This window comes from Camellia sinensis, chromosome 8 (genome assembly GCF_055761805.1).
Source record: "Camellia sinensis isolate YWXY chromosome 8, ASM5576180v1, whole genome shotgun sequence".
In the NCBI taxonomy this organism is placed as follows: Eukaryota; Viridiplantae; Streptophyta; class Magnoliopsida; order Ericales; family Theaceae; genus Camellia; species Camellia sinensis.
In genome coordinates, this window is record NC_138968.1 from 76,242,501 (window position 1) to 76,312,772 (window position 70,272).

General features: G+C 35.9%; 2 protein-coding genes and 2 long non-coding RNA genes across 4 annotated transcripts; 3 read left to right on the forward strand and 1 right to left on the reverse strand.

Moving 5' to 3' along the window:
• The first annotated feature begins 9,566 nt into the window (after window positions 1-9,566).
• On the forward strand, window positions 9,567-11,869 carry LOC145796991 (uncharacterized). Its single transcript, XR_014337857.1, has 4 exons — window positions 9,567-9,658; window positions 9,933-10,116; window positions 10,548-11,212; window positions 11,746-11,869. It is a non-coding gene; the product is annotated as an uncharacterized LOC145796991 (long non-coding RNA).
• A 1,226-nt stretch (window positions 11,870-13,095) lies between these two features.
• Window positions 13,096-15,200, forward strand: LOC114271045 (uncharacterized). The gene is made up of 2 exons (XR_014337858.1): window positions 13,096-13,376; window positions 14,009-15,200. It is a non-coding gene; the product is annotated as an uncharacterized LOC114271045 (long non-coding RNA).
• Window positions 15,201-31,700: 16,500 nt separating this feature from the next.
• LOC114288392 (uncharacterized) lies at window positions 31,701-37,147 on the reverse strand. Its single transcript, XM_082885275.1, has 5 exons — window positions 36,587-37,147; window positions 36,176-36,451; window positions 34,890-35,512; window positions 34,595-34,790; window positions 31,701-32,135 (listed from the first exon to the last, which is right to left on the reverse strand). Exons 1-5 carry the CDS (start codon window positions 37,145-37,147, stop codon window positions 31,701-31,703), a joined length of 2,091 nt encoding a protein of 696 aa, XP_082741401.1.
• A 17,105-nt stretch (window positions 37,148-54,252) lies between these two features.
• LOC145797846 (uncharacterized) lies at window positions 54,253-55,575 on the forward strand. The gene is made up of 2 exons (XM_082885276.1): window positions 54,253-54,732; window positions 54,814-55,575. The coding sequence occupies exons 1-2, from the start codon at window positions 54,253-54,255 to the stop codon at window positions 55,573-55,575; spliced, it is 1,242 nt and encodes a 413-aa protein (XP_082741402.1).
• The last annotated feature ends 14,697 nt before the right edge of the window (window positions 55,576-70,272 follow it).

A 70,272-nucleotide genomic window follows, 5' to 3' on the forward strand; every position in this document is an offset into this window, starting at 1 on the left:
AATATCTCACTTTTATTGGAAGTGTGATAAAAAAAATTAGATTGATATTTTAATCACACTTAATTTGATTGAGTGTGATAATATTTATTTTTTATGTCACTTTTCAATTAAGTGTGATTATATATATATATTTTTAATCACACCTTCTAATTAAAGTGTGATTATATATACACTACTACTTTTTAATCACACTTTTTAAACAAGTGTGATTATATATATATTTTTTAATCACATATTCTAATTAAAGTGTGATTATTTATATATTTTTTAATCACACCTTCTAATTAAAGTGTGATTATATATACACTACTACTTTTTAATCACACTTTTTAAACAAGTGTGATTATATATATATTTTTTAATCACACATTCTAATTAAAGTGTGATTATTTATATATTTTTTAATCACACCTTCTAATTAAAGTGTGATTATATATACACTACTACTTTTTAATCACACTTTTTAAACAAGTGTGATTATATATATATTTTTTAATCACACATTCTAATTAAAGTGTGATTATTTATATATTTTTTAATCACACCTTCTAATTAAAGTATGATTATATATACACTACTACTTTTTAATCACACTTTTTAAACAAGTGTGATTATATATATATTTTTTTAATCACACATTCTAATTAAAGTGTGATTATTTATATATTTTTTAATCACACCTTCTAATTAAAGTGTGATTATATATACACTACTACTTTTTAATCACACTTTTAAATAGGTGTGATTATATATATATTTTTTAACCACACATTCTAATTAAAGTGTGATTATTTATATATTTTTTAATCACACCTTCTAATTAAAGTGTGATTATATATACATTACTACTTTTTAATCACACTTTTTAAATAAGTGTGATTATATATATATATATATATATTTTTAATCACACATTTTAATTAAAGTGTGATTATATATACATTACTACTTTTTAATCACACTTTTTAAATAAGTATAATTATATATATATATATATATATATATATTTAATCACACTCCCCAAATAGGTGTGATTGTATAAAATATTTCAATTTGATTTTTATATAAAATATACAATTCCCAAATCCGCGCCTCTATTCTACCCATGAATGATAGAGACGACTCACTACTAGAAAATGAGGCGTTAGACACGGAACTTTTTCACCCATTTTTTCATCTTCCTATCTCTCTGTCTCTGTCTCTCTTCTCTTTCTCTCTCACTCATCACTCTTCTCTGTCTGTCTCTCTCTTTCTCTCTGTGTCTCTGTCTCTCTTATTTTTCTCTCTCTCTCACTCATCACTCTTCTCTATCTGTCTGTCTGTCTCTCTCTCTCTTTCTCTCTTTCTCTCTGTGTCTCTCGTTCATCTCTCTTCTGTCTATCTCTCTCATCTCTCTTTCTCTCTGTGTCTCTCGTTCATCTCTCTTCTGTCTATCTCTCTCATATCTCTTCTCTCTCTGTCTTTCTTCTCTTTATCTCTCTCGCTCATCTTTCTCTGTCTCTCTCTCGTTTATCTATTTTCGCTCTTTTTTTTTCTCTCTCTCTCTTTGTCTATATCTTTTTACCCATTTTTTCATCTTCCTCTCTCTCTTCTCTTTCTCTCTCTCACTCATCACTCTTTTCTTTCTGTCTATCTGTCTCTCTCTTTCTCTCTGTGTCTCTCACTCATCTATCTCTTCTCTCATCTCTTTTCTCTCCCTATCTCTTCGCTCATCTCTCTTCTCTCTATCTCTCTCATCTTTCATCTCTCTCTGTCTTTCTCGCTCATCTCTCTTCTTTATCTCTCTCTCTGTCTCTCTCGTTCACCTCTCTTCTCTCCATGTCTCTCTCGCTCACCTCTCTTCTCTCTATCTCTCTCTCTCTGTCTCTTTCGTTCATCTCTTTTCTCTCTCAGTCTCTTTTTCTGTCTCCCACTTTCTATCTCTTTATCTTTTTGTCCCTTTCTCTCTCTCTTTCTCTCTCTCTCTCTCTCTCTCTCTCTCTCTCTCTCTCTCTCCCTCTGTGTTCGCGTTGCTCACTCTCTCTCTTCCGTCTTCTCTATTTACTGAGCTCCCTCTTGATTTATCTATCTACTACAAGAAAATACACTTTTAGCGACCACTTTGTCTCTCTCTCGCTCATCACTCTGTCTTTGTCTCTCTCTCTCTCTCCTCTATCTGTCTCTCACTCATCTCTCTTTCTCTCACCACCCATCTCCTTCACCATCTTCACCACTATTGCAAACGCCATTCCACTACCACCATTATTACCACTGTCACCACTTCACCTCTACGACTACCATTACTACTACCATTGCCACCACTACCATTACTGCCACTACTACTACCATTACCTCTCATTCACCCTTGCCACTTCATCTACTCTACCACTACCACAACTTCACCACTAATCTCCTTCGCTAACACCACCACCACCACCACCACCACCACCACCATCATCTCTTATCCACCACCTTCACCATTACTGCCACTACTACTATCATTACCTCTCCTTCACCCTTGCCACTTCATCTACTCTACCACTACTATCATTAACACCACCTTCACCCCTCCCCACCTTTTTTTTTTTTTCTATTCCCGCTCGGCGGAGGAGCAGCCGAAAGGGCAAACGAGCCCTAGCAGTCACGTGAACCAGTCCAAACCCAAACCATGGATCAAACTCTCATCCTTCTCCGCCCATAATACGCCCTCCCTCCCTCCCACCCTCAAACCCCAAATCTAGGGCTATGTTTTGGAGAAGATTGAGTTGTCACCACCACCGACCACCCGCCACCACCATAATACGCCCATAATACGCCCACCATCCACCACCCGTTACCACTATCACCACCATACACTCACTACCACTCACCACCCGCCACCGTCACCGTTACCCACTCACTCACCCACCATCACCACCCGCCACCTACCTGCCACCACCCGCTACACACCTGTCACCACCACCGACCACCCGCCACCACCACCACCACCAGCCACCGTCATCCACCCACCCACCCATCGCCACCACCGTCACCCACCCACCCGCCACCACCACCCACCACACACCTGCCACCACCATCGACCACCCGCCACCACCACCACCACCACCCACCCGCCACCGTCACCCACCCATCCACCCACCACCACCACCACCACCACCACCATCACCCACCCACCACCACCACCCGCCGCCACCACCTACCACCACCTGCCATTCCGCCACCCACCTGCCACCATTGCCCATCACCCGCCACCACCACCACCCACCCGCTACCGCCCACCACTACCCGCTACCCACCACCCACCGTCACCACTTTCCACTGCCATCTTCCGCCGCCACTTGCCATTTCTCATTCTTTTTTATATTTTTAAATTTTGTTAAACATTTTGTCAATTACCAAACGTGTTTGTAGTTTATGTTTTTCTAAAAATAAACAAAAACCAGTTTATAAAATTTTTGTAAATATAAACTGAAAACGTAAACGTTACCAAACAGACCCTAACCATTTCATTTTCAGTTTTCAATTTATATTTACAAAAATTTAAAAAACTGTCATAAAAACTTGTTTGATAATTTTTTTGATTTATAAATGGTTGTCTCAGTTTGTAAATTTGAGGAAAAAATGTAAATTCAAAAAATAAGTTTACGTTGGTTTTTAAATAGAAATTTAAAAATTTTACTAGCAAAATTTTTTTTCAATTAATTTTTTTTTTCAATTAACTTTTTTTTTGGTAAATTATACTAACACCCCCCTGAGGTTTATGTTTATTACAGTTCTCCCCTCACCTTTTGGAAATTACATTTCCCCCCTAAGGTTTAAAGTTTCATTACAGATTTTCCCCTTTAGCAATTTAATTTTTTTAAATACTAATTTTGCCCTCAGTGGATAAATTACATTGACACCCTTCACATTTTAAAAATTAATTACAATCCTCTCCCTAAGGTTTAAAGTAGCATTACCAATTGCCCCATTGGTTAGTATCAGTTACAAAAAAAATTAATTGAAAAAAAAATTTATTAGTAAAATTTTTAAATTTTTGTAAATATAAAAAAGTATCGAACAAGTTTTTATGACATTTTTTAAAATTTTTGTAAATATAAATTAAAAACTGAAAATAATGGTAAAAATATCATAAAATTAACAAATCTATCTAATAAAGCAGAACGAATTTTGAAAATGTGTTAGACACAATTGTCTTACTAGAACATTTCAAGAGTCAGGATTCATTTGTGTATTCACATGAATGGCTCAGATAACCCCTTTAATTTTATATCAATCCTAAATATATACCTTCCCGCCCAAACATGCCTCCTCCTTACCCACGTCTAGGGATGGCAATCTGAAACCGGCCCGACGGTGACCCGATCCCCCGACCCCGAATTCAGTGGTTATTTACCGAAAAATATCCCCTACGGGCCGGGAATGGTATTCAAAAATTCATCCCTGATGATATCCGGGCCGGGGACGGGGATAGGTGTTTCAGACCCGGCCTCGGCCCCGCCCCCCGGCCCCGGCACCGCCACCGCCCCGCTTAGTCCCCTAGCTGAAATTACGATTTTGTCCCTGGATATATATATGCTTGATTTTTGTTTAGGTTGACACAGACACACACATTCAACCTCCCACATACGGCGCTCCTCCCTCTCTCTCACACTCACCGCTGGTCTCTCCCTCTCTCTTTGATCTGTCACCGCCGCGCCTCCCTCCTCACCGACGGCGATCCTCCGTCACCACCGAGCCTCCCTCACCGCCTCACCTCTGCCGTTTACCGTTTTACCTCCCCGTCTCTCTCTCTCTCTCTCACACACACACACACGACGACGGGGCTGTTGCTCTCTCCCTCACCGCGGATCCTCCATCACCGCCGCTGCTCTCCTCCGTCACTGCTCAGTGCTCTCTGTTTAGGTATCTCTCTCTCTTTCTCTCTAGGGATTTTGATCTAGGGTTTATATATATGTCTATATTATATATATATATATATATACATCTGAGTGTATATAGGGTTTCGATCTGAGTGTATATATATATTTCGATATAGGGCTTCGATCTAGGATTTTCTTCAAACTCTTTTTTTTTTCCTCTAAATTTATTTATTATATATATATATAAATATATCTGTTTATATATTTTTATTTTAGATCTGTTTATTTTTAGATCTGTTTATAAAAAAAATTTATTTATTTTAGATCTGTTTATAAAAAAATGTATTTATTTTAGAATCTTTCATTTTGAATGCCTTGAAGCCTTCAATCTGCAGAAATTGATTCAATTTTACTTTAATCCCATTCGAGAACAAATTGTATCTTTAATCAGTTTCTGAATGAGTATGAACATATTACTGGGATGATAACTTTGGTCTACATGAATGCTGCAACAATGGACAACATTAAGAGCTTGTGAAAGTCTGGGATTTGAGACAGAAAAATCTCAACAATTCCCAACCCAATCATGTATGGGTTATTGGAAAAACTGCATTGAGCTTCACGACTTCTAATGTGATAGCAATTTGACTTTTTTATGGCCCTGAAAAACCATCACATTTCATAGTTATATATTATATGAACATTTCATTTCTTTTTTTTTATATAGATAAATTACACTGCTGGCCTAAACTATGCTTACTTGGAGCATTCATGGTAATTTTGCTCCCTCTCTGTTGTATTTCACATTCGGAGCAAATCGTGATTTCCCTTCAAATCTCAGGTTCTAATGCTCCCTCTCTCTCTTTCTTTATGATTACGGTCAACTGTTTTGTCAATGGCATGCTTGCTGCAGGCATATGAAAATTAGGGAGCTTATGCATATGTTTAATGCAATTGATTGGCATATGCTATATGAAAAGGCTAATTTTCTAGAATTAAAAATTTAGAACAGCATTAAATGTTTGAAAATGCCCTCATATTGCTCAATCACAAGCCATTCAACAGTCCATGACTGTGGAATTAAAGGCAAGGTAAGGACCCCTATCTTATCCCTCTTTTTCATAGATAAAATACTTCATTAGAATGTACCAAAGGTGTGCAACCCATGTACACAATATGCATGCACTGTCTATACCAACATTACACAAAAAAGTTTAAATATATATATATTTTTTTAATACTCAATCTGCCATGCTTTATTCTTTTAAGAATATATAATGCCTTCTTATAATGAATTTGATGAATGTGCCATGAACGAGATTTGGGAATCTGTTGTGTATATATATTTTTGGTTTTCTCTGTTGATGCATTACTGAAGTGTTATTGCTAATTTTTTAAATGACTAAGTTTTTTAATGATGAACCAGTCTATCGATTCAATTGATTATTTTATAGGTGTTTTTACTTAGATGGTCAATGTCATATATATGTAAGTAATACTTCGATTGGAGCTGGATTAAAAATGATGGATCATAAAGGATCATAAAGGACATTTTCATAGATTCGTAACAAAAATTCATAATTTAATCGTCTTATTAAATTTAGTAATTTTCATGTTCTTTTATCTCAGTATGTTATATTTAACCTTTGTTTGATTGTTGGTTTTTGAAAGATAAATTCGGACACATTGTTATTTTAGGCTCAATTTGAATTGGGGATTTTATATATATATATATATATATACATATCTCTATTAGATCTTAAATTCAGTGTTGAAAGAAGTTTTTATTTATTTTCATAGATTCGTAACAAAAATTCATAATTTATAACATGAAATCAGTTTGTAATGTAATCAGGATGGTTCGTAAGTAAGACTTTTCTTATGGTGTGCCCCTTCATAACTACAACACAACCACAGTTGTTCGTAACTGACACCACAAAAATTGCTGCTTTTCTTATGATATGGATTGTGTATAGTAGTTGGAACTTTTTTATTTGCCCGTGGTTTTCAAAAGTGAAGCATATTAGGATTCGCTTGCTTCTTTTTGTTCTAAAGGAGGTACATCTTTGTGTTTTACTAATTAGCTTTTCATACATTGGTTTTTGTCAAAAGGATTTTGTTGGATATGGAAGAACAAAAGAAAGTTTTCACAAAAGTTGAGCAGCTTCGCCCTCAAGCTGAGGGACTTAATCTCACAGTAAAAGTTGTTAATTCAAAGATGATACTGCCTAAGGGTCGTGCCAATGGAAATCAAGGACGCCAAATGCGACTTGCTGAATGCTTGGTAGGTGATGAGACAGGAATGATTATCTTCACTGCCAGAAATGATCAAGGTTTGTGCTTTGATACAACTGCTTACGCTTGAGCTTATATATTTATTCCATATTATCTTCCTGATGCTATTTTTTTTCCCCCAATGATATCTCTGATTCTCTATACATGTCATACATCACGTGTTATGTGTACCCATTTTTTTTAATGTATTTTTTGTTTGTTGGATGATATCTGTAATTGTGAAATGTAATAAATATATGGAATTGCAGTTTATAAAGGTAAAAATGGCCAATTGAGTGTTAACATTTTTCTCAACATTGTGTAATGCAATAAGGCCTCATCTTCAAAGGATTTTAATGAGTTATTCTGGTTACATGCTAGAAGCTTCAAGCTTCTCAAATGCAATTCAACTCTTGATGCTATTTTAATTGAAACTTTAATGATTTTGAGGAAACTTAGTTATTTTACGTTCTCTTGATGAAATACTGATTGTGTTTGTTTAATCGTCTTATTAAATTTAGTAATTTTCATGTTCTTTTATCTCAGTATGTTATATTTAACCTTTGTTTGATTGTTGGTTTTCGAAAGATAAATTCGGACACATTGTTATTTTAGGCTCAATCTGAATTGGGGATTTTTTAAATTCACTGTTGAAAGAAGTTTTTATTTATTTTCATAGATTGACTACACTGCCTGTGGTTTAGTTGGATTCTTGGCACGATCAAATTCATATCCAACATGATCTTATTTTATATAGTTACAAGTTTTCAGAATATATTAAATATTTTAGTTTTTTATAAGGTAGGTAATGCGAAGTGGGTATTGGTTGACCTGTTTACCAAAAAATAGATATTTGGTTGCATAGTTTTGACTGCTCTTTAGTGTGTAAGAAGCTATATGTGAGCTGAATTATCACTACCAAGAAAAGGAAAAAGAAAAAAGAACTGAATTATCACCAAAACTATTTAATCATTGATGGAAACTTTCAGTGAAACAATCGGACATTTTAGTGAAATTTTAGTTCTGTTTGTGAATCATAGGTCACTATTGTTACGTTCAGTGTTGCAGTGATGACAAGAACTTACCCCGAGGACTCTGGGGAACGTAAGGAGCTCAATCTTCTCCAAAACATAGCAAGCTACGTGACTTTTATCATTTGCAACTAACAGTTGCACGCAAATTGATATAACTAGAGGGCACCATGCGTCTTGTAGCCTAATTGGTACATAAATGCTACACCCAAAGTAAAATGGGTGTTTCGAGCCTCACTAATTGGTACGTAGTTTAATGTGATGTATGATGCTCGTAATAACGATGCGAAGAAAGGACATGAAAAGCTTGAGGGAAAATGTGCTTTTTATTGTTGAATTACATTAGATCCAACACAATTTTGCTGTTTAGTGTAATCATTGTTTGGTCAGTGGTGGGGTTTGAGTTTTTGTTCATAAATTTGTTTACTACGAAATGTGAACTGATTGAGGTTAACCATTGTCTTCAAGTCCATGTCTAACTCGACCATCACCACCATAATTATTGTTGTCAGCTATAATCCTCCTCAAAATAATATTTGTAAGTCATAACTCAGTCTCATTCTCTCTTATAGGCTGAGTTGATATAGTTGTGGTAGACTGGTAGTAATTTAAACAAGAATTTTGTCAGCTGGAAATTATATTCTTTTTGTTGCTGTTAAAAAAAGGAAAATACAGGGTGTTTCATTGGGAGTATGTGCAATAAAAAAATTTCAGTATGAATGAATATGGGATAAATGTATGGAAACTTCGAAATGATACACCAAATTTTCTCCTTTTATTTAGTATAGTATAGATGTACATATTAATGTTCTTTTTCTTTTTATGTTTAGTTGTTTAATTGGTTTGGTACTTTGATTTCTCTTTGTACAGCTGTTGAGTATCTTTAGAATTAGATTCAGAACAAGACTGAACTGCTATGTTGATGGAATAAGTTAAAAAAAATTTACCTTGTTCTGTGAAGTTTAAAATTTGTTGAGACCCATTACATATCATTTTGGCTACATCAGTTTGATTTATTTATATTTATTTATTTTTTAAATTTAAGAATATGACTATAAAACAACCACCACATAACTATACTAATAAATAAAAATTCAGACTATAAAACAACCACCACATCCTCTTAGACAGCAGGCAACATCAGATCATTAAGCACCAGCAAAATGGCAAGCAACAACAGACAACAAGCTTCAGCAAGAAGGTAACAACAGCAGCAACAGCAGTAGCCAGTAGCACAGAACCTAATTTTGGAGAAGCTATGAGTATGGAAGGTGTCACTGCCATATTTTGGTGTTTCTATTGAAGAATATGTGTTTCTACCACACCGACTCTGGTTAAATGATAAATTTGATTTTGTTTGGAAGCAGGTTAGTTGAAAAGACCACACAGCTGAACAGTGAGAAAATGCAGAAAGAAATTGAAGTCCAGAAACTTATGGAAGAAAATGTGAGGTTGACCACTCTACTTGACAAAAAAGAGGCCCAGCTCTTGGCCATGAACGAACAATGCAAGGTGATGGCCTTGAGCGCTTTGAATATTTAGTTTGGTAGTAGGGTCTTGATTGCATGTTGCCTTAATGTGTTTTCTGCTCGGCCCACTTGCTGACCTTCATTGGGAGTCGGCAAATAATATTGGGCAAAAAAATCTGCTTTCTTGAATGTACCATTGATTTCCAACTTAACCTTCACATGTATCAATCAACTGAGTTGTTCTTAATTTGTTAGAATCTCACACTAATAAATTAATATAACTAATATTTGTTTACACACATAAATGTTATGTCCAGGTTCCAGTGGATCTTGTCATTGACAATTCTGTTCAGGTTGATGTGGCAGGAAGTGAATGCAATGCAGGCAAATATGGGGCTTGAATTTCAGAGAAACAAGGAGAGGTTTGTTTTTCTGAAGTGGGGTTCCAATGTTTTTCACAATATGCTCATTGTTCCTCCTGGTTCTGGTATTGTCCACCAGGTAAGACTTTGGCATCATTAGTGCATCAAGGGTATTTCTATATCAAGATGTTATACTGTTGTTAAAGGAAAATTCTCATGGCAAGGTGCAATAATTTGCCCTTAAGGTGGTATGAATGGTTTACTCTTAAAAGGGCCAAAACATTAGATAGGTATAGGCTCAATACATGAGGTTTGCAATGTTTAACTATTTATGGGGCTTCCAGAGTAAAGCCACATTTACCTCTAGCCTCTTGTAAATCATAGTCCAAATTTTCTCATTTTTTTAGCACTATAATATTATTTGGTAGGTTTGGCATTTAGCAAGTGACTCTGGTAATTTTCAAGTTAATCTTGAATACCTTGGATGGGTTATTTTCTACAAAAATGGCATTCTGTACCCTGATAGCGTGGTTGGAATTGATTCCCATACAAATATGATTGCTGGCTTAGGAGTTGTTGGCTGGGGAGTTGGAGGAATTGAATCTGAGGCTACAATGCTTCGCTATGTATTTTGAGATAATAATGTATTTTCTTTATGATTTTCTATACGCTTGTGCCAATTGTTAGTGTTTGCAGTTATTCTTTGGTAGATAGACATGCATGAAATGGGTAGCTGTTTTTTCTTCTTTTTCCTCCAAAGGTGCAAAGAAAATGCAGCTTCTGCTTCTTTAAAACCTGCTGCTGGTGCTGGTGATAGTAACTGCAATGTATCTCCCCCCCCCCAAAAAAAAGAGTAAATTCTTGAGTTTTTATTTATTTATTTATGGGTACCTAGAATTATGGTTCAACAGTAATAATAATATATATTCACAAAAAGATCGTACACAAGCTGTATTGAAATTTATCATTTTTAAATATTGTGCTCATTAGTGACCTTCTAATTACAATGTCATTGACACTGAGCTGCTGTGGCATCTAATTGTTAACAGGGAAGGTACTTCCAAAAGAATTAAGATCAAGCAAAAATAATTAATGTTTCTATTTTGGTTTGCTGAATTAACTTTTTAGTTTATTCATATGCATCAGCGGTTTCTGGATTAATTTGTGTTTTTATTTTTCAGGTCAGAATTTTTTTGGAGAGATGCAAAATATGGTCCAAGAATTAAAGAACTTAGGTTGCGTTTGGTTGTATTTTGTAAATGTGATTTGAGAGTATGAGTTGTATTTTGAGTTTGTGTGTTGTAGAATTATGATTTGAGTGTATAAAATTTGTTTGATAAAGAGTTTTAAAAATAGTTTTGGAAAAGAGATTTGATTTGAGTGGGGAATTGCTGATGTGATATTTTATATGTGATACAAAAATTTACAACTCCTAACTAAACATACAACTCAAAATTATTTTAAAGCACATTAAAAATTAAAAAAATTTCAGAAAATATTTTTCCCAATTATATAAATCAATTCAAAAAAAAAAAAATATCTGTACAACAGAGGACATCCGGGTGGATGTCCCCAAGGACGTCCGGGTGGTAGTCCCTAGGGACGACCGGGCGGTCTTCCCCTGGCCAAAAAATATACAAGAAACGCACAGAATAGACAGAGCTTTCGGCAGAGTTTTGGAAAATTAATTCCAAAACTCTTACCAAACATGGAGCTGAAACTAACATGTAGAATCACATTTCAAAAGCACAACCAAATACAGCCTTAGTTTTTTTAAGTTTTTTCATTTTTTAATATATGTAAGCACAGTTAATTTTTTATTATTTAATTCCTTTGTATATACTTTTGAATATTTAATTTTCATTTATGAAATATATGACGTTATTCTATTCAATATGTGGTTGTGATTCAAAATATAGTATATAGTGTGTATTACATTATTCAAATGTGCATACAAAAATAATATTGATTATTTTTCAATTATGTAGCACCTTTTTTTTTATCACAGATTTTATTAGTTATTAATCACACTTAAAAGATGTGATCTAAATGTTATTAATCACACTTAAAAGATGTGATGTAAATATTTTTAATCACACTTAAAATGTGTGATCTAAATGTTATTAATCACACTTAAAAAGTGTGATTAAAAATGATCATTTTTAATCACACTTCTAAAGATCACACTTAAAGGGTGTGATCAAAATATTTTTAATCACACTTAAAAGGTGTGATCTAAAGTTTTTAATCACACTTAAAAGGTGTGAACTAAAGTTTTTAATCACACGTAAAAGGTGTGATCTAAATATTTTTAACCACACTTAAAAGGTGTGATCTAAATATTTTTAATCACACTTAAAAGGTGTGATTTAAATGTTTTTAACCACACTTAAAAGGTGTGATCTAAATATTATTAATCACACTTAAAAGGTGTGATGAAAGCATTTTTTAATGACACTTAAAAAGTGTGATTAAAAATGACCATTTTTAATCACACTCCTAAAGACCACACTTTAATAAAACTTAAAAGGTGTGATTAAAAAACATACATCACACTAAAAAAGTGTGATCTTTATCTATATTTGTAGTAGTGTCAATGTTTCGCGGCCAAGCCTTATCAAGCTCCATTGCCAGCTGATAGCTATCCTAAAATTATGAATGAAATATTTCAGCAAAGATTGTAATGTTACAGAAATTGTAATGTTTATTTGCTTCTTAGAAAGATGAATTTTGTACAAAACAATAAAATAATTAATGCGAGAAACTATATAATAATGAGATAAGTCTGGACATTCAACACTAGAGTAATATAAGAATAATGCAAGTCTAGGGGGTATATATATTTCTGACTTAGTAAAGAGAAAATTAAGTACTTGTGACATCATAGAATCCTCAGTGAGGCAAAGATCTAGCAAACATAACGTAGATCAAACAATAACTAATTTGTTATAATATTCCCAACTTTTCATCTAGAGCCAAACACACTCCTATGTTAAACTCCATTTAGGATATCTAAACCCAACTCCAAACTTGATGGTAGGTGTGACCAAACACCCCATTTCAAAAAAAAAAAAAAAAAAAAAAAATAGAAGTGCAGATTTTTTTTCTTCATTGTCTTCATTCTTCATTCTCTAACTTCTCTCTACTTTCTCTCTCATTTTCCTTTACTTTCTTGGAGGCCAAACACCACACCTTTGCTCTACCCTTACACCACCACCTTAACCCACCATCTCCACCACCTCCGGCCACCTTATCTCGCCGGAAAAAGGGTCCGGTCGGCCACTCCTTAAATCTATCCGAAAATAACACAATAGAAGCACCAACACTAGATTTTTCTTAATCTTTTGAAGAATCAAAGCGTGGGGTTTATTTTCTTGATGGATTAGAGGCTTGTAATTGGTAAGAATCTTTCTCTAAAAGTTTAGTTTAAGGTTTTACATATTTTGAGTTAGAGATGATGAAATTTTTGTGTTTTAGATCTATTATGATTTGGGGTTTGATTGTTGAATTTTGTACTCTCAATTAGTTTCCATGAATGTTTTACATGTTAAAAAAAAAAATGGTCAATTTGATGGTTGATTTGGAGATTAAGATTTTGGGCTAATCTAGGGTTTGAATGTGATGTAAAAATTGGGGATTTTGGTGTTAGGGAATTTATATGTTGAAATTGATTTGATAAATGGTGGATTGGGTATCTCTATGTTCTATGGAGAAATTTTATAAGTGATTGAAGAGATTTTACTTAAGTTGTTGAGTTTATACAAAAATGTTGATTTTTGACTTTTGTAGTAAATTGATGGTGGTATTGTGCATATAAATTGATTGGATATTTAAAAAGTTACTAACTCAAAGATGTTCAAAGGATGGGTGTTATCGAGATTGGATAAGTTATTTGTTTGGGTGACTTAAAATTGGAGGAGTTCTTTAGCTTGCCATTCCTTAGCATAATTTTATTTAGGATCATTTTTGTAGATGTTGTAATTTTCATTGAAAGCTTTTCCTAATTTGAGATCCTATTTACTAATTGTTAGGATTGGAGGAAGGCATCTCTACACCTCTTGGAAATTAATTTGTAGAGTTTCAAATCTACACTTTTGCTATTTTTGAAGGTGAGTATACTTACCATGGAAATTACCTTACCTCTATCTTTATTACAAAGTTTGAAAATAATTTTTGAATTAAAGGAAGTGAATGATATATTTCATCATGATATATGTATAAAAAGAAAATCTATAAATTTATTGAGGCCAAGGGTTGAGTTTTAATAAAGATATGATTTCATTTGTATAATGAAGCATTAATTTTTTTTTTTATGAGAATTTATTTAAGTTGAGTCTTTCAAATTTTATGATGATGATGATTGAATGACAGTGAAATGTTATGTGAGGGTATTTATTTTATTGATCATATAACCGAATATAGCCTTTGGGGCCACAAGGGCCAAAATGCTTTGGGGTCCTGGGGACCGAAATGTTTTAAGGACCATAAGGGTCGTTGTATGTATAAGGGGTCCCGGGGACCGAAACATTGAAACAAGAATTAAAGTGCGACGATGACATGAGCTATGTTCCTATGGTTATGTTTTGGGTAACGGTACCGTCACCACCTAAGTCGCGAGGTAACGCGACCCTAAGGCTATGCAGTGGATTGTATGATGGACAGGAAATCTTAATGTATTGAAAAGATATATTTTTGTTTACTTTCATTATCCAAATGTATTTTTTTCTGCCTTGTGAGATTCCTTGGAAAAATCTTGATAACGTTTTATGAAAATTGTATTTCATCATTTTTATTTTTATTTTGTATAAATTTAAGTCCAATTAAGCTCTTATGTTTAGTATCTTTATTTTGAACCCTATTGGTAGGAGCAAGTTTTATAACTCCATGGTATTGGTATACTCATTGGGCTTTAGCTCATTCTTTTAAATAATTTTTTTTCAGATTCATAGACTTTTGTGTGGCTCGCCTCAACTTGGAAGACTAGAATTTTTTTGAAGGATCACAGGTGGGCATCTTGTGGTTGAGGTTTTGCTTATGATCATTCTAGAATGTAAGCTTACCCTTTTTCTTTATGACGGAGGTTGATTGTAAATATTGCTTATGAAGTTGGATGTATTGATGGATTCGTGATTAGTATGTATGTATTATTATTATTTTTTTTTGGAGGAAATGCTTGGGAACTATCTTGTAGCATGATAATACTTTTTGTCTTTGAATAGATCATCTCATATATGTTAGGCAATTGAAAGGTCTTATGCACTTTTGGTGATGTGGTGATGTAATGTAAGAATTATACAGGAATTGTGGTGTAAAGGTGTTATAGCGTTTGAGGTGCAGCCTCTTGGCAGGGTTTTGTCTTGCCAAGATTGGGTCGTTACATTTGTACCTTAATGGCCATGCATCCACCTTGACCCAAATTGGGCTGCATTGCATGGACAGAGTCCCCAAGTAAGGTTACACGACCCTTTCCCTAGTTAAAAGTTGGTGCAGTCATATATGTCCTGTCGAAGAATTGCATTTTCATCAGTGGCAAGCAACAGATCTATCACATTATCACACCAACCCTCAAATATCTTCAACAACCTTTGCTTTTTACCTAATATTTAAATATGATACAGAACATCCTCATCATCATCAATATCTTTGTCCTGACTATTTGAGAGTGCTTACACAAAACTTTCCAAATGCCAATTATTCTAAATGGCCAATCCTCTGTTAAAATTGCATGTTTAGAATCCAAAAAATAAATACAGTAGATAACAAAAATATCAACAGTGGAATATCTACCAATGGAACCATCTACACCACCGGGTGGTTCATTGTGAAATGCATACCGCTGCATCTTTCCTGCACCAACATCTGAAGACATGAAGTATTGTTTGTGACCCAAAAATACTCGGTACCTTCAAAAAGAGAAATTCTAAATATGAGCCTCTCCCCTCAAGACGTAAGGTATAGAATAAAGAAGACTATGAAGATATATATATATATATATATATAACCTATAAAGCAACAAAATAATGAAATATTAACATACCCAGTAGTCTCAATATCAGCAGGCACAAAATCTGCAATACCAATGTAACAAGTGTAGCTTGAATATGTGGCTTCCGTAAATTCAAACAAAATTTTCCTCACCTGTTCAAGAGGAATGAGTATCTATAACTTTCACACTACACAGAAAATCTATATAACATTTTCTAGACACCAAAGGAAGAGCACAACATTTGCAATCTTCCACTTTTTGATGAATTTCTCCAAAAAAATTGCTCATTGTGGAAATTAAACAAGGTAGTTTCTTGAAACTTCCAGGAGTATAAAACGAACATATACACAAAAAATGGGGAACTTTTAGTACACTAGGTACCTATGGCCAATAAGGTTAGGCTTTTTTGGCATAAATCATCTCCAAAAAATTGTTAACATACATCACCGCCCCAATATCAGCATAATGTGCAATTTTATATTTGCAAACATTATGATGTTTCTTTCAAAAACAATTTTCAAAACAAGCTTTTATGTTTAAAAACACTTCCTAACAGTTGCAGGTGGTTTCATTGATATTAAAAAAAATAAAAAATAAAAAAGTTATAACTAGCATTTCAATCTTCAATTTTGTCAAGCAAGATTCAAATATTAAATCCACACAATTTCCAGCTAACTTAACATAACACCCGAGACAATCCCTAGGAGAATTAACAGTGTCATTGACTCAAACAAATTCACATAAAAATGAATTACGCGCATATTAGTCATAATTAATCTATGTTAAACAGAATTGATATGAAGTAAGGTTGAGGGATAGCTTCAATATTACAATACAATTACATGTTTACATATATATCAACCACTTAAGTTATGACCTTTACTGTTTGATAAATGGCAATTGAATTGGCATTTTTTTTTTCTTGGTTTATTGCCCTTACATGGTGGCAGTAGAATTGAATAAATTTATTATTCACATTCTGCCAGTGTATAAAATAAAATAATTTTAGATGAGCTGATGTAGCATAGTTTGCAACATTGTTGACAGAACTGGTTATTAGTAATAGCTTCCTCAGAGTTTCCATAATATGAATTCCTATGCAGTTTATCAAACAGTAAAGCATTTCTACCCAGCAACAATGAACTTTGTTCTAAATATGGATTCAATTCAATTAGAAAACCCTTAAAAATTATAAATTAAAAAAAAAAAGCTTAATCTCTTGCGGACCAAAATTTCCAAGGAGCACATTGTAAAATTGTTCCAAAAATTACAAAAATCAAACCTATACAGCACTTTAGATCTTTCATATATGCGTTTGTGTATATATATATGCACAAACAAAAATAAAATAAAATTAGATACATATAAAAACATACAAACAAAATCGGAGAGAGAGAGATTACGAGCAAGTGGATCTGTTACGAGCTAAAATATTTGTTGAACCAAAAAATGCCTCATTCAATCGATTACAGTGATACATGTGTTGTGAGATGTAATTTACACCGTTGTGAGATGGTGATACTGTTGTAATTTACACACTGTTGTAATTGAACAACACATATCGGTGATACATTACATGGATATATATATATATATATAGAGAGAGAGAGTACGAAGAGCAGAGAGGAGAGCAAGATTACAAAGAGAGACAGACAGTTGAATCGATTAATGTTTCAATTTACACATTACAAATTAATCGATGAAGATGTGTCAAACATTACAGAGAGTAAGATTTGAGCGATGAAGATGAATCGATGAAGATGTGTCAAACATTACAGAGAGAGACAAAGAGAAGTGTTTAGGCTTCCCGATTATGAGTCTCGATTATGGATCGATCGAAATCTTCACCAATAGCAGATTGAAATCTTCAAATCTTCATCAACAATCGATCAAAATCTTCAAATCTTCATCAAAGTGAGAGTCGGAGCAAGAGAGACAGTGAGATTCGAGCGAGAGACATTTTGAGAGAGAGAGAGAGAGAGAGAGAGAGATTTGGGAAATAAGGAGAAAAAAAAAGGGGGACGTGTCAAGTTTTTCATGATTTGGGGGTTTTTTATTTTTTATTTTTAAGAACACGATTGGGTCAATTAGAAAGAGATTTTGACGTGAAAATTGATTTTTTGCGACCGCAAAACAAATGGTCGCAAAAAAATAGACGCAGAAAGTCATATTTCTAGTAGTGATTCTATATTTATTTTGTCATGAGATTTGATTTTAAAAATGACTATCCTAATAAATTTCATGTTTAGTTAAGAAATTATGAAGAAGAATAACTTGTCAAAAAACCATTTTATCCTTTTGAATTATTTATAATAGCAATACTAAATTTGAACTATAATTCGTTTTATTTTATTTGAAGCATATTTTATTTTATTTTATTAAAATCACTTTAAATTTTATTTAGACACGACATTAACAATACATTTCTATTTATGGTTTTGTTAATAAAAAAAAAAGTAAGAGAAGACTATTATATATTACGAGATTAATTCGCTTGGCATAAAAAACCTGGGCTAAAATAGTCATAAAAGACAAAATAGACTAAAAAGCTAATAAGACAAAACATTACATCCAAACCATAATCATTTCATTTTTTTTCTCACAAAAGTCAAAGAACCAAAAAGTTTATTTTAAACGAGATTTTTTAGTCCCAAGCTAAAATAGTCAAAAAGTTAAAAAGTCAACCCACATCCTAAATGAAGGCTAGCACATGTTTACAAAAAATCCAACGTATTAAAGAAAAAAAGAAGAAGAAGATGTTATATATTAATTTACACAATATATTTTCTTTTATTATTTTGCTAATACAAGGAAAAAACAAAAAAGGAAAAAAGAAGACAATTAACATTATAAGATTACGCATCCCTAAAAGGAGTTATTACTCATAAATCCCATATATAGAACTTGTATTCCATTTAATCCTATTCATAATGTACAATTCTATTTAGTCATATAGCTTTTAAAAGGACCAAAAAATCCTATCCCCAAATTTGGCAATGGAATCACAATTCAATATGTAGCTTATTTATAGAAACATTTCATTACAATATCTAATCTAATTTATCTTATACACTATGATTTATTTTTTCATTTAGTGTGAATTTTCAAATAATGTAATAATTATAATTGTGAATATTTATACTTTCAACAAATAAAATATTGCGTATTTTTAGAAAGTGTAAAAGTTGATGTAAATATTCACATTTTTTTTTAAATATTCGTTTTTTTCAAACATTCACATTTTTCTTACACATTGAAAGTGTGAATGTTCGCACTTTTAAAAAAAATTACATTATTTTTATTCATAATAAATGTGAACATTCACATATTTTATTCTATAAAATTATAAAAATATTCAAAAACAAATTATGAATTCACACTTTTTACACTTCGAAAATAAGAAACTCACATACAAAAAAAAAATCTTTAAAAAAAGGGAGAAAAGAAAGAACTTGTCTTACTATTAAAATTTAATGTGAAATTTATTTTTATTATTATTATTTTTACATTTCAAATATGTGAAATTTCACACTAATATAAATTTAAATTTTAAAATACTTCAGTTCAAAAACTATGTGAAAATTTTAAAATATGGTTGAAAAATGTGAAATTTTAAAAATTACATTTTCAAATTTAAAATGATGTGAATTTTTTTTTATATATATATTTTAATTTTTATAATTTTATATTCAATTGAGATATTATTTGATAGATCTCATCCAGTAGTTTTCAAAAATATAAATCTTTATCGAAAACAAATGTGTAAATTGAAAGTTATGAAATATTAAAATTTGAAACATAAAAAATAATAGCTACCATATAAGTATGTTGACTATTTATCTAGAGTTGTGCTAGCACATAAATAAACGTAAAAATGTCTAAAATTTTGAAGAAAAAAAATGACTTTATCTTCTAAACAGCTTATATAATGGGATTTTATTAAGAAAAGAACCATGGAACCTAATGGAATATAAGTGCATGAAATAGGATTTATGAGTAAAAATCTCTTATCGGGAGAGGGGTTATCCAACATATGGGGAACTGAGTTATCCGATCGGACTACTAATCCGACTTCTACTTTTTAAACCAAATGTTGGTCTGGTATTATTCATTTTGGTGGACATAAAATCCAATCCCATGGCCTAATGTCAACAAACAAACACCCCCTATGAGTTGCTTCCAAATAGAGGTGGCAAATGGGAGGGTTTGGGCCGGTCAAAACGGATTATATATTTAAAGTAATTCAATCCAAACTTGCCCATTTACTAAATGGGCTTAAAAGGATTGGGTTTGACAAATAAATCCAACCAAACCATTTATTTTCTCTCTCTCTCTTTTTTTTATTTGTTTTGATTTTTTTTGAAAAAATATTTTTTATTTCTTATTTTTGAAAAAAATATGTTTTTTTCAAAAAAAATATTTTTTATTTATATTTAAATTTTTTTTATTTTTTCAAAATGTATTTTTTATTTTTTAGAAAAAAATATTTTTTATTTTTTCTAGAAAGTATTTTTATTTTTATTTTTTTAAAAAAATGTTTAAAATTTTTTAGAGTTTGTAGTAGAAGTGATTCCCATTTGAACGGGCTTAAATTTGTACCCATGTCCAACCCATCACTACAAGAAATGTCACTTTTGGCTACCAAAATATTGGTCGTCAAAAGTCAAATATTTAGTCGCCGAAACGATTTAGCGACCATAATATTTTGTCGCTAAGCTTGTCGTCTTTACCCGTCGGCGATAGTATTGGCGACTAAAAATTGTTTGGTCGCCGAAAGTGACTACATTTGGCTACTAATTTGTGTTTAGTCGGCAAAAGGTATGTTTCCGCCACTAAAGTATTAGTCGTCGAATGAGGCTTTTTGGCTACTAACTTGTTGTGGTCGGGGAAGGTATCACTTTTAGCTATTAAATAATTCGTCGCCGGAAGTACACATTTGGCTACTAATTTGTGTTTAGTCGGCAAAAGGTATGTTTCCGCCACTAAAGTATTAGTCGCCGAATGAGGCTTTTTGGCTACTAACTTGTTGTGGTCGGGGAAGGTATCACTTTTAGCTACTAAATAATTCGTCGCCGAAAGTACACATTTGGCTACTAATTTGTGTTTAGTCGGCAAAATGTATGTTTTCGCCACTAAAGTATTAGTCACTAAAAGTGCTACCATAATTTGAGAATAACTATTATAGACCAAAATATTTGGTGGCCAAATAATTTGAGAATAACTATTTCGTATTTAGCTACCAAAATATTTGGTGGCCAAATACTTTAACGTGTTTTTTTTTTTTTAAAATAAAATTTTCTAAACCACCTGTATCCATTATTAATACAACCTGTACCCTGTATCAACAATATAATCCATCAACGGTAAATATGTTATCAAGCATTCAACAACGTGCACACATTTCAGTTCCAACCATCCAAAAAATTAATATTGATCGTCCACTTATATATATATATATTACAAATTTCATAAGAACCATGTCTAATCCCACGTCAAGAATTTAATTCCATACATAATACTGGAATAACCAAATTAATTGTACACGTAGAACTTCTGTACCACAACAAAAATTATATTTTGTACTGTCACAAAACTATTTTGTACCACGTGCTATGTTAATTTCTACCAAATTAGCTGATATTTACACTACCAAAAAAATATTTTGTACAAACCACTATATGTACGGATAGAGATATAAAAACAATGTGCTCCCGCACTTGTCAACAAAAACATATCCACATTTGCATGTCCAAAAACATCTGCAAAAAAGGGAAAAAAAATCATTAGTTTGGTGCGTGTAGAGGCACTTCTGGATGACATATATATATCGTAATAATTTCAAACATTAAAAGACAAGGAGAGTAATATCTATTAACTAATGCAAGACATCCAAACATGGACTCATCATGAGTTCTTGTTTTAGCTTTTTAATTTCTAAATCTATCTAAGTAAATTTTAGTACTTAAATGTGAAAGTAAATTGTGTAGGTATTACGAAATTACAGAAATTTTAGGTGTACTTACCATTTCATCCAAAAATTATTTGTTATAAAAATGTAAGAGAACCCATCATTAGAGTTTGTCTGGTATCCATAAAACTCACTATGCTTATGCTTTTGTGACCTCCATGAAGCTTCCAGTTACGTTAAAACAGTGCTTTTGTGACCTCCACGGATGGAAATTAATATAGTCTTTTTCTTTATAAAAGATTCTAATTTTCTCGATATAATCATTGAAATTTTGGAAACGCTTTCCTTAAAGAAGAAACTAATTAGTGGGTTTATAGATGTAGATATGCTTCTGTTTGTGAATGAGTAATGCCTTGGGTTCTTTATAGGCTTATGGGGACAAGAGCTATATAAGATTATGCTTACCTATTCTTCCATAACACCATCTAATTTTGATACGTATCTTCAATACTTAGCTTCTTTAGTCCTAAGTTCCCTGTTCTGTTGCTGAGGAATTATCCTCCCATTAGCCAAATCTTGAGGCCATGTTATATATATGAACTGTCTATTGTTCAACTATTGTTGCACATTTTGTAGTGGTGATAGTTAAACTTATCAAATACACAATTGCGCCTAAACCTTAGCTGAACTTTACAAATCCATTGTTCGAATTTCCAAACGATTAGGTCAACAGGATATATCCTTCGTCACATTTAGTTCTTGCAAAATGGTGCCCCCTAAACCCCTTTTTTCGACTAAGTTTATGACATTTTCAACTCTAACTCCCAACGTACTTTTCCTACTTACGTATCGTTTGTCCCTACATGTCACATTTATCACCGGAAAGCTTTCCGTTACGAAAAAACAGTGGTTCGGGGGCTGTTTTGCATTTTCGGCCCCCGAACCTCTTTTTTCGACTAAGTTTATGACATTTTCAACCTTAACTCCCAACGTACGTGTCCTATTTATGTACCGTCTGTCCCTACATGACACATTTGTCACCAGGAAGCTTCCCGTTATGAAAAAATATTGGCTCGGGGGCTGTTTTGCATTTTCGCCCCCCGAACCGTTTTTTTCGACTAAGTTTATGACATTTTCAACTCTAACTCCCAACGTAGGTGTCCTATTTACGTACCGTCCATCCCTACATGTCACATTTATCATCGGGAACCTTCCTGTTATGTAAAAACATTGGTTCGGGGGCTGTTTTGCATTTTCGCCCCCCTAACCACTTTTTTCGACTAAGTTTGTGACATTTTCAACTCTAACTCCCAACGTAGGTGTCCTATTTACGTACCGTCCATCCCTACATGTCACATTTGTCACTGAGAAGCTTCTCGTTACGTAAAAACAGTGGTTCGGGGGCTGTTTTGCATTTTCGCCCCCCAAACCCCTTTTTCCGACTAAGTTTGTGACATCTTCAACTTTAACTCCCAACGTAAGTGTCCTATTTACGTACCGTCCGTCCCTACATGTCACATTTGTCACCGGGAAGCTTCCCGTTACGTAAAAACAGTGGTTCGGGGGCTGTTTTGCATTTTCGCCCCCCAAACCCCTTTTTCCGACTAAGTTTATGACATTTTCAACTCTAACTCCCAACGTTGGTGTCCTATTTACGTACCATATGTATGATTGAAGGCACAAAGCTATATATGTGAAATCACTGTGTAATATTAATTTAATTTCGACATTATGTATGATTGAAGGCACAAAATCTATATGTTTCAAATAACTATATAATATTATCAGATTTCGACATTATGTATGCTTGAAGACAAAATCATCTAGTTTAAGAACATAGTTTCATGTGCAAGATATTACTATCTAGTTACATGCCGATATGTATCCCTATAATGTCACCCACATTTCTTCCTCTGAATACTCCAAAAAAGGCCAAAAGTAAAGTTGCATACAAGTATTAGTTATTATGTTCCCATTATTGATGTTGGAAAATACTTATAGTTGAACTTTAGGCAAATACATACAGAATAAACATAGACATACAGAGTCTATATAAACTAAAATTATAGAATATTTTTACTACCAATGAATAACATCACATAAAAAGAAAAAAAAAATTACAATGTGTACACAGACCACAACTAAGCCCATACCTTTGTTTTTACATGATGGAAAGTTGTTTCAATATGTATTAATAAAGACTAGTGAATCTTAGGTGCTTAATTTATGATTTAATCCAATTAATAAATAAACCAAGCATGGCAAATATAAATAGATAAATGAACCAATTAACACACACACACAAAAAAAAAAAAGGTTTTAAGTTGTTGGATAAGATGGCATTACAGCATGATTACAGGGTTGGCAATTAAGAAACAAGTTTATGACATTTTCAACTCTAACTCAGAACGTAGGTGTCCTATTTTTGTACTGTATGTCCCTACATGTCACATTTATCACTGGGAAGCTTCCCGTTACAAAAAACCAGTGGTTCGGGGGTTGTTTTGCATTTTCGCCCCCCGAACCCCATTTTTCGACTAAGTATTTGACATTTTCAACCCTAACTCCCAACGTACGTGTCCTATTTACGTACCGTCTGTCCCTACATCACATTTGTCACTGGGAAGCTTATCGTCTGTCCCTATTTACGTACGTGTCCTACTTACGTACCCCTTTGTATTTGTCTCCTCCCTTGACAGTTTCAACATATATCATGAACTATAGGAAATAAAACTAGAGACTCATGAGCGTGCAATTTTGTTTTTAATCAAGCAGTGCTATATTTAAGAGGCACAAACATACTACTAAAACAAATTCCAGTTGTGTCAAGAAAAAAAAAAAAAAAAAACTAACCAATCCTATGAATTAAATCATGAAACATTAGCATACATCTATCTATATTTATATATTTTCTTATAATTACAGGTTGACCCAAGCAACAATATATGTAACAATAGCCTATTAATACCAATGAACTAAAATGTTAATTAAACTGGTGAGTGAAGTATTATATATATATACACAAATATCTTAATCATGCATTCATTACCAACCAACTGTTTTTCAATTCTTATTTTATTATTATTCTAAACATGAATAACAGTGGCCTTAAGAACAATGTTATTATCTATTTATACATGCTGGAAGTCCTATCATGCCTCGGAAACAATGTAAATAGGTTTTTTTTTTTTTTTTTTTTTAAATTTATCATGAACTGAAGTCATAGAATTATAATTCACTAAACATGAATGGAATTGCTTTCATGTAATAATACACATGGACATGAACTGTATAGGCATTAATGAAATTGTTCTTACCAAAAAAGCAAACGTCGGATGCCCAACTTAGATTCCCAAGAGTTGTGACAGTTTGGCGACTACGTTATTAAGATGCTCGACCTTTGTATTTGTCTCCTCCCTTGCCTTTTGTCCCTCCTCCCGCTCTTTCAACATCTCATTGGATAATTTAATGCGCTCCTCTCGCTCTTTCAACAGCTCATTGTAACATCTCTCGCGCTCTTCTCGCTCTTTCATTAACTCGTCATGATCTTTTTGCCGTTCCTCACGAAGTGCCTCCACCTCAGCTCGCATTGCCTCCATGTCCTTATCGTGTGCTCGTGATGCAAATATGGTAGAGGGTTGTGGGCCACTCCCAAATCCAAGCAAGTACCTTTTCTTCTGTCCAAGCACTTGTATTGAAATCTCCTCTTGAGTCAATGGCGTCCCCGATTCAATGGCAGTCGCTTGTACATTAACCATCTCTTGCTATCATTGCAAATAAATAAGACGAAAAAAACTTTGGCAACATATATGTATTGTTGGGTACTAAGTACACTAAAATATTGAATATATATATTTCCTTGTCACATACTTACATGCAGCTCACGGCATTTTGGATGGATCCAGTCATTCGTTTTCTTTGACGTGTGGCTGTCCTCATAGAACTTTGGGAAATTCAACTCTCCATTTTTTGCTACCTGTTAACACATCAACGTATAAATCAATAACACTTTAAGCATATTTTTTCAGACAGATTAGTTGCAGACAGATTTGTATGATAACAGAGTTTTTGCAATTAGATTAATAGTTTAGACACATTTCTTTGCAGACAAATTTGTATAGACAAATTTTCAGTAACAAATTTCTGGACAGATTTGGAGACAGATTTTTAGACAGATTTGCAGCCATATTTTCAGACAGATTTGCAGCCAGATTTGGAAATCTGTTGCAGACAGATTTGTAGTTTATACAGATTTTTAGAATTCAAAGAGATTATCATTAACAGATTCATATTTTTCAGACAAATCTTTTGCAGATTTTTTCAAACACATTTGTACCAGAATTCAAACAGATTTAGAATTTTAAAAATCAAAGTATTTGCAGACAGAATTTCCCAGAATGATTTTCAAACAGATTTACCTAGACAGATTTTCAAACAGATTTTCCCAGACAGATTTTGCGAGACAGATTTTGAATGAAAAACAGAGTATAGTCGTTGGACAGATTTTGAATGCAAACATGTGGCAAGGATATCATTAACATATTTTTTTCCACACAGTTTTTATTGCAGACAGTGGATGTTTAGTAACAGAGTTCAACATATGTATATGTATCACAGCATAACATTTTCATATCCAAACAAATATAATGGATTCAAGTTTAAAAAAAATCAAACTCACCATAGCAGCCATTGCGATAGGAAATGAGCGAGACCCATTGGTATGATTGCTCGACAATTGACTCCTATTACTCTTCCCAGCTTTTGACCGTTTCTAAAAATAAGACAAGTAGATAAACAATTTTTTGGTAAATATTAAGGCATATCACATTTTCACATAGATGTATGTACTCTATGTAGTCTATTATTTTACCTGGTGAGATGCATCTTGCCATGCCACATCGATCAAATGCTTCCAATCATCTAAACTCACCCCTACGGGCGGATGAGTATAGATCTCATCACGTGGAAGTCCCTCTAACAATTCAAATTCGTGCTTCAAGGTGTACCTCCAATCTTTGTACAACCCATATGCCTTCTTATTCACAATCTCCTGTGCTTGTAAGTTATTGCGGAAATCGTCTCCAATTTGAAACTTGTCCTACAAGCATAACAAATTGAAATTGTAATCATTAAATAATAGTCTTTCTTATTAGCATACATAATACAATTACATCTTGTGGACAAGTAATATTAGTTACAAGAGCAGCTTGGATGACGACAGCTTTTATAGTCTCATCAAGATCCAGCCATGACTTCACATCTTTCAAAGGGCACAAGGTTCTAATTTGAATTCCTAACTCGTTAGTTGCTGGAGTGGCATACTTGCCAGTCATTGCATTCAACCCCCGATCGATGTGAACATAACATTTTTCTCTTTTCTTGGATCTAATTATTTTTTGTATGCCTTTGCCAAGTGTCGGTCCATGTACACGTAGGGGCTTCGAAGTCCCTGTTAACAAAATAACAACACGAAAATTGCTTATGAGTTTGGCTACAAAAAAAAAATGGCAATGTCAAGTGATAATTGACAAATTTGATACACTTTAATCTTACCTACGCCACTCGGCTGCATTTCGGATGGGGCTTGTGTCTCATCAGAATCAACCATTGGTTGGCTAGTGACATGGTGAGATGGTCCCACATTTGATCAGACGGGGAGAATAGGAGACGGAGCAACGGGTGATCCTAAAGGAATAGCAGCTGGCGAGTCTGTTTCTGGCTGCGTGAGTGTCTTCTTCCGAAGCCGACCAGTCTTTAAGCCAGGAACCATTTTCCAATCTGCAATAACACAAGTAACACTATATACATGAACTAGACAAAAATAATGCTTGATTATTGCAGACAAAACTAATACATGAACTATACAATAACACAAGTAACACCATTTTCCATTTTCCAATCTGCCATGATATGCCTGCTTTAAAATAAATTAGACAAAAATAATTTAGAAGGCATGAACTAACTCAACTAATACATGCTTAATTACATGATTTAGCATGATATACATGAACTAAATTACACAAAAACAATAAAAATAAATAAAACTTCGTCACAGAAAAAGAGTACACCCAAATAATGCTTGATTATTGCACTTTCAAGCTAGAAGAATAAGGAATGGATCACATCAGGGCATCTAACTCTTATATAAAAACGGGAGAGAAGGAATAAGTTAACCGACCTTGAACTGTTTGCTGATCTGTTTAAGCTGATATGTTTGCTGCTGTTGCTGAGTATTTTCTGCTACTATTTGTTGACTTTTGATGTTTTGTTGCCTGCTGCTATTTGTGGAATGTTTTGACTTTGGATCTGTTTTTAGTTCTGGATCTGTTTTGTGTCACATGAATTAACTGGTAGTTTGCTTGTGCGTCCCACACCTTTATCTATCCACAAGCAAAAGAAATATGTAATTGACCAATAAGCATGGAATGATTATAAACTAAATGGTCTGATTATTTTTCAGGCATGAATTACAGTTTGCTCAGTGGTCTGATTAACTACAAATTATGTCCATGCACAGAGGGTGCAATTACAGGTTCAACCACTTGAACTTGGACCACAACATAAGTCCCATAGCTAAATTGCACAATGATGAAAAATATGTGGCTGTTGAAAATAGTAGAAGCTGGAAAAGGATTCATTGGCATATAGCATTGCACAACAATATGGGTACTTCCAAATTAGTTCCATGTTCAATATATATATATATATATCAACAAAATAATAGCAGATGGAGGAGAGAGAGAGAGAGTCATAAGCCCAAGTCTATGGTGTAATGCTAAAGTTGTTTATCAAAGCATATGGCATGCAAAGCATGGTAAATTAATATTGATGCAATGAGATAAAGCTATAGAATTGTCTTCTGTTTATTTATACTAAGAGTGAGAGAAGAAAATCATGGCTCAAAGAAAAAAGGAAAAAGAAAAGATTGAAGGGCATATAACATTCATGGGTACCTGATCTCAACTTTTTCGAAATATTCTACTGTTTTTAAATGCTAGTTCTGAAAGTTGTAATTGCTTTTCATATAAACATGTTCTATTTTTGTCGTGGGTTAAATTTCTGGTTACAGTCATCTGTCCCTACAATGTTTCATCAATTTGCAACAAAACCCCCACAAAAAAAATAATAAAATAAAATAAATAAAAAGAAAAGAAAAAAAGAGAGTGAAGGACAAACTCAGAAAGAAATAAATACTCTATTAACAGAGCACAACTTTGAGGGAATAACATGCTGAAGATGGTTTTGTTTAGAGTTACTACAGGCATACACATAGAGATATGTTAAAAGTCTTTTTTTTTTCTTTTTTAAACAATGCACCTTTAAAGGATAGAGGTCGTGACTTGGAACAACGGCAAGTGCTATCCACTCCCAGCACTGTTGCACGGGTTTGAGTCATAGTAATCAGCTGTGGTGAATTGAAAATCAGTCAGTTAACAAAAGACTATCAAGCCAAGTTCATGGCCCTAATAACACGTACCAAACTGATCTAAAATAATTTGTTAACAAACTCAACATAAATCCCTAGTAACATGTGATGAACTGATCTCGAATAAATTTTCAAAAAACAAAATATAAATCGAACTTGAATAATTTAATAAATTTTCAAAAAACTAAATATAAATCGAACTTGCAACACAAATTACAAATAAATGTTTTAATTAGTGAGATTGTTATGTATTAGTATTACAATGATCCTTCCTGATCCTAGCACTTCCTATCAGTAACAAGGCAAATTACCACAATTTTTTCCTTGGCATTAGTAGGCACAAGTAGATACTGCTGTACAACTAGACAAGACCAGTATATATCCCCCACTTGGCACAAGTAGACACAATTGTACAACTAGACAAGTTTATATCCTCCCCTTGGCACAGGTAGACACAATTGTACAACTAGACATAAATACCAACTGATAGCTACCACTCCAGGGCAAATTGTGAAACATTAAAGCCTTTTTACCTATCCAGCTGTTTATCAAACAAATTAGACAAATCAAACCCACAGCTAACCTCTCGATATTCTTCTTATTTTCTTCAAATATTAAAGCCTGAACAAAATAAAAACAAAAAAATGTCACAATTAAACAATTACTCTTAATATTAAAAAACCTTTTTTAATCATATTCCAGTTGGGGTAATATCTGTCAAAACACTTCCAGTATACAATACTACTAATAGAACTTATAAAAGGCGTGTCAATGATGCACAAGCATTTCAAAGCCCAAATGATGAACTAAAGGTTTAAGATCTAACACGAGGCCTTTAAAGGACTGGGAACATCACTGTGACAAGAGATAAAAATGCAATCAAGTACAGAACCAAACATGCAGAACTAAGCTTAAAATGCAATCACATGTTTTAACAGCATTAAAATCCACAAGCAAAAATAAAGGTGAATAACCAGTAGCAACAATAATTCTTTGTTCTCACATGACAAAAAAATCTTATTCTAATCTCTATCTACAAAACCATGAAATACCAACAACAAAGCATAAACATAGCAGAGGCAGCCCCAAACTTGAACCCAACAACATCTGCACAGTAGCATCACAACAAAAACCCATTGCAAAACAGAGCAGCAACCAGACAAAACCAGCTTTACAGCCATACCAGCATAGCTGCAGCCAAACAAATGCAGACCAGCTCAGAGCTTCCTATATCAGATGCATTCCACCAAAAGGCACTCTTCAGTTACATTCCACCAGCACACCCTATAGTAACCCATTGCACAAACTGCCATGCTGACCATTAAATACACCAACTATTTAGATCTTCAATCAATGCAGGTTTAACTGGGCTCAACTCACAATCTGACCAGCATAGTTGCAGCCAAACCAGATGCAGACCAGCACCCTTCCATTTGACAGCAGCCCAACAAAACACCACATTTACAGTAGGCCAACCATTTGACAGCAGCTCCAGAGAATGTACTCTAGGCCTCCTCAGAAAACATTTTACTTGACGCAGTAAGCAGCAGATAGATACCAAAGCTACACCATAAACTTCACTACCAAAGATACACCAAAAATACCTCCCACTTCATTCTGGACAACAACCCTTCCAGGGCAAATCAGCAAAGCCAGGGCAGAGATAAACCAGAAAAAAAAAGCATAGAATGGCAGAGTAGAAAAACATGAGCCCAGGGCCTGCACTTCTGCACTGAGTGGGTACACCCACAGCAAAACTCCACCCATTTCAGTACAACTCAGCACCTCCAAAACACATTCTGATCTGCCCTAAATTACAGATGAAATCATTGGTTGAGAAATGGAACTCTTGAGGAATATGGAATCAACCACAGAGCCATCCTAGTTTTAACCAATTCACACAACTCCATCAAATTTGGATTAGCTGCCTTAAACACACATTCATTTATGAGTTTATTGACATTTACGAAGATAGATCCCCCTTCATTATTTTGAGTTTCCTTTGCATTTGTGCACCAATTGAACATTCACATTGCTCAAATTATGGCATGAACTAAAGCATGATATACATCAAGATTCTACATCAACATCTGTATCAAAATCACTTTGTAGGTCATATTCTTCATCTGTGTCGTCACCCTCCCTCATTAATACATCTTCATCATCACAGTTGAAGGCATCATCTGTAACACCCTTGGCTTCTACCCCTCTGACAGATTGTAAAACTTCCATGGGAATAATTTTAGATTCAATATCATCTCGACGCAAAACCACATCATCATCAATAGCCATAGCAGGTACGACCTCGGTGGTTTCTTCTTGTTGGAACACATCATCAGGTTGTATGACATCCATCTCTGGCACATCCCAAATTCCTCGATGTTGGAACTTTTCAACGACTCTCTAACTGGTACCTAATTTGGTGTCATTAACATAGAATACTTGTTCAACTTGACTTGGTAATACGAATGAGTCATCTTTGTACCATCGACTTGTTACATCAACTGTTGTGAAATATGGCTCTACACGCATAGTTCTACTACTACCGCTGTTAAACCATTCACATTGGAATAATACAATCCGACGTCTGAACAAATAGTTCAGTTCCCACACTCTGCACAAGTGTCCATAGAAGTGTATCAATTGCCCTTCATGCTCCCCTTCCACGACTAATCCACTATTCTGACTTTTCCGATGGTTGTCACGATCGATAGTATAATAACGGACACCATTACAAATACGTCTTGAATATGTGTTCACTAAGCCACTAGGACCATTGGCTAATGACCACATATCATCAGTTGCTTCGGGGGAAACTTGGCTCCGCAATTCATTCATCTACATGAAGAACATGTGTCATGTTACTAGCATGCGTGACATTTACGTAATGTGCGATCTATGGTAGGATATGAGAATACTAGCTTACATGATCTTTGAACCATTTTGGAAATTGTTTCCGATGTCTGTTTTCGATGTCGAATGCACCGGCTCTTTGGTGTAACAAGTTCTTATGCTCCCTAGTTATAAGAAATGCGGTTCAAAAACTATTTACTAAGATAAAGACTAATCAATTTACAACAAAAACTTTATAAATACGTTTGAAGGATTCATACTCTACGTGTTTATCCACTTCTGTGCTATTGTGTAGGACAAACCTGTCACATCCCAAAACCCGCCCCTAAAGGTTTGGGAATGACCTAAGCAAAACTTGACATAAAAACTGGTGTACACACCGTACGGGGCCTTATCGGAAGCATAAAATATTAATATAACGAAAATACAAGCATACTCCATTGAGCTATTTCTAATATGCCAGGATCTCATGCATTACATACATCATCAAAAGCGGATAAAGTTTAAAACTATATCCTTGGATATCGTGTATAACATATACATTTACAGTCCTAGCCCGATAATTGGGCATAACAAAAGGGATATAAAAGTTAAGTACAACATCCATAGGTGGCTCTCAAAAGCAGACCCATATCTTAGCAGCTTCACAAAAATAGATGGCCTGGTATGGTGCTTGAACATGTAAAGGTTGACAAAAGGGACAGCGTCAAAGTTAGGACTGACCCCCTGACTGATAACCTACAGAAACAGACATAATAGAGAGTGAGCCGAGCTCAATGAGTAGTAATACATAATGAAAGACGTCTGACTTGAAGCTTAACTACATCAATACATAAAAAGATGTAGCATGCACATAATTTGTCTGATTCTGCATTTAGCTCATAATGGCCCTAGGCCTATTCCCGTGACATAAGCTTGTGGCTATAAGCCCTTGAAACATGATGGCACGAGGCCCTTGAACATATGGCACGAGGCCCTTGAACATATGGCACGAGGCCCTTGATCATATACTTGAAACTTGTGGCACACGGCTCTTGAAAATGGCATATAGCCCTTGTAACTGCTTTTCTTTACATATAACATTAATATATCTTAAGCATGCATAAGAACATTACATGCTTGAGACATTAACATGATTGCATAACATAACATAAGTACTACTACTCACAGTGTTGAGATGGCGTGTTGCTTCCTTCTGGAATGTGCCCTGCACACAAGTAATACATTAGTCTCTCTTTTTTATAAAGCATTTCCTGAGTTTTACACCTTGCATGCTTACAACCACTTTAAAATCATCTGTAAAACATTCTAAAAATACCAGAGAAACAAGCACTCAAAGCTGAACAAACATTTAATTTTTCCTGAAAATGAGTCCTCCGCTCGAGCGTAGCTTTGGCCGCTCGAGCGGACTGTAAATTGCACAAAACTGCTGAGAGGTGGTTTTTCCCGCTCGAGCGGGCTTTCCTACGCTCGAGCGGACCAAGCGAATTTTCTGAAATTTTGGACCTTCATTCGAGTCCCAACCAGGTATTCATTCCATTTTTACATGCAACCCAAGGTTAGGTTAATGCAATATACTCACCTAACTTCACTATAACATGAATTCTACCTTGAGTATCATAAATTAAGCAAGATTAGGAGCTTTAAAAAGTCATCTCCCTCTCTAATTCCCCTCTTGAATTCAAGTTCTTTCATATCTTTGAAACATAACACATGATATATACATAATTCCATGAAGTGATGATAGAAAACCATAGATTGAAGTATACTTTCATACCACACCCAAATCTAGATGCCTAAGCAACCAAGTAAGAGAAACCCTCATCATTCATGCATGAATTAGACATGAATCAAACATACACATCAATACAAACTCTAAGTGGCCATAGGAAGAAGGATTTGAGCTTACCTTGAATTCGATCCTACACCTCTAACAATTTTGCCAAGCTTCCTTGTGGAATCCCTTCTCCCCCGATTTCTCCTCTTTTCCCCCAAAAATGGTATTCACGTTTGTTTGTTTTTGATCAAGGGTTACTAAAGGCTTAGATATATATATATATATATATATAAGTAAGGCATAAGTAAGGCATATAAGACAAAAATGGATCGTTTAATCATTCCAAAATTAAAATTTCACGAACATGCTTAATATTATCTAAAAATTATGCTGATTACGGATATATAATCAATTTCAGCTAATTAAGCTGTTAAGGCTTCCAATTTCTAATTCAAACGCGTTGATGGTGACAGATAGTTTCCTTGTGAGACAGATAGACATTCATAGACATGGATTTCACTTCCTTAATCATAATTTTTCACGGAACTACACAGTAAGCATTTAAGAAATCATGTACGAGGGTCGGGTTATTACAAAACCAATGAGCCAACTCGCGTTCAGCTACGGACACATCGGACGCCCTTGTCATTAGACCAAAGGGACGTACAGTTTGAGTGAATACCGCCAACCCTGGGCCACGGTCACCCATGTCATAATTCCTTTCTGGGCGGTTAAACAATGTTTCAACTCCATCCAAATACATTGAACAAAATGTTGTACATTCTTTGGAAATGTAAGCCTCGGCAATAGAACCTTCAGGATGAGCTTTGTTGGCCACAAACCCTTTTAGACGGCCAAGCAACCTAATTTTGCAAGCCGATGTCAATGTTATACTGCAATATTTATATCAGCAGTAAAGCGTTAACTTAAATTTGACAGTAATACGAGGGCTGAGTTAATACCTCTCAATTGGGTACATCCATCGATATTGCATTGGGCCTCCAAGCATAGCCTCTCGAGGCAAGTGAATCGCCAAGTGGACCATGACATCGAAAAAAGCCGGTGGGAAAATCATCTCAAGCTTACAAAGTATGAGTACGATTTGTTCATCCAATTTATGCAAATCTGAACGCCTCAATGTCTTTGAACACAATTGTTTGAAGAAATTTCCCAACTCAAAAAGTGTCGTTCCAATTTCCTTATTAAGGTAGCCACGCATCCCAATTGGAAGAAGTCGTTGTATAAGGACATGACTGTCATGACTTTTGAGGCCAGATAATTTTCCAGCTTGAGCGGTCACACAATTGGAGATATTTGCTGCATAGCCATCAGGGTACTTCATTGATTTCAAGAAATCACAAAAGCCTTCTCTCTCTTTCACCGACAATGTATACAATGCGGGAGGCTTCTCAAAGGACCCATTAGAACGCCTCTTCAAGTGTAACTCTTTACGTATTTTCATGTCCTCCAAATCTAAGCGTGCTTTGTCCGTGTCCTTGTTCTTTCCATCTACGCTCAAAAGTGTCCCAACGACATTGTCACATATGTTCTTCTCAATATGCATGACATCAAGGTTGTGTCGAAGCTTCAACGTTTTCCAATAGGGCAAGTCAAACATAATGCTTCTCTTGCTTCAATTCAAATTTTGATGTTCATTCCTTTGTCGTTTTCGATTTTGTGGGTGTTTTCCATACGGCTTGTAAGTCCCAGAATCAATTTGCTCTAGTATTTGGTCCCCCGATAAGTCCAAAGGTTTGGACCTATGCTCCGTTCAAGCATTGAAGAGCTTACTTGTTCGCCAAGTGTGGTTCTCAGGCAAGTGGCGACGAGCACCCATAGACCCTATTTTACTTCGTAATCCCTGGGATGATGCATTATTGTTACAATTAGGGCAAGCCAAGTAACCCTTTGTACTCCACCTTGACATGTTACCGTACGCAGGGAAGTCATTTATGGTCCACATTACCGCCGCATGCATTCTAAAAATTTGCCCGTTCGATGCATCATATGTTTGTACACCATGCTCCCACAAATTCTTCAATTCTTCTATTAGTGGTTGCAAGTAAACATCAATGTCTCTTCCAGGTGCCGAACGTCCGGGAATAAGCAATGACATCATGCAATATGGCTTTTTCATGCACTTCCACGGTGGGAGATTGTAAGGCATTAAGATTACGGGCCACATGCTATATGATGTGCTCATATTCCCAAATGGATTGAAACCATCTGTTGCCAGCCCTAGCCTTACATTTCGAGAGTCATCAGAAAACGTTGGATGTTGCTTATCAAAGTCCTTCCATGCTTCACCATCGGCCGGGTGCCTTAATATGTCATCATCCACACGCTTCTCATTGTGCCATCTCATATCTGCGGTTATTTTTTTGGACATAAACAGTCTTTTCAACCTCGGTGTCAAAGGAAAGTACCGCAATACCTTGAGTGGAATCTTTTTACCACCATCATCGTTCAACTTGTATCTACACGCGTCACATGTAGGGCATTTCTCCAAATTAGCACTCTCCTTCTAAAATAGTGCACAATCATTCTTGCACGAATGAATTGTTTCATATCCCAAACCCAAGTCACGTAAGAACTTCTTAGCATCATAGAGTGTCCATGGAACTATTGGATCACATTCTGGTAGAATGTCCTTGAATACCTGCATAACCATATCGAATGACTTGTTGCTCCATTTGTTGTACACCTTCACATGAAGCATCTTAATGACGAATGATAACACAAAAAACTTTTCACATGTCGGGTGAACTTTGCATTGTGCATCTTCGAATAACCTAGTGAACTTATGTAAATCCTCCCTCTCCAAACCATTAGGTTCCTCGTCGGTATGATCATCCATAAGACCACTCACGTAAATTTCTTCCAACATAATAGGCAATTCATCCATGGATGGATCATCGATATCTGTCATACATTTGCCACTACCTCCACATTGGTCATTTGATACACTAGGACGAGACACGGGAACATGTTCCCCGTGATGCACCCAAGTTAGATATGAAGATGCCATGCCTCTTCGGATCAAGTGCATCCACACAACTTGTCTGCTATATTTTGTGCCATTAATGCAATCGACACACGGACACCTAATTTCATCATCCACACCTAAATTTGCCGTAGCAAAATCAAGGAATGACTTCACCCCTTGTTGATACTCTTTACTTGTCAGCCTATTATTTATCGTCATCCAACTCTTGTCCATTTTGTCACCTACAACTCACACAAAGATTAACCGAGGAACAAATGAGAACACGCATTTCAAGTTGAGATATATTATGTTGTTTTTCATTCACTGTTTGGCTTGTCACATAAATCTCTTTTAGGGTGGAACTTTATGACACGATTTGTTCTAAAACAATGCGTAATTATGGAAGTTAATTTAAGAAATGACCCGTAATTTTGAACTACTAGATAGCATAACTAGTAGAGCACTAGTACTAGTGAAACCATATGGTCAATAATAGAATGATATATCAAAATAATCAAAACCATTTTATTATGAATACTACTTTTATATAAAATGATATAGTTTATTATGATTTCTTCATTTACTATTATTCTATAATTTATAAAATAAAATAAAAGAAAACTATTCACACATCAGTCTCGATATATTTTATAAATTATATATATTTTCAAATCATTTTCTTTTAGCCAAAAAAAAAAAGAGTGTAAAATGAATTTTTAGTATGAAGCAACGCTTCAAAAACACCAAATAATTTTTGATTGGAGGCCCTTTGAAATTGTGGAATACCACAATTATAACCAATAAATCTGCAAATATAGCTTCTTGGATGAGTCGCTCTCCTTGCCTCTCATTACGTATTTGTTTGGTGAATCCTCAGTTACAGATGCATTTCAAAAAAGAAATGCATAGCTCATGTGAGAGTGATTTATCATTATAACTTGGTAGCCTTGCATTGTTCATACACACAAATCAGCAAAAAGTGTCCTAGTACCCAACCTTCTCTTACATAGAGCATAACATGACTCATAGACAGATCAGTTCATATATACACACACATTTTAATATATACAGTCATACATGAACACATACAGTCACACACACACTTCTTCAGTCACACATGATCCGAACCGTTCATTATATATTAGTTTAACTGGTAAAATGAATGATTGAGAGTTGAAGTGGAAAGGGAGCTGGAGATGAGCTTTACGCCGAGAGTAGCAAGTTGTTAGGTATAATAACAATTAGAGGTGAGTTAGGACTTGAAATGAACAACAGTAACTGTTGTGCGATTTTTTGAGTTCATTTTAGATCCTATTTTGATAATTCAAATTGATTACTTTTTAGAATATATCAGTACAACATTGATATAAAAAAATTCAAATTGATCGGATATTAATAATAGTTCTTTAATCAAATCACATATGTATTAAGTTTTATTCTTAAAATCGAACTTATCATTCAGTTTCTTGTTAGTCAATTAAATTTTATATAAATATATTGTACTTGATGTAATTTAAAAAATAAACGATTGAAATTATCAAAATAAGATCTAAAGTGAACCTAAAAGGCTACACAATGGCAGCCACCCTGACTCCACTGAGTGAAAACTTAAATTTGAGTAAGTTAAAATTCTGAGTCAAAACATTTTAAACCTTACTTAAATTTTGAATGAAAACTTAAATTTGAGTAAGTTAAAATTCCACCCACTCATTTATTGACATCTATACAAAATTTAGTTGTACTCTAATTTTGACTCAATTTAAGGGAGATACATCCCCTTTTACTCAAATTTCTATGCAATCAGAGCTTGACACAGTTGCTTTTATCCAAAATTTTCAAATTGTCGTTCACTCCAATTCCTAGCTGCAACCACTCAAAACTTGACAATTTGAAATTTTCCATTGAAATATAAAACCTCATAATATTATAATTTTTTATTCAAACTCATACCTTATTTTCCGTAAAACTACAAAGGGTTGGTAATAGATTTAGAAAAATAAGTGGTATGGATAGGGTTAGTGATGGGCTACTGAAGATGGGGAAGAAATGCAAAGGAAGAAGAGAGAGAACAAATAGAGCAATTCAATCTTAGAAAATATAATAGTGAAAATATATATATATATATATATATATATAAGATCATCACATATGGTAAATGGTTGGCCTAATTTCAGCATTTTTGTAAATAGTACACCCAAATTGAATAACATTGGCCTAATTTCGAAAGCATCTCAACCCAAGCATTGCCCTAAATTTTAATTTCAATCACAATGCCCTAATTTCCAGCATTCACATTCTGATTTCTGTGTGTGTGTATATATATATATGTATGTGTGTGTGTGTGTAAACAGAGAGAGACCGAAAGAGAGAGGGAGAGACAGATGCGAAATAGAGGACATACCTGGGAGGGAGACTATGTGATGGTCCTGAAGAACTTGCGGTGATGGCGATTTTTGTACAAAGCTAAAGAGAAGAGGGCAGAGGCGTGAGTGAGACCCAATAAAAAACTAATGTAAACAGCGAGTGAGAGAAAGATGGAAACCGAGAGGCCATACAGAGAAGGGGAAACAAATCGAGAGGGAGATAGGGAGAGAGAGAGAGAGAGAGAGAGGCGAAATAGAGGACATACCTAGAGGGAGGCGAAATGGAGATGGAAACAGCGCAAGTGACAGAGGCGGGAGTGAGAGAGGGAGGGAAATAAAACCACGAAATGTTTATTCCCGACCAAACTTTATTTTGGTCGGTAATATATTTATGAAAATTAAATATTCCCTCCAAAATCGATTTTGGCCCTTTTGGCTACTGAATTATAGTCGGTAAAGTAAACAGATTTAGCGACCAAATTTTAAATAGTCGCCCAAACCCTATTTTGCACGACTAGCACACATTTGTAGCCAAAAAGTCATTAATAATATCTCCGAAAAGGTTCTTTTCCACGACTAACACATAATTAGTAGCGAAAAATTAAATGAAAACCAATAAAAAAAATTTATAATTTATAATGACAGTGCAATTAGCCACCAACATCATCTTTAGTCACCAAAAGTGAAGACAATTCCGACAACATGTATATTTAGTAGCAAAAAAGTGGTCTTTTACCGACCAAAAAGGTTTGGTAGCTGATGCATGTACCTTTGGCGACCAAATGTTGTTTGGTAGCTAATCTATCCACTATTGGCGACCAACTTTATTTTAGTAGCTAATTGGTAGACATTTGGCGACTAAATTTACTTTAGTCGGCAAAAGTAGTCGCCGAATGTGTTCTTTGTTGTAGTGCATGTAAATGCAATTATAATTGAGTTAATAATGAACAATCCATTTAAACTCATTTATTGATTTGAACCGGTTGATATGAGTTTTAAATGGATATAATTAGGGGAATTAATAGATTTGGGTAAGATTTGACACCTCAACTTCCAAACATGCCTGGGTTTCCACCGTAGGCAATGAATATCCATCTCTCCACTCTTCGGGCTCGGAGATTTCATCTTACGTAGTATGAAATCAAGGCATTTTCTCATAAAAAAGATTCCACCTCGGGTGCACCTTGAGTTTCCAATGCCACTTACAAAATGCAGTGTCAAAACTCTTTGGTGGAATAGCACGCCTCTGTGAATTGGATAGGGCCTAAAAATAATCTAACTTAACCGAATAATCATCATTTTTTTATGGCCCCCAAATTGGTTTATGAGGAAATGGGAAATGAGGGAAATGAATACCTTGGGTGGAAGGTATATGGGGTATATTTGATTCGTAGGATTATAGCATATAATTGGGATTGTTAGTTCATTTATTAACCAGATTACATGTACGATAGACATTTAATCAAACATAATTAGAGAATTTAATATTGAGAGAGGTTGGGATCATAATTTTAAATATGAAAGAAAAAGAATAAAATGAATATATTATAAATGATTATCTCACTAATTTAATTAGATAAGTAATCATACACAAATTTATTGAATTATTAATTTTTTCACTATTAATCTTGTTAATCAAACAAGGTTATAATGGTTAGAGTAAAATACATGCAATAAATTCAAGAGTGCTATTATTAGAACCCCATTAATTATTTTGGACCCCCCAATTTTTAACTTTTTTTTATTACAATAATAACTTTAAATGAAATTATTAAAAAGGACATTAATAATTTTGCGACACTCCATCTTACATAAGCCATACACCCACTACATCATGAGTTAGGATTTATGAGAGCACACACACTGCAACAAAAAACAGTTTTGGCAATACAACAAAATTCGTCTCCAAAAGGCAAAAATCGTTGGCAAAGAGCGTTGCCGACCCATAGAGCTTCGTCGGTAACCTGTCGCCGAAAGTGTGTCGGGAAAAATTTTTACCGATGAAAAATTCATTGCATCGCCAAAAGTATGTCTTTAGCAACAAACATCTTTGTGGGCAAAAACCTTCAACCATCATTGCCAATTTCCCATTGTGTCGGCAAAAGTGGTTCAAATAAGATGATTATGTGTCACTTTTGCCGACTCAAATTTGTATCAATAAAAATGATACTTTTGGCAACAACTTGATTGCGTCGGCAAAACATTTAATTGTTTTATAAAAAAAATTATTTTGGTATTTGGGATAGTAAAAATTACCATCACAAACAACAAATTACTTTCCAATAAAAAATTATTAAATAATATCTACACTTTAATTCATTGACATCTAAATATATATAAATAAATTCTATTTATGATAACAACACTAGCCCACATGTTCTTACAATCCAAAATTTAAGTGTATGTACAACAATACCTAAAGTTAAACCAAGCACAAAATAAATAAAATCAAGTCAATCCCATTTGGAATGATGTGTTTAATGCAACTATAGCATCATCAATGACAATATGCAAATGCATATGAACAAGCCTCTTCTCATTTCCAATTAGCACTGGAGCAAGATCATAATCTCCATCTTCAACAACCTACATTCAAGAAAGAAATTTGATTCACTTTTGAATTTCACAAAATTTGAAACCATTCAAACCAATTAAACAAAAACAAATTTAATCTTTGTTTTAATAGAGACGGGAAGAAAACCACTCCCCACTCTTTTCTTTATTATTATTGTTATGAAGACTTTCAATGAACATTTCAAGAAACTTCAATAACTAATATAGACTTCCAGTAATGACATACATGATGCCTACCTCCCTTTTTTCTTGTTTACTTCTGAAAATATAATTCAAAGACATGCATTAGATATTAAAAAAAAAGGAAGAAAAAACTAACAAAAACAAAAAAAAAAAAACAAAAAAATTAAATAAAATAAAGTAAAGGATAAAACAAAGTTATGAGCCTCAATTCAAAGACCTACATTCCACATAAATTGAACACATTCAAATCTATTAAAGACAAACAAATTTTATCTTCAATTTAATACAGTTATTTATTGCAAGCAACTCTTCTCTTTGTAATAGAGACCCTAATAGGCAGAGTTCAACTTTATGATGACATAAAAGAACACAATCAAATTAAACATAGCTCAGAAGACCACTATGAGCATAAATGGCTGAAACAACATTGTCCCATATTTAAACAAAATAAAACAAAAAGACCAAAACAAATTCACAACTCCAAAATGATTATATTATTATATATCAATGGATAACACATGCCAATTCTCTCAGAATGACCATGATGTTTCTGCACAATAATATCACGCTCTTTATACTCTACAGCTTCATTATCCTCAAGCCATTGCAGCAACTTGAAAAGTATTAGGAGCATTATAAGCATGGGGATCTACAGATGGATTAGCGCGAACAAAAATATAATGAGTGTCCAAGTCGGCAATTGTTCTCAAACTTCTAAAGAACACGAAATATGGAGTTGAAGCCAAAATAGCAATCAAAAGGGTAATGATATGTGGATCCAAGTCAACTAAAACTCATAATTTGTTCTGCACTCCATATTCAATATCCAAAAAATAAAGCTGGAAGTAGGATAGTTTATTCCTGAGGATAAAGTTGATTGATAAAAAGATAGGCTTAACCTTGAACACAAAAGGTGTAAATTTCCCTATTACTTCTCTGTAAATTTTTATCAGTAGTAACATTGGATGAAGTGAAAGCAAAGGAGCTGTTATAGGCATGAATGTGTGAATTTTGAAAGCAAAGGAGCTATTATAGGCACGAATGTGTTATAGTACCACATTGTTTTCCTAACTTTAATGCTAGGAGCTTTTGTTTCCTTATTGTTTTGTCCACAAAAATAAATAAAAAATAAAACACATCAAGAAATGAGTAGCCTTTTAATGTTGAGGGAGTATCCTCTCTCTCTCTCTCTCAGAGTCTTTCAGACTACACATTTCAAATGTGAAGATAGTCCCTCTATTGTTGTTTCAATTCAACACAACAAAACCAGCCATCATAATCATAATAAAGACTATCAAAAAAATAAATTGTTCTAATTTTTTTTATTATTATTTTCTTTACAAAAAAAAGAAAAAAGAAAAAAGAAGTTAATTACCTTCACTTCAGATTGATGGCCAAATGTAACCAATCTATAATTGGGTTTGTAGCTTTGTGAAGACTTTTGGGTGTAAATCAACATAATTGGGCATGAGAAAATGCCAAGTGTAGTAGGTGCAAATGATTTACTCAGTGTATGTGTGTTGTGGATACCTCACTTTTAAATTGAGGCTCCTCAGCAAAAATAAGAGTAGATAATATATTTTCTTATAGGAATTTTATTGAATAGGTTGCATGTATCCATCAGTCAGCTAATTTACTTTGGATAATTTACTTTGGGCAGTGGACCTACAAAAATAGAGAGGAATTGTGGAAAGAAAAGAATCAATATAATAAATTTAGCGTCTTAGTAACATAAACTCAAACAACCAAAAAGGCACCCAAAAAAAAAAAAAAAAGTGACAATGAAAAATACTTTTGTTTTGGTGTAACGCCCTCAAAATATAGTATAAGACAACCATTCACAAATGTCATAAACATAGGAGAAATATTATCTTTTCATTCATCAGAGTTTCCTTTACAAAATGTATCACATACATTACATATTCATGAACGTTCATAACTGAAAATCAACAAAATAATGCCCTACGGGCGTACAACTTTCCAAGTTATCATTTGGTTACAACAAAATAAGAGTTCTAACTCTTTTACATATAAAGCCCTTAGCTTGAAATTTTACATTAAACACAAAACAAAATATGCAAAATGAAGCCTTCAGCCCCTAAACCTTCCAAGCTATGTCCTTGGAGGCGGCATGTCACCTGTACTTGAAAATGGTGTCCCAAGTAGGGTGAGCCAAAACCCAGTAGAGATATGTTAAACAACATATGAGAATTAACTAAGACATAAGCATTGAATAAATGTGAGATATTCTTAACCAATACATATTCTTTTCAAGTTCATTCGACATAGATAACCAATATCTCAACTCATTTCCATTCTTCTGTTTCAGATAAAACCAATTAACCAAATTCATTATTATCAAAGAAACCAAAATGAGACTATAACTCAATAGTTCACAATTCATTACAATCATCAATTCAACACTTCTATTTCTTGTCATTTTACGGAACTACATCCGAGGGAACTGACACCCAAATATATATAAGATTTTGGGACTTTTACCTTGGACACTCGGGCCAACTTAATTATCAATGCAGTCCATCCCCTATCTTCTCCCAAACAATGGAGTACATCCCCTATCTCCTCCCAAACAAAGATACATATACAATGTATTTAAACACGTCGTCATATACAATGACTAAACAAGTCACATATTCAATAGTCTAATCCAACCGTCATATTCAATGACATAATTCAATTGATTAGGTTTAATTCATCTAATCATCATGCAGTTTCTACAACGATTATGACTATCCTCCACCGATAGCCCAAAACAGATATTTCTAAACAGATAAATAAATTTATCAATACATAATTTATCAACTTTTTCATAGGTGAGTAATTTATTAATCCAACTACACCATTTAATCACATTTTCCTTCAATTCCATAATCCCCAAGCCAATTTCGTTATTTATACCAAATAACTTATTTAATTCAAATTCGGACAAATCTCTCCCTTTAACAAACATTACACCTAAGACCAAATTTCGTAAATTCTTCTCAAGCCATAACATGTTCAAGACCTCTCATGCCCAAAGGAACCCAAATAGAAAACCCCTCTTTTATACATATATAGAAACCAACCAAAATTTCACCAAAAATCTTCCCAAATCCCACAATTTATACAAGATGACAATATCTATGTTAAAACCCATATAGGAGAGTAGAATATCCCTACCTCAAGTGTAGAAGCTCAAAGGAGAAGAAGGGAGAAACCCAAAGATGCTCCAAACTTGCACTTTTTCGGATCAAAAGGGAGCCCACGCGATATTCTATCTTTTTTACAAAGTGAATAGGGTAGAGAGACTCTAGATCAAGGGGTATTTGTAGAGAAAGAGAGTTTTAGAGAGAGAGAGGCAGCTGGATCTAGGGTTTTGAGTGTAGAAAATGTCAAAAAGTGATATGAAATCACGCTGCTGCGAATTGATATATGCGAGGCTCGCTCGAGCGAAGGACTTGTCGCTCGAGCGACCAGACTCAACAAGTGGCCTCGCTCAAGCGCACAATTCAAACCTTTAGGTCTACCATAGAAGCAGACGCACGCTGGAGCGCAAGAGTTCTCGCTAGAGCGAAGGAACAAATAACACTGGGCTCGCTTGAGCGAAAGCTGCGTCTGAAAAGAAACCTAAAGACCCTCAATCCTGGCTCGAGCGCAAGAACCCTTGCTCGAGCGAAGAAGCAAATACCCAAGGCTTGCTCGAGCGCAAAAAGCCTCGCTCGAGCGAAGAGGCCAAAACCTGAGCAGCAACCATTTGTAACAACTCATAACCAACCTGTTCCAAACTCACCAAACAAGTCCCAAAACTCAAATTCAAAGAATTAAAGGGAGGAAACAAGACAAAGACAACAACACACAACCACGGAACCTGAGTCCGGAACATAACAAAGGCAGGGGTAAAACCTGGATCGCTATATTTGGTGTTGAATGATGGGTCTTGAAGCCATTATTAGAGCTTTGAAGCCACTGTTGGGATTTGAATTGCAGCAAGGGAAATTAAAAAATAGACACAACCATTAGCCAAAAACACTATCATATTCAAATTCAAAAGAACAACAACAAAGAGAAATGGCTATGGTGGTATGGATGGATACATCAAACCAAAAGCCAAAGAATTAACAGGACAAAAACCCTAACATGGAGAGGAAATCAATATCCATGTCCTTCTTATTCATCATGCATACATATTTAAGTACGTATTTGGGAAATTTGCCATATGAAAAAGTTATTTTTTTTTTTTAATAGTAAGTTTAATCAGGGGAACCAGCATCACAAACCCATTGACCCACAAAGAGAGCTTTGCAGTTGACATTGGGATTGATGGAAAGGAAGAAATCAATAGTCAATTGGGAAGCCTTAGCAATGGAAATGCATGTATCTCCACTCTTCACTCCTACTACTGTTTCACAGCTTCCTGCTGACTCCGCCTTTTTTACCACAACTGTATAGAGCCCAATCTAATCTCTCTATGGAAAGATTAAATATTTAGAGGGAAAGATTAAGCTCCTCTGTAGTGATTTCCCTCCAACATCCATCAATGTTCACCATAATCTCTCTATGGATCAGAGTAATACATTTTTATCTAAAACAACCACCTGCCTAAGAGCCCGAATTAAAAAATTAGCCCACATCCTGAAAACCCAAGATTGCTTACTAAGATGGATCAAAAACACCTTAAATGGCTAAACACTAACAAACCACTATTCAACAAAGCATACTGAACCGATTTGATAAAACAGTTCTATCAACATAAAATTTTAACAAAAATAAAAAAATAAAAATAATAGAAATTAGAATCGATTTCATCCCAAAACCTTAAAAATGAGAAGAATCAAACACAACAGAAGTCAAAGAGATCCGAAATTAGATTCGAGGAGATAGTAATCGAGGTAAAAAATGATGAAAAACACCAATTATCACTATGAAAACATCATGATTTCCAAACTAGTATCTCATTATCGTCATCGCACACATGAATTATCCCAATTTGAAACAAATGAGACCCGAACATTGACGTGATTGAACCATACCTGTTTATCACGAAGCCGCCACAGATGAGAGAGAGAGTTCAAAGAGAGAGTAAAGTCTGTGTAGAAATAATAAATTGAAGGAGTAAATTGATATTTTACCCATTGTGAGTTGTATATATTATTTGTGTGTATATATATATGTATGTATATGTGTATGTAAACAGAGAGAGAGAGAGAGAGAGAGAGAGAGAGAGAGAGAGAGAGATAGGGGAATCGAGAGGGAGATAGTGAGAAGGAGACAGAGAAATTGAGAGAGAAAGAGAGAGAGAGAGAGAGAGAGAGAGAGAGAGAGAGAGAGAGAGAGGGCATATCTGAGAGACAAACCGATGATGCTCCAGCAACTGGGGTAACCCTTGCGGTGATACTCTAGCAACCCTTGTGGTGATGGCGATGGAGACAAAGCTACAGAGAAGAGGGCAGAGGCGTGAGTGAGAGAGGGAGGGTAATTGACTTGTATTGTCGAGGTAGATCACAAAAAAAAAAAAAAAAAAAATGACAATAAAATTATACCAAAAAAGATAAAAATAAAACTAATTTGAGAAGTAAAAAAATCAAAAATATATTTTTAAAATTTAGAAAATTATTTATGACCTAAAAGATAAATTTATACAAAGATATATTTTTTTATTTTTTCACCAATTTTTTTAAAAAATTTTTTTAGAAAAAAAATTGAAACAATTAAAGTTTCTACAAATAAAACCAAACATATTAAAATTGATAACCTAACCACATTCTTTGGAAAAGTTTAGATCATCTTAAATTAGCCATCTCAACTTTAGAGTGTGTTTGGGTTTAATGGGTTCATTTTGTGATCTAATTCGATGATCACTTTAATTTTACAATTCAATAACTAGAATATTTAAAACTTTTTGAAAAGTTATAATAAAAACACAAATTACTAAATCACCTCATTTCAGCAAAATTTTTGCCGATGAATAGTGTTATCGTCGCTAAATGTTTAACTCTTTACCCACCCTAACTTGTCGTCTCCAAAAGTAAGCACACTAATAGCGACGCTTATTGTGTCGCTAAAAAAAGGCTCGTAGCAAAATTTTTTGAAATTTTGGCGCCAACCAATAATTTTGGCGCCTAGTGAATGTTATTTTTTTTTTAGCGACGGTAGAAAATTGCGTCGGTAAAGATCTACTTTTACCAACGAAATTGATCATTGTGTTGCCAAAAATATAGTTTTGGTTATAAAAAATTGACGTCGTTGCCAAAAGTGCAATTTATTGTCATGACACCTCCATCACCACCCATCCATCTTCCCCAAATCCCACCTTCAAAACCTACCTACTGTCAAAACCTTGAAAATCTTTTAGCGACAATATTCCGGCGGGGCAAATATTTGATTACATACACTTCTCCGACAATAACAATGAGTGAAAGTTTTTTCAGCAACCATAACTCCATGAGACAAGAGGAGTATAACAATAAAAACTTAGAAGAAATTTATAACTTTGATGGTATTCTTAACTCAAAGGAGATTAGCCATGTAAATGTAAGTTTCTTGAAAAAAATGGTAGAAATAATAAAAATTGTTCATAATTTTTTCAGGACTAAACTCTCAAATATGTGATCGAAATTCAGGAATATAGGCTCGAATATTGTTTATTTATTCGGGAACAGGTAACTGAACATTTCTTTTTTGTTTGGGAACAAATAACCGAAGCAGCAACAGCAGCAGAAGCAGGAAAACAAAAGAGGTCAGACCACCCTTGGGTGGTCGACCGGTGGGTGAAATCCTACCTAGTTTTGCTCACACAGAGAACATACAAGTACAGTGAGGCCATGAATGAATGACAGAAAACAACCAGAGATGAATGAAAGTGAATTGTGTTGTGTATGCAAAAAAGGTAATAGAAAAAAAAATCAACCAGATTGACAAACCTCGTAATGAAGCAGAGAAAAAACTTCTTAATCATCACAAATTTTTCCTACTGGTTTCGGGATGTTCTAGCATTGTGTGTTTGTTAGGGTTTTGGGAGATAGGCTTTTTGCATTTGAATGGGTAAAATATTTTTACAAGGACAATTTTGGTATTATTTAGAGAGAATTTTTTTTTTAAAGGGTTTTACAATTTATAAGTACGGGGTCGAAAGAAATGGACAGTCTACAATAATTAATGAGGTGCTAATAATAGCACGCTAAATTCAAATGCCAACAATTAGATTAAATGTCAATAAAATGAGCTAGCCCGAGGGATTGAAATTTGAAAATGATTTTAAAAGTTAGGAATTCAGGATGCGGAAGTCATCATAAATTAGGAAAACTAATGCCCCGACATAAAATAATATATTATTCATAAAAAAGTGATATTTATTGTAAAATTTTTTAAAAGATAAATTACACTCAGCTTGCTTGAGATTGAAAAAAGAATAAAGTTAATCTCTGTTTTTTTGACAGAATTACATTGACTTTCATTTTAGTTAAATTTAAAATGATTGAAACTAATATAAATAGTGAATAATACTGAAATAAACAAATATGAATATATATATATATATATATATATTTTAATAAAAAAAAGATATGACAACTAACATTATTTATCTAAGAAAAAAGTATTACACAATTCATTTCTCAATGTATTTTCTCAGAATAGATTCAACGGGATGAGTCTCGTATGTATTAATATGGATCACATTGCCTTGTGTTTATAGTAAGAAAATAATTAAGAAATTGAATTATATATAATATTACTTAAAAAACAATCATCTATTATAATAAGCAAAATACAATGGTTCGATTATAAAGATAAGATAAATTTCATTGACCCCCCATAAATTTTGATAAAAGTTTATTAAGTTTTATAATTTTGATGAAAAGTACACTACTTTACCTTGAATTTTAAATTTGAGTAACAATTTAGCCCACGACTGTTGCCTCTTCCATCTCATTAGTCACGACCTCCATCTCCACATGTCATAACCATATTGTCATGTCCTCATATTGCGAGTGCCATTTCCTCCATGTCAAATTCAATACTAAATATTTGTGTTAAATTTGATGTAAAATTTGATAAAATGACTAGATTTTACAAGAGTTCCTGTATTTATCTCTCATGAGGGACCTATAAGTGAAATTTATATTTTACTTTGTGAATATATTAGAGAAACATTGTCAAATAATGGCATTTTAGCACTGCAACCTACCGAAATTCGGTTTTGATGTTGTCAATTTAGGCACTAACTATTGAAGATGCTGTAACAGATTGTGTCAATCAAGTCAAGCCCAAACTTGATTTTCTTGGGTTGGAATTTTCTTGATTAACCAATCTAAAACAAATAAACCTGATCAAGAATATGGGCCAGTCCTTAATTTTCCAACAATGGGAGGAAACTAAAAGGTCTTTGAACTGGCCCAAATCCATTTTGCAATTCGGCCCATACATATATATATACACACTTGGGATAACTTGTGCCTAAAGGCACACCCAATAAATTTTTTTGGTACCACATGGTCTTCAGAATACAATTGTAATAAATCAATTCGAAATGATAATAATTTCACTGCAAAATAAAACTTCACACATAAGAATATAGCAAATTAAACTTTAAATAACAAATTTTAGAAATAAAAATGTTATTGTGTGCATAAACTAAGAAATTCACATCAAAATGACACATGTATAATGAGTTATAATGGGACAACATTGACTAAAAGAATATTTTTAAATTAGTATCATAATTAGGTAATCCTTTCACTTTATCAAATTTTAAAATCTAAGAGAAATGGTGAATGCACTTTTTGGTACAAAAGAATAATCTCACTTATAAAATAAAAAAATAAAAAACAAGAAGGCTACTCATCCAATTTAGAATGAAAGAGTCAACCATCAACACACATAGAGAAGCAATCATTCAGCTTGGTTTTGGTTTTCAGAAAATTCTACTTTTTTGTTTTTTGTATTTTTTTGTTTTCACTAATTTTTAAAAATATTTTAAGCAATTTTTTTTAAAATTTTTTTTAAACATACCTAACATAAATACACTTAAAAAAATATAATTTTTGTAAAAAAAATCTTTAAAAAATTCACTAAACACCAAAAATATAAAAAAAATTACGAAAATTTAGTATATTTTTCATGTTTTTGTGTATTTATTAATTTTTTGAAATATTTTTTTTTTTTACAAATATTTTACTTTTTAGATATATCTAAGGTGCATTTAGAAAAGTAAAAAATTTGTTTAAAATTTTTAAAATATTCACTAAAGATAAAAAAAATATAGAAAACAAAAAAAACTCAATTTCCTAAAAATTGAATTCAAAAAATTGAAACCAAACATACTGAATACAATCCTAACATTTCCAATGCGGATTAGTCACCTGTAACAAAATCAGTCTAACGCTTGAATTTGCTTTAAAAAACCAATTAAAAGAAATCTCAAAAGGAAAAATCACATAACCAGTAACCATGAATTAAGAGGAATTGAACATAAAAAAATTTCTAAATAACTCTTCTTGATAACAAGCACCAGTGTCTCGCCAAACATACATGGAGAGCATTAGGGAGTTCAAATTTGTTGAAATGTTGAATGATAATTTATACTAAAAATGTTTTTCCTTTACCTGGGTTTTGCTACAGTAACCTGACCTGGAAATGTTTAAGTCTCATCCACCTATAAAATATAGAAGGGAAAAAATGCCTCAACCCAAAAGAGGGGTGTATCAAAAAACAAAAAAGGAAACTTACATGGCCAAATATGGTGATGTTGTCCATGGTTAGAGTTTTTTTTTTTATTATTTATTATTATTATTTATGTGTGGGTAAAAATCTGACCACACTGCCCGTTTAGTGATCAGCAGCTAAGCACCGGCAGAATAGATGGCTCCAGCAACCTGTAACAGAAAAGAAAAGCTCCGGCGGTGGTTCTTCCACCCGGGGGCACTCCGACGATCAAGTCAGTATGATTCTCAAGGATAATCAAGTATTAAACTGAATACTCAAAGTATGAATTACATACCTTAGACCCACGGGGGTGCCTTTCTTTTATAATGTACTCAATCCAAGTCCAACTAGAAGTATGACTTCTATGAACTCCAATCTTAGTGCTTACTCTGGATTCTTTAGGAGATAGAGATAAACTCCCTAAGAGATTTATCCTTATCTTAATTAAGTCCCCTTTTTGCTCCAGGACTCTTGTCCCTTATCTTCGGATTCCGACATCTTAGGAGATGACCTCGGCCTCTCCGCGATTACCTCGGCTTAACTACCAGGACACGTGGCACCTCGGCTGACACGTCGGCGTCACCATGCCACGTGTTGGTATTCAAAAAATATGTCCCCACAACTGCCCCCTAGGTTCTATTACCTCGGCATTCTGAGGTGATGGAACCTATTCCGAAATATTTTTTTTTTTTTTTTTTTTACTTCCTTTCTGAATAATGGCTCAAGAAGACTGCTTTGCCAAGATTATCTTTTTTCAGCCGACGTGTTCTCTTCGGAGAACGTGGCTTCGGTCGTACTCCCCTATGCACATGAGCTGTCATTCATGTCTAACTGTTCCTTCCACGTGTTTCGTCTTTATTGGAGCGTGTTAGTGACGCGCCTGGAAGCTGTCTGTTCGTTCGTCCGCGCCGTCTGACGCGTGCGTTACCCTAGGCGCAATAATTGCCCTATTTTTGCCGCCGTTTCAAATTTTTGACAAAACTTCTTTTGCCTCTATCTTTTCTTCACTTTTTCTTTCCATCTTCTTTACTCTTTCTCTTCCGAAAGCTCGTTCTTCCTCTTCAAATCTACCATTGCTTCAATTTCTTCTCTGGAACTGTTCTTAGTCCCGTATTTCTTGCAAAGCCTTTTTTGCTGTCGCAACTGGTTTCTGGGTTCGACGAGTATTGCCTTGGCTTCACTTCTCCTGGTAAGTCCCCTTCCTTTAATTTCTTTCATTCTCTTTATGCGCTATTGTCAGTCTGTTGCCATTACTGATCTTACTCGAGGTCTGGGATTTATTTGTATTTTGAATTTTGTGGCTATATTTTGAACCTCTATGCTTTTCCATCATTCTTTTCGCCGCTGTTCTTGATTTTTTCCTGTACCTCTATTGTTTCTGAAAATTATACCTCTGTTCTTGAATCTGAAACCTCGTTTTTGTTTTCTCTTTTTTGTATCTGCCCCAGATCTGTGCCCTCGATCTTTATCTTAATAGTTCGTAGATTTGGGATTTGTCTGTAGAACCCTTAATCTTTAGGGAAACCTGAAAAACGCCCGTCTTCTGAAACATATTCCTCTTAATTTAGGCCGACACAATGGGTATGTGGAGGCACAGGGTAAATACCCCAACAAGTCTTGAATACTTTAGGCAAGAATTCTCTATCCCAGCCGACGTTCATCTTAAGCTGGCTGGGGATAATGACACTATCGTGCCTACAGACCATACAATGCCTTTTCCAGTAGTTGCTTTTATCGAATGTGGACTTCGGCTTCCACTCGATCCCCTTTTTCGTCAAGTTCTCTATTTCTATAAGCTAAACCCCATGCAACTTACTATCAATTCCTATAGGATAATTAATGGTATTATAGCCTTAGCTAGGCAAGAAAACCTCAGAATCACCCTCGCCGACCTTCAATATTGTTATACCATGTGCCCTCTTGATCTGAAGGATAGGGGTTTTGTATATTACCTTAAGCCGAGATCCACTCAGTACAAGATTATAGCCGACCTTCCAGACTCCAACAAGGGGGCTGGAGATGACTATCTTATTGCCTCTGGAAATTGGGAATTTGGCCCAGATGAAGATGTCCACCTTTACCCTCTTCCTCGAACACTTACAGAGGGCAAGAGTAAGAGCCCTGAGTCAACACTTAGTTGTTTTCATTCAACACTTAAATACTTTTGTTGTTTCTGACGTCTGATTCTTTGCAGATCTTCATCAACCACCGAAAAATTTTCGTCAATCCTTCTTCCCAGGACCAGATCTGAGAACACTTCTTGGTCTTCCAATCCTTAAACGAAAAGCCCCAGTATTATTGAACTTTGTCCCTACACACAAATCCATTTTACCCGACGTCCCTCGAAAAAGGAAGAAGAGTCTCTCTCCACCAACAGCCACAACCTTAACTGCTTCTACATCTCGGACAGATCAAGAGTCCACATCTGACCCAGCCGATCTTCCATCAACTTCGGCTCCCTTCTTAATACCAATTCCTGAACGTAAACGCCGACGAAGGCTAGTAAAGACTGCCGAGATGGTTCGTCCGAGGCCTGTCGTCCAAGACCTTCTCGCCGATATTCCAACTGATGCCGAAGCCGCGCCTGCGCAATCAACGCTCCCTCCCAAACAAAAGAGAGTAAAAAAGGCTCAGCCTAAGGCCAAGGCTACAGACGCCGAGGCTGAGGATGCTCTGCCGATTTTGAAGCTAGCTGAAAGCAAAAAATCAACCTCTACTTCAACCAAAAGGTCTGCTGAGGGCCAACCCTCAGGATCTACACAAACAAAGAGGCCAAGGTCATCATCTGCGACGACCTCGGCTTCAAAGAAGCCCGACGTCCCATGGGCCCCTGATCTTTCTCTGGAGGACAGGCCTATCATGGCTAGTGAAAGTGCTGATGATATCAACGTTGCTGTCGCCCTTAGCACCGCTCTTCTTCTACCGAATGACTTGGAGCGAAATGCCAAGTTCAGTGAGTATGAAAATTACGCTCTGATGCTCCAACACTCTGCTCAAGTAAGTATTTCTATTTGTATTTATGTTTCTTCCTTCTTTTTCTTTCTGAGAAAATTTTCTGATACTTCTGTTTGCATTCAGGCTATCCAACATGCCCACTCATTTTCAATGCAATCCTTTGAGAATCGTCAAAGATTGGTTGATATGAAGAGGGAAGCGACCTCAATGAAGAGAGAATTAAGGGCTCTTGAGGTAAAAATGAAGAAACTAGAGGATCAAGCCGAGGCTGCGACGAAGAACCAAACCTTAGCTCTTGAGAAGGCCGAAGCTGCTGAGGCCGTTAAAAAAGTAGCTGAGGCCGAGAAAAGGGAGGCCGAGGCTCAGAAGGTCCAAGCGCAAAAAGAACTTCAACAAGCTCTGGCCACCAAGGAGGCCGAAGTCAAGGAGGCCGATGAAAAGGCCTATGCTCAAGGCATGGCCGACGTTGCAGAAGAATACAAACTTCAAGTCAGGCAGGCATGCAACAGGGGATTTTCCCTTGGTTGGATGTCTCTGATAAAGAAGCTTGATCTCCCTGCTGACTCGCCATTGCGCCAGGTTGATGCTAATCTTCTACCATTTCTTCCTCCAAGTCAAGCTGAGGATGAATCAGAGACCGAGGTAGAAGCTGAGGGTGAAGACGAAGAGAAAGATGAAGGTGAAGCCTTGGTGAGAAAACCCAAGGGCGCTACTGAGGCCAAGTCCTTTCCAGCTGAGCAAATTTTAGACTTAACTCAAGATGAAGTGGGTGATGAGGCTGAGGAAGTGCCCAGGGAACCTGTTCAGGGGTGTCCATCATCTGATCTTCTTCTGACTGACAGAAGTCTTGACACAACTTTAGCAGAGATAGATGCCGAAATATGAGCGGAGAAGGTGGCCGAGGATATTCCAGCTGAATCATCCGAGGTTCCAGTTTCTGCTGCTGCTGATGTTCAAGAGTCTTGATTTTCCCTTCTTTCTTTTCTGGATTTTGGACTTTGTTCTTTCTTTTAATTCCTGAACAATGTACATTCCTTCTTATGGCCGATGTGCCTTTTTCAGTATGTAATTGCAACTGTTCTTGCAATGGATATTTTTGATCTTGTGATGTTCTGTTGCTTGCTTCTGCATAGTTCTATACTTAGAAATTTTTGCATGCTTTCTTTGTGCAATCTTCTCGGGGTTACATACCTTGGGTATAACTGCAAGGCTTTTACTTCGGCAGGATACTGACCTGCAAACCTTGTATAAATTCTGTCAAGAACTAAACATATACTACTCAATGTATACTTTTGCCATCTTTTTTTTTTAAGTTTTCAATAAGTACTTAAACAATGATTTCGTTCTAACCTACTTGTAAATTGCTACAAATTTCAACAAGTGTTTAAATAATATACTTTAACCTTTGCATCGACCCGTTAATTTTCTGTATACCTCAGTGGGTGATCATACGTCGGCTTAACATAACCTTGTAAATGGCTACAACTTTCAACAAGTGTTAAGCATCTTCTCTAGGGTTCAGACAACCCACATATTGCTGTGAGAACTTACGCAATAATCTCGGCCTATCTTCGACTTGTAAATTGCTACAAATTTCAACAAGTGAAGGTAGGGAATCAGCTTGATTCCAACTTGTAAATTGCTACAAATTTCAACAAGTGGATCAAGGAATAACATCGGCTTAACTTCAACTTGTAAATTGCTACAAATTTTAACAAGTGAAGATAAGGAATCAGCTTGATTCCAACTTGTAAATTGCTACAAATTTCAACAAGTGGATCAAGGAATTATATCGGCTTAACTTCAACTTGTAAATTGCTACAAATTTCAACAAGTGAAGATAAGGAATCAGCTTGATTCCAACTTGTAAATTGCTACAAATTTCAACAAGTGGATCAAGGAATAACATCGGCTTAACTTCAACTTGTAAATTGCTACAAATTTTAACAAGTGAAGATAAGGAATCAGCTTGATTCCAACTTGTAAATTGCTACAAATTTCAACAAGTGGATCAAGGAATAACATCGGCTTAACTTCAACTTGTAAATTGCTACAAATTTTAACAAGTGAAGATAAGGAATCAGCTTGATTCCAACTTGTAAATTGCTACAAATTTCAACAAGTGGATCAAGGAATTATATCGGTTTAGTTTGCCTGAGTTTGATATGTCTTCAATAACCATTAATCATACGTGTTGAGAGAATTCTGAAAAGACTTTATTGATAATATCGGCCAAACAATGATGTTTATCTAATGATAGAAGAATTTCAAGTTACAAGTATTCCAAGGTCTGGGTAGTGCTTTGCCCTCATTGTCTTCAAGCCGATATGCTCCATTGCCCAATACTGAAGTAACTCTGTAGGGTCCTTCCCAGTTCGGGCCAAGCTTGCCTTCCCTGGGATCCTTCTTGTTTCCGACGACTTTTCTTAGGACTAAGTCGCCAACTTGAAAATCCCTTGGATTAACCTTCTTGTTGTAAGCTCTGGCAAGCTGTTGCTGGTATACTGCAAGCTGAATTGCAGCCTTCTCTCTTCGTTCTTCCAGCAGATCCAGGTCTCGGGCTAAGAGTATGTCATTGGTGCCATTCTCTACTCCCTGGGTTCTGATCCCTGGGATGCCGATCTCCAATGGGATGACTGCTTCTGTGCCATAGGCCATGGCAAAAGGGGATTCTCCCGTTGATCTTCTCGGCGTGGTCCGATATGCCCAAAGTACGTTGGGCAGCTCGTCCACCCACTTTCCCTTTGCTGCTTGGAGCCTCTTCTTTATCCCATCCAGGATTACTTTGTTGGACGCCTCTGCTTGCCCATTACTTTGAGGAAAACTTGGAGTTGAGAAATAGTTTTTGATCTTGAATTTCGCACAGAAGTTTTTGATAAGTTTGCTGTCGAACTGTGTTCCGTTGTCGGCAACTATTGCTCTTGGAATCCCAAATCTGGTGATTATGTTTCGCCAAATAAAATTCTTGACATCCACATCTCGGATTTTGGCAAGAGGTTCTGCCTCTATCCATTTTGTGAAGTAGTCCGTTGCTACCAGTAAATATTTTCTTTGCCCAGTTGCCTGGGGAAGTTGTCCCACCAGATCCATGCCCCATTGGGCAAACGGCCAGGGGCTGGATACTGGGTTTAGGTCGGCAGCTGGCTGATGTATCAAAGGTGCAAACCTTTGACATTGCTCACATCTCTTTACATAGGCTTCGGCATCCTTTTGCATGTAGGGCCACCAATACCCCTGGGTAATGGCCCTATGGGCTAACGATCTGCCCCCGGCATGGCTTCCACAAATTCCTTCATGGATCTCATAAAGAAAATCTTCAACCTGCAAAGGGTGTACGCACCTTAAAAGTGGTCCAGTGAAGGACCTCCTGTAAAGATGGCCTTCCGCTGTTAGGCTGAATCTGGCCGATTTCAGTCTAATTTTATGTGCTTCTTTGTGGTCTTCTGGCAGCTTCCCCTCTTTTAGGAATGCAATGATTGCATCCATCCAGCTTGGTCCAAGGCCCACGCACATTGTTTCTTGTTCGGTGCTCTGTTTATCTATACTCGGGGCCGACATGTAGTCGATCATAATTGTCCTTGTTTTTCCAGTTTGAATTGAACTGGCCAGGTTGGCTAATGCGTCGGCGTGGGTGTTGTCATCTCGGCTGACTTGGAGTAATCTGCAGTTCTGAAATAGGGCCGCCAGTCGGATGACTTCCTTTGCATATGCCGACATTCTTTCGTCTCTGGCTGCAAATTCTCCTGTTGACTGGTTAACAATTAATTGTGAATCACAAAAAATAATTACCTCGTCTGCCTCTGCTGCTGCTGCTAGCTTTAGTCCTGCAATTAATGCCTCATATTCTGCTTCGTTATTGGAGGCTTTGAACCCCAGTCGGATGGATTGTTCTACAATCTCTCCATCTGGAGATATCAGCAGTACTCCTGCTCCTGCTCCCTGGCGGTTTGAACTTCCATCGACATATAGTCTGAACGAATCGCCGATGTAGATGCTTCATGGTCTGAGCCTTTCTTTCTCTTGCTGTTTTGTCTTTGACTGGGTTTCTTTTTGTTTGTCGGGGTGATGCTCATCTCGGCTCGACGGAGCCTGAGGTGCGATGGCTTCAGGTGTGAGTTCTGCGACGAAGTCGGCCAAAACTTGGCCCTTTATTGCTGTTCTTGGCCTGAATTCTAGGTCAAACTGTCCCAGTGTTACTGCCCATTTTGCTATCCTTCCTGTTAAGTCTCCTTGATGTAATAAGGACTTCAATGGGTGCTCTGTTAGAACCACAATCTTGTGTGCCTGGAAGTAATGGCTTAGTTTCTTTGAGGCCATTACCAAGGCTAGCATTAATTTTTCCAGTGGTAGGTACCTTGTTTCTGCGTTAGCCAAAGTCTTGCTTACATAATAGACAGCTTTCTGCTCCCCTTTTTCCTCGCGGATTAGCACTGCACTGACTGCGTGTTCAGAGACTGCTAAGTACAAAAATAATTCTTCTCCTGGAACAGGGTTAGAAAGGACCGGGGTTGTGGTCAGGTACTTTTTCAGATCGGCTAAGGCTGCTTCACATTCTTCGGTCCACAGGAAGTCTGTAGCTTTTTTTACCAGGTTAAAGAAGGGTCTGCACTTGTCCGAGCTTCTGCTGATGAATCGGTTCAGGGCTGCGGCCCTTCCAGTGAGCATTTGGACTTGCTTTGCCGATGTTGGGCTCTGTAGCTCCAGGATGGCTTTGATTTGGTCTGGGCTGGCCTCTATGCCCTTTCTTGTTACCAGATAGCCTAGGAATTTACCTGACCCAACTCCGAAGGCACACTTTGCGGCGTTGAGTCGGAGCCGATATCTTTTGAGTATGTCAAAGACCTCTTTTAGGTCGGCAAGATGACCTTTTGACTCCTTGGTCTTTACGACCATGTCATCAATGTAAACTTCTACTGTTTTGCCGATCAGATGTTTAAACATCTTTGTTACTAACCTCTGATAGGTTGCACCTGCGTTTTTCAGCCCAAAAGGCATTACCTTATAACAGTACAGGCCTTTCGGGGTGATGAACGCGGTCTTCTCCTCATCTGGAGGGTACATAGCAATCTGGTGGTACCCTCTGTATGCGTCTAAAAAACTCATTCTTTCGTGTCCCGAAGTGGCGTCTACCAGTTGGTCGATTTTGGGCAGAGGGAAGCTGTCCTTGGGGCAAGCTTTGTTGAGGCTGGTAAAATCCACACAAACCCTCCACTTACCATTCTTCTTTTTTACCACTACTGTGTTGGACAGCCACGTTGGGTACTGAACTTCTCGGATTGCCCTGGCTTCGAGGAGTCTGTCTACCTCTTCCTCGACCGCTTCGACGTGTAACAACGTCGGCCTTCGGGCTCGTTGAATCACTGGTTTTGCCGATCTGTCGACATTCAGACTGTGGCAAGTGACCTCGGGGTCAATGCCAGGCATTTCATAGGGTGTCCAGGCGAATGCCTCTATGTTTGCCCTTAAAAAATCTTCTAGTTCCTTTTCTTCCTCTTTAGCTAAGCCAGAGCCGAGAAGAAAAAATCGTTCTTCGTCGCCCTCCTGGACGAGGATTTTCTTTAGCGCTTCTTTGCTTTTTTCGGTCGGTTCTTTCCCGACGTCTTCCAGGACTTCCATGTCTCCCTCTTCAACTTCTGCTTTCTTTGGCTCCTGTATACTACAGGTGGACTTTATCGCTGCCATTGAGCAATTTTTGGCTTGTAGTTGATCCCCTCTGACTTCTTCAATCCCATTCTCTGTTGGGAATCGGAGTAGTTGGTGCAACGTCGAGGGAACTGCCCCCATTGTATGCAACCACGGTCTTCCAAGGATGATGTTGTATGGTGAGGGTGTGTCAATAACCAGGAATTCTGTCCTGATCTTTTTAGTGCCGGCTTGTACCTCCAAGCTTGTTGCGCCCAGTGGCCATGTTGGCGTCCCATTAAAGCCGACCATCGGGCCGCTGGATTGCTCTAGGTCATCGGGGTGAAGGCCTAGCTCTCTGTAACATCTGACGTACATGATATCACAGGAGCTGCCTTGGTCTATTAGGATGCGTTTTACTTGGCATTCCCCAACCTGGAGGGATACTACCAAGGCATCATTATGCGGATGTTGGACCAGTTCTAGGTCGGCTTCGGTAAAGGCTATCGTTGGCCCTTGGCATTCTTCTGGCCGATGTCTCTTGTCCCCAACTTGGTGGATATGCTGTAAATGTCTTACCCTCTGGGTTTCTCCTCTGACCTCGTTTTCGTTGACCCTTGAGTGGATCACATTGACCACCCTTGGTTCTCCTGCCTGCGGTCGCTGTGCTGGGGGAGGGGGTGCTGCTGGTGCTTGAGGCAACCTTGCCTGTTCTTCCCTTGTTCTGGCCTCATCGACCAGGTCCCTCAGAAGGCCTTGCCTTACTAGGTCCTCCAAGTGTGCTTTTAAGGCCCTGCAACCTTGAGTTGGATGCCCTCCTTCATTGTGGTAGGCACAACGTCTGCCGACGTTTTTTCCCATGAATTCCCCTGGTGCTCTTTCTGGAGCCCTGAAATATGGTTGATTCCGAATCCGATCCAAGATTTTATGGATGGGGATTCGGAATACCGTGGTTACCGCCTGTTTATTTCTTAATTCTATTTCTTGCCTGGTGAGTCCATTGTTGACTCGGCCTCGCTTTGGCGAGCCGTTGCCCTTTTCTTGCTTCACCTCTTTGTTTCCCGACGTATCTTCCTCGGCCCTGGCGTATTTCTCAATTCGTGCCATGAGTTCTTCCATGCTCTTTGGCAGTGTTTTTGCCAAAGACTTCCGTAGTGGGCAGTCATCTTTCAGGCCGTTCTTGAAAGACACGACTGCTACTTCCTGGTTGCATTCAGGTATTCGGTTGAACACCTCGTAGTATCTCTTCGCATAGGCCCTAAGGCCTTCTTCCTTGGTTATTCTTAGAGCCATCAAAGCATCAACCCTCAGGGGTTGCAGCTTGTTGGTCACGAACCTGGCCACAAACATCTCGGCCAGGCCTTCCCATGTCTTTATACTTCCTTTCGGTAACTTGTGGAACCAATCAGATGCAATTTCCCCAAAGGATGAGGGGAATACCTTGCAGAGCAATGGTTCGTTCCCGCTATATAGTGCCATTGAATTTAGGTATAGCCCAACATGAAAGTTTGGATCTGACTTACCATCATAGATTTGGAACCTCGGCATACTGAACCTCTTGGGTGGTTCGAATTTGTCCAGTTCTACCGAGAAGGCTGTCTTCGGTTTTACTGGGGAGTTTACCTCGGCTTCTGCATTTTGCTGCCTCCTCTTGAGGTAGTCCCTTAAGTCTTCTTTGCTCCTCCCTGGAGCTCGGCTGTCTTTTGATTTTAGTCTTTTTGGTATACTGCTCTCGGCCTCGAGGTGGGTCCGTTTGGGTCTCTCTTCATGGGTTGTGTCAAAGTGGAGTACTTGCCCCTGAACATGTCGATGTTCTTTGGGGTCTGGATTCTTCATGTGTTGCGTCCTTCGGGACTCTTCTTGCCTCGGCCTTTCTCGTCCGACTTCCCTGGAAGGCCGGTGAGAATGCCTTCCGCTCCTGGTATGTTGAGGGACCTCGGGGATTGTTTTTCCTCCACCCTTCTGGGTGTTGGTTGCTGGCATTGGCGTATCTTGCAGCGGGTATGGTGGTTGCATAACATTGTTCTGCATCATGAAGTTGACGACCGACTGGAGGTCCGCCAACTTGTTTGCTAATTCCTTTACTTCCTCGTCTCTGCGTAGGCACCTGTCCCTCCATACCTGGAGGTTGTCTTCATTGTAGTATTTTCCTTGGTTTGATCTTTTTGTTGTGTCACCTTCCTGGATATCGTCGTTCTCCTTGTGACCCTGGTCACGGGCTTCTGTATTGCGATTGTCTCCTTCGGTGTCAAGGTTAATCGGTCTGCTGCTTCCAGAAGGAGCATCGTCCCCAGCGTTTCCTTGTTGTCCGTTACTGGCCATCTATTCTTCCTTCGTTCCCACAGACGGCGCCAAATTGTGTGGGTAAAAATCTGACCACACTGCCCGTTTAGTGATCAGCAGCTAAGCACCGGCAGAATAGATGGCTCCAGCAACCTGTAACAGAAAAGAAAAGCTCCGGCGGTGGTTCTTCCACCCGGGGGCACTCCGACGATCAAGTCAGTATGATTCTCAAGGATAATCAAGTATTAAACTGAATACTCAAAGTATGAATTACATACCTTAGACCCACGGGGGTGCCTTTCTTTTATAATGTACTCAATCCAAGTCCAACTAGAAGTATGACTTCTATGAACTCCAATCTTAGTGCTTACTCTGGATTCTTTAGGAGATAGAGATAAACTCCCTAAGAGATTTATCCTTATCTTAATTAAGTCCCCTTTTTGCTCCAGGACTCTTGTCCCTTATCTTCGGATTCCGACATCTTAGGAGATGACCTCGGCCTCTCCGCGATTACCTCGGCTTAACTACCAGGACACGTGGCACCTCGGCTGACACGTCGGCGTCACCATGCCACGTGTTGGTATTCAAAAAATATGTCCCCACAATTTATTTATTTATTTATTTTTTTAACCGAAGCAACCAGGTGCAACAATGTTCATCCAACCCCTGTATAGTCCCTACAATTACAAACCTTTCCCTCTGGGATCATATTGTGACAATGTTGTATTAGGAAAAATAGATGATTTCTCACAAATAAGTCAATTGAAAGAACATAAAACCAATGCAAAAAATTAAATCAATAACGACACAAGAATTTTTACGTGGTTCACTTAATGAGATGTACGTCCACGAGACTGGAATCTGATTCCACTATTAACCATGAGTTTTCAAACAATTATAAACGAGACACAAATGGTCTCGCAAATCACCCTTAAGTGAATTCTAAATAATCACAAAATAAATAAGAAAAAGGATCTCACCAAATAAACGAACAAATTTCGAAACAGAATATAGAATACTACAAATTTAAATCAAGCTAGCACCTTCAAAGCAGAGTCGAAATTGTCAAAACGCCCAAAGAAAGCGAAGCAAACCAAAATACACACAGGCACTATACCAACGAACCCACCAATTGAACTTTCACACCAAACAATATGTTGCACACAAAGCCAAAGCCAAACCCACCGAAAGAATCACAAAGTACACACCACCGAAAGATGTATATAGCTGTTGCACCATACAAACTAAACAACACAAAATAAATATTATTGACTCTTGAGTTTTTTATTAAAACCTTAACTGTTACCAAACAGATTATTAAATACTCATTGGATTTCCAAAAGTCATATATAATATATAAAATATATTATAATCAACATCAAACTAAATTAAAATTCTTTTAATAAATCAATTGGGTTACATACTATACTAAGGAGGTATACCTAACAATTCGCCCCCTACCGACTTTGGTGGAACTATCAACCATACCCGCCAAAGTTTGACATTTCAAATGTTTGTTCTTCGACAAAGTTTTAGTCAACATATCCGAAATATTATCATCCGTGTGAACCTTTTCGAGTTGTAATAATTTCGAATCTAACACGTCATAAATCCATTGGTATCTTACATCAATGAGTTTCGATCTCGAATGAAAAGTGAAATTTTTACTCAAATAAATAGTATTTTAACTATCACAACAAAGCACATACCTTTCTTGCTTCAAACCCAACTTTTACAAAAATTTTGTCAACCATAACTCTTTTTTACAAGCTTCTATAATGGTGATAAATTCAACTTCGATAGTTGAGAGCAACACATTTTTGTAATTTAGATTTGCATGTCACAACTCCCCCTACAAATGTCATCAAATACCTTGAAGTAGATTTCCTAGAATCAACATCACTGGTCATGTCGGAATCCATGAACCCATCAAGCATTGGCTTACCATTCCCAAAATACAAACACACCCTCAAAGTCCCTCAAAGATATCTTAGAATCCCAAAATACAAACACACCTTCAAAGTCCCTCAAAGATATCTTAGAATTCATTTCACCACTGCCTAATGTTCTTTATCAGGATTAAAGAGAAACTGACTCACTACACTAACGATGTGAGCAATATCTGACATGTACAAACCATGGTGTATATATCAAAGAACCAACCGCTGAAGTATAAGGAATTTTCAACATCTCTTCCTTGTCTCACTTGTAGGACATTGACTTGAACTAAACTTGAAATGATCCACAATTGGACAACCAACTGGCTTTGCTTTATCAATGTTGAACCTCTCAATAACTTTCTCAATATAGCTTTCTTGAGACAACCAAATCAGCCGCTTTTTGCGACCATGAACAATTTTTATACAAAGTATTTGCTTTGCTGGCCCCAAATCTTTTATAGCAAAAGACTTGTTCAACTTTAACTTCAACTTGTTAATCATGGTAGAATATTGACCTACAATTAACATGTCATCAACATAAAGCAAAAGAATAATATATTTGTCATTTGGAAATTTTTTCACAAACACACAATGGTTCGAAGTAGTTTTAGAAAAACCATTATGCATCATGAAAGAATCAAATTTTTTGTACCATTGCTGCGGTGCTTGCTTGAGGCTATACAAACTTTTCTTCAATTTGCAAATAAATTCTCTTTCCTTTTCTCTACAAAACCCTTTAGTTGCTCCATGTAAATTTTTTCTTCGAGGTCGTCATGAAGAAATGCGGTCTTCACATCAAGTTGCTCAACTTTAAGATTCATACTTACGACCATGCCAAGTACAACTCGAATTGAAGACATCTTCACAACCGGCGAGAAAATCTCATCAAAGTCAACACCTTTCTTTTGCCCAAAGCATTTAACAACAAGACGTGCCTTGTACCTTAGATTACTGCTATCATTCTTAAATTTAAAGATCCACTTATTTTTCAAAATTTTCCTCCTCTTAGGCAACTTCACCAAATCATAAGCGTGAATTTTAGGTAATGAATTCATTTCCTTTTCCATGGCCTTTTTCCAATCAGCTTTCTTTGCATGCTCAATTGCTTCTTAGTAGCTCTCGGGCTCCCCTTGATAGGATATCAACATAAATTTATTGGGAAGATATTTTTTTAAAGGTTGCCGATCCTTTATAGATTTTCTCAACTTACGTTGTGGTGGCGGTTCTTAAGTTGGATGCTCTTCCTTAATTTCGAGCTCAACTTCATTTGAGTAGCATCATTATCTACATCTTCAAGTGGTGGCTGCACATCTCCTCCATTTTCATCATCCACCGAAGATGAAGGAGATGGATCCATGTCAATAAGATCATTAGTTTTTTGCTCCAGTTGATCACCTTTGCTAAAGTTTTCAATTGTTTGGTCTTCAAGAAACACAACATCATGGCTTTGAATAACTTTCTTGTTGATCGGAACCCACAATCTATAACTAAACTCATCACGTCCATAGCCCGGAAAAATGCTTTGTCTTGACTTACTATCAAGCTTGGACCTTTCATTCTTCGAAATGTGAGCAAATGCCCGACAACCAAACACTCTCAAGTGCTCATAAAGCACATCTTTGCTGGTTTAAACTCTTTCAAGAACATTACCATTCAAAGGATAGGAAGGAGATAAATTGATCAAATTAACCACTTTCCTCACTGCCTCACCCCAAAAAAATATTGGGAATTTAACATGTGAAAGCAAACACCTTATTCTTTTCACAATAGTGCAGTTCATCCTCTTAGCAACACCATTTTGTTGAGGAGTCTTCTTAACTATCTTTTGATGTCGAAAATCTTGGCTGCTACAATACTCATCAAATCGCCCAATGTATTCATTACTATTTTCTGTTCAGATGCACTTCAATTTTAGCCCCATTTCTCTTTCAACCATGGCCTGAAAATACTTAAACACATCTAGAACTTGATCTTTAATTTTTAGTGCAAAACCTCAAACTTTCTTTGAATAATCATCAATGAAAGTAACAAAATAAAGTGCACCACTATGTGTTCTAACTTTCAAAGGACCACAAACATCTGATGAATGAATGGTATCAGAGCTGACTCTCCGGAGTACCAAGTGTGAGCCCCTAGCGTCTCTCGGTGTATGTAGGCGGGTTTGCGAGCTAGCAGGCTACTGTATGGGGACGTGCAGCCTTAAGAGAGGTGGATTGTAAGGTCCTCGTGTGCCACATCGGGAATGGAGGGGGAGTTCTTAGGCTATAAAAGTAAAAACTTGGATCCTTATATAGCATCGAGGCCTTTTCCTGGGTGGTGAAATCCTTAGCAGAACTCCCTAGTCAATCATACTTAGGCTAGAGTAGTTTTGGGATGGATGACCTACTGGGAAGAACAAATCCGTGTGAGCATGACCTAAAGCGGACAATATCGATGACAAGTGAAGGGTTGAGGCGTTACAAAAGCAACATTTTTATTAAAAAAAAAAACTTTATGTAACAACTAACCAAGTAATGAACACAAATTTTAAGATGCGTAACTTTCAAAATTGGTAGCCTTCATTATCTAACTTCCTGGTAGAGATCAAATTGAGGCGAATGTCGGGAATATGCATCACATCTTTAAGTAACAACTTGCCACCCAAATTTGTTTCCAAGAAGACATCACCCATGCCAACAATCTTGGACAAACCTTCATTATCCATTTGAATACAACCATAATCTCCTTTAGTGTAGGAAGTAAAGAAATTAACCCGAGAAGTTACATGAAAAGAAGCATGAGAATCAATCACCCAATTGCTCTCTTGGTCCAAAAAATTGACACAATCATCTTCGCAAACAATCATGAGATCATTATTGGCAGTAACCGCTGTTGTGTCTTCTTGTTTCTTATCCACACTTTTGTCATGCCTTTTCTCATTTTTCTTAGCTTTTGGCATTCCTGCTTCATTTGCCCTTTCTCATGGCAATAATGGCACTCAACGTCTTTCTTTAAAAAAGAAAAATCTCTTGATTTATTACGGCTTTGATCACGACCATGAGGAGTCTTACTCATTCCCCTTGTTTTGCTTCAGCCTCTCATAACAAATGTCTCCGAATAAGAAGAACCCGCTAATTTTCTTATAGTTTCTTCATTCAATAAGCTACTAGTGACTTAGCTCATTGTGACAACTCCATTGGGTTCCGAATTACTAACCGTCACAATCAAAGTCTCCCAACTTTTGGGCAAGGAACTAAGTAGCATCAAAGCCTACAACTCATCATCAAAAACAATTTTCCTAGAAACAAGTTGGTTAACAATACTTTACATTTCATTGGAATATTCTGGAATAAGGTTACCCTCTTTATATTTTAAATTAACCAACTTTCGAAATGGAAAAGCTTTATTTGTGACAATTTTTTTTTTATATCATAAAGGCCGTCTAATTTTTTTCATAAATCATGTGCCGAAATTTCAGTAGCAACATGATGAAACACACTGTCATCAATCCATTGACAGATAACACCAATGGCTTTTCGATTAAGCCTCTTCCATTCATCATCTTTCATACCCTCGGGTTTGCCATTATCACTCTCAATAGGCCCATACAAATTTTTACAAAATAATAGGTTCTGCATTTTAGTTTTTTAAGTTACCCAATTGCTTCTATTGAAGCTAAACATATGATCTATATTCCCCACTATTAATTTACACAAATAAATAAATCCAAATACGCTGTAAGCTCTGATATTCGTTGTTAGGAAAAATAGATGATTTTCCACAGGTAAATCAATCGAAAGAAAATAAAGCTAATGCGAAAAATTAAATCAACAACGACACAAGAATTTTTATGTGGTTCCCTCAATGTGAGGTGTGTCCACGAGATCGAAATCCAATTCCACTATCAACCAAGAGATTTCAAACGATTAAAAATATGAATGGTTTTACAAACCACCATTAGGTGAATTCTACATAATCACAAAATAAATAAGAGGAAAGATCTCACTAAATAATCGAACAAATTTCAAAACAGAATATAGAAGACCACAAATTTGAATCAAACTAGCACCTTTAAAGTAGAGTCGAAATTGTCAAAACGCCCAAACAAAGCGAAGCAAAGCAAAATACACACAACCACTATACCAATGAACCCACCAATTGAACTTTTACACCAAGCACTGTGCTGCCACACAAAGCCAAACCCACCGAAGGAATCACCAAGCACACACCACCGAAAGATGTATATAGCCACTGCACCATACAAACTAAACAATACAAAATAAATATTATTGACTCTTAGGCTTTTTATTAAAATCCTAGCTGTTACCAAACAAATTATTAAATACCCATTGAGTCTCCAAAAGTCAGATATAATATATCAAAATATATTATAACCAACACTAAACCAAATTAAAATTCTTTTAATAAACCAATGGGTTACATACTCCATTAAGGAGGTATACCCAACATGTTAGTACAATTCGTCTTGAATTCTTCAGTTGGTGGTCTTTGGGTCTTCAAAACTTGGCAATGATCATGTCTATGTAAAACAGAGATTTGATGCTTTAAGTCGCGTTACTACGTTGCTTTCTTAAAGACAATGTTTGCATCCATCAAAAGGTGTGCAGGGGGTTACAGCAAATTCGCCTCCAGGATACAATCAAACATGATCTAAAGATCAAGTCTACCTATGTTTGCACTGATGAAAGTAGATCAGAATACTTTTGATATTATCAAGAAAAACCAAGACACCGATAATCAAGTGTGTAGAATTTGACTATCAGTAAGAAAAGCTTAAACTTGCTTAAGAAACTCTTGATTAAAAATCTAAATCAAGAGGGAGAGAGAGAGAGAGAGAGAGAATTGCAGGAATGATTTCTGAATTTTGGATCGATTGAAATGGCTGATTTCGCAGCCTATTTATAGGTCTTGACGTATCTAATCGAATGGTCATGTCCCTTGATCGCATTCGATTCACTGCCACGTGGAGTTGATTGTATTCCACATCACCCATGCCACATTGGATCCACGTCATCGCTACAATCTATTCGATGCAAATAGGAAAGCGCCCTCATGGCGCTGATGCAAAGTGCGCCATCAAACGCCACACAGCTCAATCCGCACTTGCGTGCGTGTGCGAAGCACTAACCTTGCGGTGTGAGTGGATACACACTAGCATCCATTCCATAATACCATATTCGAAGGAATATTCCATGTAGCACTTTATTAAGTGCTTTATGTTTTCCTCTCTTTTCGATGTGGTCCCCAAGCTTATTTCATGCTTTCCAAAGAAAAATATAGAAGGTTTTGAAAACATCAAAAAACTAAACAATAAATTTTGAAAATCTATTTTGAAAATTCCCCAACACAACACGCCGCTGCTATGTTGGTTGGACATATACCTTTCAAAGCTCCAATGATTCCACACACCTAAACTAAATTTAGCTATTAAATCCAATCTGAATTCAAATGGAAAACCCAATTACCTTATGATAACCAAGTTCAACCCAAACATAAATTGTCTTCATAGATATTATTATGACAAAGTTTGCATAAATATAAATATAGTGCTTTTAAAAAATCAAACAATCAATTCAGAAGATTTTTTTTAATAAAAAAAAAATGAAAAAAGAAAGAGTGGTACATAACAAAATCAATAACTATACTCCTCTTTCATGGATAACAGAGCCTGTTGCATTGAATTTTCAAGTCAATAATTATACTCGTGTGGATCGGGAGGGAAAGGAACAGGAGAAGG

Bases quoted from the DNA above. Each gene is read 5' to 3' on its own strand.
- LOC114288392 (XM_082885275.1), bottom strand. From the start codon at position 37,147: ATGGACAAGAGTTGGATGACGATAAATAATAGGCTGACAAGTAAAGAG. The intron at 35,513-36,175 runs GTAAGGCTAGGG...AAAACGTTGAAG, and splicing joins TTTCTGATGACTCTCGAAAT to CTTCGACACAACCTTGATGT. The intron at 34,791-34,889 runs GTATTAACTCAG...TTGCAAAATTAG, and splicing joins TGGATGTACCCAATTGAGAG to GTTGCTTGGCCGTCTAAAAG.
- LOC145797846 (XM_082885276.1), top strand. From the start codon at position 54,253: ATGGTTCGTCCGAGGCCTGTCGTCCAAGACCTTCTCGCCGATATTCCA. The intron at 54,733-54,813 runs GTAAGTATTTCT...GTTTGCATTCAG, and splicing joins TGCTCCAACACTCTGCTCAA to GCTATCCAACATGCCCACTC.